The 72,089-nt window shown below is 34.1% G+C and overlaps 5 protein-coding genes across 5 annotated transcripts; 2 read left to right on the top strand and 3 right to left on the bottom strand.

The window, feature by feature from the left end:
- Positions 1-22,141: 22,141 nt before the first annotated feature.
- On the bottom strand, positions 22,142-35,816 carry LOC142978730 (uncharacterized). The gene is made up of 11 exons (XM_076123276.1): positions 35,499-35,816; positions 33,486-33,610; positions 32,182-32,242; positions 29,960-32,108; positions 29,419-29,572; positions 28,920-29,010; positions 27,864-28,034; positions 27,132-27,325; positions 26,465-26,625; positions 25,837-26,056; positions 22,142-25,530 (listed from the first exon to the last, which is right to left on the bottom strand). The coding sequence occupies exons 1-11, from the start codon at positions 35,557-35,559 to the stop codon at positions 25,198-25,200; spliced, it is 3,720 nt and encodes a 1,239-aa protein (XP_075979391.1). The 5' UTR covers positions 35,560-35,816; the 3' UTR covers positions 22,142-25,197.
- Positions 35,817-36,339: 523 nt separating this feature from the next.
- On the top strand, positions 36,340-39,316 carry LOC142978914 (acyl-coenzyme A thioesterase 13-like). Its single transcript, XM_076123526.1, has 3 exons — positions 36,340-36,476; positions 37,808-37,992; positions 38,920-39,316. The coding sequence occupies exons 1-3, from the start codon at positions 36,381-36,383 to the stop codon at positions 39,122-39,124; spliced, it is 486 nt and encodes a 161-aa protein (XP_075979641.1). The 5' UTR covers positions 36,340-36,380; the 3' UTR covers positions 39,125-39,316.
- A 296-nt stretch (positions 39,317-39,612) lies between these two features.
- On the top strand, positions 39,613-42,755 carry LOC142979054 (uncharacterized). The gene is made up of 3 exons (XM_076123813.1): positions 39,613-39,782; positions 41,262-41,476; positions 42,189-42,755. Exons 1-3 carry the CDS (start codon positions 39,676-39,678, stop codon positions 42,272-42,274), a joined length of 408 nt encoding a protein of 135 aa, XP_075979928.1. The 5' UTR covers positions 39,613-39,675; the 3' UTR covers positions 42,275-42,755.
- A 5,922-nt stretch (positions 42,756-48,677) lies between these two features.
- On the bottom strand, positions 48,678-50,825 carry LOC142978786 (uncharacterized). The gene is made up of 2 exons (XM_076123357.1): positions 50,531-50,825; positions 48,678-48,860 (listed from the first exon to the last, which is right to left on the bottom strand). The coding sequence occupies exons 1-2, from the start codon at positions 50,729-50,731 to the stop codon at positions 48,720-48,722; spliced, it is 342 nt and encodes a 113-aa protein (XP_075979472.1). The 5' UTR covers positions 50,732-50,825; the 3' UTR covers positions 48,678-48,719.
- A 7,523-nt stretch (positions 50,826-58,348) lies between these two features.
- Positions 58,349-59,243, bottom strand: LOC142978915 (uncharacterized). Its single transcript, XM_076123527.1, has 2 exons — positions 58,934-59,243; positions 58,349-58,522 (listed from the first exon to the last, which is right to left on the bottom strand). The coding sequence occupies exons 1-2, from the start codon at positions 59,132-59,134 to the stop codon at positions 58,382-58,384; spliced, it is 342 nt and encodes a 113-aa protein (XP_075979642.1). The 5' UTR covers positions 59,135-59,243; the 3' UTR covers positions 58,349-58,381.
- Between the last annotated feature and the right edge of the window lie 12,846 nt (positions 59,244-72,089).

Raw genomic sequence — 72,089 nt, 5'->3', positions numbered from 1 at the left:
TGAACGGTAAAGTTCAAGTCAATGTGCGTTACTCCTTACAAAAGCTTCCAAGTTTGAATTTGATGCGTTCCAGTACATTGATCGCGGAGTGCGCGATACATTGTGCATGTAACACAATTTAATGCACACCACTCCCAAATTCGAAAATCGAATAGGTATTTTTTTTTGACAGCCATTCCCATAGGACCAACGTGAGTTGACATTGTAGGACTTAAAAAAATAGACTCACTATTTGTTAATTTATTTTTTTAATTAATATGGTACGAAAACAAACAAATAATGTGTTTTTACTCTATTATCTTATATTTGTATATGTCCTTCGCAATTCTGTACCCTGCATAAACACTTACCACAAGCCTAGAAGATATGGCAATAAGAACTAGAAAAAATTAAAATGTAGAGTCTTACATTTGACTAAAACTTCACTTTAAAAAAAGGTTTAGCCATTCTCGAGTTTTTCAAAAAACAACATATTTGACTTATTCTTCTTTTCTTCTTGAAAAATCTTATTCTTTTACATAAACATTAATATAATAACACAAGTATTTAGTATCCATATCAAACTTACCCATAATGGTTCAATAGATAAATTTCAGTTTTGTTTTTACGAAAGTGTTGCACCAAAATATTGAATTACGATGCAAGGTAACATTTTCAAAATGGTTTTTAGAATCATGAATAAAAAAATCAGTTCAATCCTTATTCTATGTTCCTTCATAATATGGTTATAAAAGTGACACATTTTGTCTACGCCTTTGCGATTTGATGTCAAACTCTACAAACACTTTGTTAAAGCAAATTTAACTTTAACTCGATGAAATAAAGTCTATAATAATATCAATAGTAATAATACTATGACAACAGTGGTTTTGCCAGTAAGTATGTAAATAATATGGCGCGAAGACTACGAATTGTCTCGTTATAAAAGGTGTGTTGCCATTTAGAAAATACTTATAAGAATTTGGGAGTGTGACATTTTTTATTTTTTCATTTTCATTTAACCGCTTTTTTTTTGTAAATAGACTGACTCTGTGATGCGGTCGGTAGTAAAACAGACTGCTGATCATGAGGTCTCGGGTTCGATTCCTTGGACGGGCTGTTGGTATTTTCTAAAGATAGATAGATAAGTAGCACGGAGTTTGGTAACGTGTCCGGTATATAAAGGCAAACCAGTGGTTTTTGACTTAGGACAGCATTTTCATACAATCTTTCATCCCCTATTTTATGCGCTTGGGGGTAGAATAAATCAAAATGACTTCTTTGCTTCTTTAAATTTCAGACCGATTCGTCCAGTGGTTTGGTTTGGGCTGTGCGTTTATCAGTATGTCAGTCAGTCACCTTTGAGTTATATAATACCGAAAAATCTTAGGATATACCACAGTTCGGGCTTTTACAATCTATACTATATAATATAATAAAGCTGAAGAGTTTGTTTGTTTGTTTGATTGTTTGTTTGTTTGTTTGTTTGTTTGAACGCGCTAATCTCAGGAACTACTGGTCCGATTTGAAAAATTCTTTCAGTTTTAGATAGCCCATTTATCGAGGAAGGCTATAGGCTACATAACATCACGCTACGGTCATTAGAAGCGGAGTAGCAATGAAAAATGTTAAAAAAAACGGGGAAAATTTTGACCCATTCTCTTAGGTGACGCAAGCGAAGTTGCGTGGGTCAGCTAGTAACATATATATTTAGATTGTTCTCAAAAGTGTTACACGTGTGTGCTGTTAGTATACCGTATAGATACATTAATTCTTAATTAATCCACACCATGTCTTACTTATGCCTTGGCCAGGCCACTTGTCCGGAACTTCGGTAAGCCAACACCAGGGGGCAGTGTGAGCACGTGCGACTTCCTACTTGAAACCACTTCCACTGCATGAGATACGTGTTTGACTTGCGATACCTTATAGTGAAGTCTTGGGTTCGATTACAGAGTTAAGTTTGATTTATTAAGTAAAATTTCAATGTGTCGATGATAGTTCTTGAAATTATTATCGCGGTTACAAAATATTGATTGAAAAATTTATATAAAGATGCCTAAAATTTGGAAAATTGAGATCGTTTATGCCACAGATATTTGACTTAAAGTTCTAGCGAGAGAATGTTAAATTACAACTTGTCTAAGTTTGATTTGAAACGGTTTAGCAATTCAGATGAAAAGCAAAATATAGTCGTTAAAAGTCAGCCTGCATCTTCCCGAAACATATTTGGCCGGTGTCTTAGGCCAGATATACATTTTCTAACGACAATTTTTTGCAATTAAAACTGCATGCAATGAACATTACTTCATTCCTTTAAAACCGAAACTCACACATGAAAGAATAGAAGCTTACTTTTGTTAAAACATGTAATTTAATGCATTTCTCATGAACATTTGCATGCATATGTGTACTCCATAATGTGACGTCACCTGTGACCCGCGCCGAAATTTTTCAGAAACCATTAGACATGTTCAAACACTAATGGCGGAACTCACCCTTAACCTTCCTTCCCTCAAATACTTTATTAATACACACTTTTGCTTCATTTACTAAATAAATCACTTTGAAAATAACACCAATAGAATATCAACTTTATTTTTAAGGCAAAAAAGTTAAAAATTGTTTAACGATTATCGTGATTTTTCACGATTAAAAATTGAACTTTAATGCCTTGTTCTAAGATATATAATCGTTTGAATTTTTAATTTTATAGGTAGATGTTCTCGTTAAATGATTTTAGACTGTATTACTTAATACTTAAGGTTGGTTTTCAAATGTTAGTTTTGTGATGTACAAAAACAGTCGCATCTGTTTTAAAAGCGCAATGATAAGATTATGATAACACAGTGGGTAATAAAATAATATTATGTTTAATAATAACTTGTGATATTTCATTTTCTGTGGGAAGCCGGAATTTTAAACTTCTTTTTCATCACTTTTTCAATCTCTTGTATTTATTATTTGGCTGTTTTATTGCATTATTGATTTTGTCGGAGTTTATACCTGAAAAAGTCAATATTCTAGTAAACAAAAAAATTAGTATCTGATCAGTAGTTTTTAGATATAATTCTGAACTCAAAAAAAACTGAAATACGAGTTAAATGTGACATGTACAACAATCTCACATCGGCTAACTGCGATTTTAAGTGTCTTAAAATGGTATAAAGTTGTCCTAATCCACTATAAATCCTAAGTTCAGTTAGAAATAGATAGTATGTACTCAAAAAAACCGTCAAATTTTTCGAATGCGTCTCTTAAAAACCTATTGTTTAACTTACACTGTAATAAAATATACATAATATGCTTCTACACTTCATAGATACAAAAGTCTAATATAATAAACAATTGTGTGTAAAATTTGGGCCAGTATAGTTGGGAAGCCGTAGTGGTAGCCGTCGGTTAAGTAAGCTAAGTACGGAGGTAAGAGGATTGCGCTTGACATGTAATACTATTGCGGGGATCACTGTACTGATTGTACTGTCACCATTATTTACTTAACAATTATGTACTTTTCTTTTTGCTAGAGAACAGAGAGAAAGCAATATGTGCATGCTTACTTACATAACATACGTAGAGGTGTTATGAAATACCTCCCTATGAAGTACTGACGTTGTAAATACGATTCGTTATTTACAATGTCAGTACTAGGCACGTTAAAATAAATATTAAAAAAAATACCGATCCGGAAATCGAACCTAAGATCTCTATTGTATGTATTTTAAGATCCTTAAAAAAAATTGTGGCTAACTAAGATTGTCAGGAATGGATCCTATGCTCAAAACTTATTCGAAATTAAAATGTATTAAGCGAGTTACCAGCAGTTATCACCATAATGAACTTTAAGCTTTATTAAGCGAAATAATTTTAACGAATAATGTGCTATGGAGCCACCTATATGGAACACCGACAGATCGGCTTTTAAACGAGACTTTAACTGGTCATAGTTTTTTTTACAAGCAATGGTCACCCTAGTAAGAAGCCAGCGAGCAAACGGAAGTCAAGTCACAAAAGACGGAAACGAAATGGTAACGTTTTCTATAATAGTGAATATACTTGAACATAGGGATAGTTGTCTTGTCGCCGCCATATTACTTACTACTTACCATGATATTGATACGGCTTCCACTTTATTAAATTCTGATTATAATATTAACGATTTTTTTATAGTATGAATGAGTTATAGAAATAAATTCAATCTTTAACTGTACAAATATGAAATGTTGTCTTTGTATTGTGTTGATAGGTACCTCCCAGAAGGCATTAGGGCCCAGTGGTTATTCAGGAATGGAAATGATCAAACCCGGTTAATTCCCTACCCAAAGTAAATATATTATGTATTTAAAAAATACACCGCGATTAAAGCTTGGATAAATAAAAATGAAATGACCAATCTTTTTGGAAGGCAGAGTCCATAAGAAGAGGTGGCAAAATACTTCAGATTACGCTATAATCACTAAGTAGCTTTTTCATAATTTCAAACACCATTCTTGGCATAATTATAGTGATGAGACTTTAGTTTAGACTCATATGCATCAATAATTCATATAATATAGGCCCAAACAGCATAAACTCTATGAAATTAGGACACAAAAGTATTTTTTATTCTGTCCATGCAATTAAATGCACAATTCAGTTACAACCTATTAATGACAATTCAATACAATCCACAATTCTTAATGACCATGTAATACGCCCAAAAAAATTGGTCGCGCGCCAAACGTGGGTGGACATCGTAAATCTGTCAAAAAAAAACAAAATGGCTGACCGCAGCTGTCAATGAGTATAGAGATGTCAAATTGACAACCAAATTAATTTCCCGCCAAAAGTTACTACCATAGTCCTTATTCTTTTAACCCTAAAGCGTATTTTCGAACGATTTTTTATTTTAGAGCTGTATTTTTTATTGTTGTTTCATAAAAGAGACATTGGTTATTATAGTGTGACGCTAGTTCCAAAGATTCGTGTGAAAGTAGTTATATTTGTAACAATTAATTTTATGGATATTTAGTTGTAATTGTCGTGGTAAAAACTGGACAGTGGGCATGTGGGTGGATGTTACGCTCTATTATAAGGATACGGAAGTATCTATGGTATGATCGTAAAGCAAGACATTATAACTGTTTGTAAGCCTTCTTAGTTTATAGAAAAAAATGTGTAGATTTGTAAAATTTGAAATAATTTATTACTTTTTACGCAATTTTATGACAGAACACTGCCATGACTACTGATAATTTAAATTCTTCTTTTAATGTTTAACACATAACTAGCTTTTGCCCGCGCCTTCGACCGCGTGAAATGATTTCCCGGGGCAAAAAATATCCTTCGTGCTAATCCAGGCTATAATAGCATCCCATGTAGATACTAAACTTCATTAAAATACGGTCAGTAGTAGTTTTGTGGAAGAGTAACAGAAATAAAACCATCCATACTTACCTACAAACTTTCGCATTTATAACATTAGTAGAAAACAACTATCTAATATCGATTTACAAAACGCGATCATCACTAAGTATCTGAACATTAATGAACATACGCATTTTAGCTAAAACTTACGTTATCAGATCATCGTTTAGATTTTATGACCTATTTCGAGAAACCACATCAAAATAGTTCATTTATTTTGTGACCCATAAAGTTTTAAGGGCAAAAAGTTTCGAATTCTAAGTACCTATTAACTTAGTTAGAACTAAGTGGATACTTGTGTTTTTTCATAAATCATAATAAAGCTAGTTCGTAGTAACTTGAATGAATTCAAAAAGGTCTTCTTCATAAAATAACGTCTACTATACCTGAAGGCGTAGATAAAATAGTATGAATTTTGCCACATTCCGATTTTATGGCCATACATACCTGTACTGAATCATCATTATACTAATACCTATTAAACACCGAAATTCCGGCTTTTATTAAATTAGTCGTAATACAAAAAAATCTGAATATTTAGAAAAAAATAAGTCTTTTTAAATTATTAATGTAATTTGTAAGTCTTATTCGATTTCCAAACACAACATTCCAATGACCCATAAAAAAAATAGTCGAAGAACGTATTCCAATAATCGATTTCAATGCAGATTTTGAAATTGGAACACGTGCGTTCGAAAACTGCGCGACCCATATCGTGGGAACATGAGAACAGGTGTCCGTTCTAAAACCAAATGTTTTCGCTGACAACGTACAAATCACGCGTCAGGAAATAAAAAAAATGGCTCCCAATTCCCATAGATTGGCGGGAAAGCTAGGGTAGAGTGTGACGTAATTATTTCTTATACGAATTTTAGTTAGACTTTATGAGCTGGCTTATTTTATTTAACACAAACCATAGCTTTGACTGCCTCCATGGCGCAGTGGATTAGGTTACCACGCCAATACCATTGCGTCGGGAGGTCGTTGGTTTCGATTCCGCAATTATTTGTGTGATCCACAAAATAATTGTTTCGGGTGTGGTTGTGCACAAACATACAAACAACGGACACAAAGTCCTTTGTTTGTATGTTTTAAACTACTATTTTGATAATCAAAATATATTTTGAAAATGAACTTATTTTCCCCAGGCACTGAGACTCAGCTCCGATTTCACTGCTTTTGACTAAGTATAGTTTAGGTTATCAAAACATATTTTGACATTAGTTTTCATATACGTATGTCACTTTATCCCTTTTTACACGTTTTTACACTTTTTACTTTATACGTATGTCATTTTATTTATATGGGTAAGTGTCGGATACTATACCTATTGGGTATAGTATCCGACACTTACCCATAAGCAGTTAAAGTATTTTTAATGTTGCCAGTGTTCAAAATTCTCCTTGAATGTAGTGAAACTTAAGCAACGTTTCACGATTCAGTCTCATAGTACGGCGGCTACAAAAACAGTTATTTCCTGGTTACGAGAGAGTATTGGTACAAATCATCCGTACAGTTCTCCCACGGGATCCAGTTACTATATACAGGGTGCGGATGTTTCAACGTTTAGGTTAATTTTACATTTACAAGCAAAAAAGAAAATTAAGTCGAAATAGTAAGTGTAAAATAACGAATTACAATTAAAATTTACTAAAAAGCAGGATTTCATAGTCCTAATTCTATTCATAAAAAATATAGGATGACGATGTGTAGATGAAAGGACTTTAAACGCACTTAAATCTTTTGTAAGTAAAGCTGACTTTGTTTCAGTTGGTCTTGTCAAACAATACTTATACTATAACAAACCAATAAGAGGTATATCACAATTTAAAATAACACAACACAAAAAGCAATCCATACAACACTAACTGCTATTTTTAAAAAAGCATCCGATCCATAGACAATATTCCAATAAGTTTTTCAAATTCACAATCCCAAGCGGCCTGTATTAGTTTGTCATAAGTTATGCGTATTACACACAGGTGGTTCCGCCCCTCGGAATTCCGTACTTTTTGTCCGAATACCGCACTCGTAAGGACTTCCGAATTGAAAATAACTTTGTATAATTTGAACATTTCGGTCTAGTGGGGGATGCTAATTGCAGTGCGGTAATGACATCGTTCAAACAGACTTACACAAGTTTCAGATTTTGTTGAACAAAAATATTCTTTTCGTGTAACACTAGTTTCTTATCGTTAAGATTTCAATCTAATATCGGCATTCAAATACAAATATAGTGAATGTGAAAGTCTGTTTCTCCGTAACGCTATCATGGCTTATGTACTGAATCGATTTTCATGGCATTGAGATACTGGACACCAGAATATTAATAAAGGCTACATTTTCCCCAAAATTGCTATTTATTTTGATATAAACTGAAGTAAACTGATGAGATGCTGAGATGCTACTTGACTTCAAATATGAATAAAAGAAACATTTTTCATTCTATATTTTAACACAAATCCAACAGTCATACTTTTCCAATAGACATCATAACAGCGTCTTCAATATTCCAACTCATTCCAATACAAAAACCAAACAAACCCTCACAAAATGGAACTTAAATCAGTGATCACACATCACACATCACTCTCGCGTCTGTAAAGATCGTATAACAAATCTGAACGGGGCGCGTAGATAATGCTATAAACCCCCTGTTATATCCCACCAGTCTTGAAGGTAGGAAATCGCATCAGTGATCCAATAAGACTATGTGCGGATTTTTTACCATTTGCATTTCCACAGTGAGAGGATTATTATTGTAATGGTGTCTGTAGAGCGATACTGTTAGTAAAACTATGGAGTAATAGACTAGTAGAATGTAATGATTTTCATGAAATGTACCAAGTTTTTACCTGACTTCAAAAAACGAGGTTCTAAATTCGACGTGAAATTTTCAGCTCCGTATTTAACAAACTACTACCTACCTACGTGTTTCTAGAAGTAAGCCGATATTTCTGTCACTGATATTTGACTTAGAAATTAGGTTAGCAATTTTTTTTTATTTACTATGATAATATATTTTATAGTATCTGGATCTCACCCGACGCTAACGATGGACCAGATTATATTGTAAGATTTTGATTTCCACGTATTGCAAATATTTATGTGATCTGACAGACACACAAACAAACTGAATATATTATAGATAGTACCTTCAATCCCATACAAATCACAAGTCATTACAAACTTTATACGTCTATACATTTCCAAATATCAAAGTCATCAAACAGATATGTAGATCAGCTCACCCTCATACTAAGAGGCGTGATGGTACAAATCCTATAATCCGGCGATGAGCGGCGTCGCGGCGCAAACTAAGCCGTTCTTATCTCAACCCTTGTAACGCTAATGATTAAGTACCGTACTGATAACGATTGAGGTTCTTGAAGTGATGAAAAAAATCCTGTTAGATAATTTGTTGTTTGTATCTGTTTAAAGGAGGAGCTGAAAATTACTTATCTGTGGTATTTCTGGTGGGTTGTGTAAGTTGCTGTCAATTGAAGAAGGTTTCTTTTTATATTTTTACGCTGAATTTTTTTATGTTTTAAGGGAAAGTTAATATTTAGCTAATATTATAGGTAGGTACATAGGGTCTATTTTTCTTGCCTCTTAAGTGGAAGGTTTCTGTAAGTTTCTGCCAAATGAAGAAAAAAAAATGTCTGAGTACTTAATGTCAACCAAGCAAAATGATTCATACAAAAGATTTGCTCAAACAATACCTAGGTCTTCTTTCATTCTAGGTCCTTGCCCAACAGTAAAAGCAGTCGTAGGCTTACTTTTCTAACTATTTTATAGGTGGTCAAAATGTTTACAATTATCGTAATGGTGATTATGAATCTCTCGATAAGTAAAATGTATTATCTATTTGACAAAATTGACTAAATATTCACTCATAGATAAACACTGCACCTAGCACTCAAACAAACAAACAAACATGTTCTATGCACATCGCATTCAATTAGCTCGCTGTTTACGTTTATGTTAATTACTAACTAGACTAACTATGGATGCATGCACTAATCTACTATTTAACTTTATACCTACCTTTATTTTTACGGTCAAAATGTGGATGGGGGGGGGGACCATCTTATAAATATCGAGCTCCTCCGGCTCCGGAGCTCCGGGTTTTATTCGTAGTTTTGAAGATTTTTGACAGTTATTAAATCAAAATCAAATCATTTATTCATTTAGGTCAAGTGCTGACACTTATGATAGTCAATGATACAGAGAGTGAATTTACCGCCAGTTCGGAAGTTAGGGCCAATGAGAAGAGCTGGCAAGAAACTCCTGGCCACTCTTTTTAATAAAGATTAATTAACAGTACTCAAAAGCTTAAAAGTCGGACAACCAGTCAACCGAGGAGTGTCGTGTTATAACCCAAGTAGCGGGGTTGTGGAGGTCCGATAGGCAGTCGCTCTAAATAAAATTCTGGTATTTAGCTGCATCCAGTGAGACTTTCTTGCATTAAACGAAGAAAGGATAGATGATCTAACTTACTTTTATAAAATTCAAATTTACTTTCGATTCCAGACATGACCTTTTTACAAGACATTACTGTAGCTCAATTCTCTCCTACTATCGACTGCCGACGACTGTCTTGTCATCGAGAAATGTTGTATGAAAATCTGATCAGCGCCCCTGACGAGCGTCGTAGGAACTATTTTGGCAGTACATTCTAAATGTCAAACTTTCGATACTCAACAGTACCGACTGTACAGAAGCGCGCTACTGATATGATCTATTTAAATTCAAATGTTCTCTTTAAAATGGTCTCATGTCCAAACACACAGTGTTCTCGTGTATTTGGCAGTCGACAGGTTGCGTTAGTAATTTACCGCTGGTATCGGGGTTCAATCCCGGTAATTAAGTGCGCGCTGTTTAGAGCACTCAAATATTTGAGTGCGCACTCAATGGGGTGGCGATACGGGGTTGTTATCATAATTAACAGCATGTTCGGAGTATTGAAATAGATATTTAGTATTTAGATAAGTACCTATTTGATGTGTAAATTATTGTGGATGTGATTTTAGCGGAATTTGTGATGATAAATAAATGATTTGTGTGGTTTCAACTGGTTAACTTTGTAGTGAAATGGGGCATTGGAACAGGGTGTCGCACGGTGGATCGAAAATCGGCTGTAGAAGACATAGGATCTCGATGTCGTGAATGTAATTTTTTTCGCTGGAAATGACTACTGCTGATCATTACTGTTATAAAAAATGACATATGAAGTAATTGTGTGCACAAATGGAAGAGTTATAATTTTTTTAAGAAAAATTTGTATGGAGCTGACTTGAAAAATTAGAATATCTCTGGAATCGCAAGGTTGGCCGTTATATCCTCGCACACTGATATAGTACTATTTATTTGTGAATTTTTGACATACTTTATATCGCGGCATCACTTGCGATTTTTTTTCTAAAAATCGGCAAAATTTTCAAAAAAAAAATTTTGTTTGTGATTTATTTTAATGCTTAAATGCGACTATAATAAGTGTGATTTACAATATTTTTTATGCTTAGACCAAAACATTCTAAGAAATCAAACAATCGTATTACTCCTCCTCGAATGGTGCTCTCTGAACCTCGTATAATCTTTGTTTCGGGCCTCTAAAGCTTCTTCCGAAAGACTTCCCAATGGTACAATAGCATTTACTCCGCTTATCAACAATTTGTGGACGGTTGATGACATGCAGTACCCATCGTACAGTTCCAACTATTTTTCAGCGGTTGTTATTAGGTCTTCATATAATCCAAATACTGAACTTGTAACGACAAGATAAACAATTAATATTAATATCAAAGTGGGGATTTGACGGTGCATCTAATCAAAGTAGATATTAGCAAAACATAAAGAGTGGTCAAGATGATTCCAGCATATTTATGACCTGTTTGGTTCCATTAAAGTTGATAGCTGACGGTGATACCGTATGGGTGAATCCAAAACCCTGCTCACCGCGTCTGTATTGCCTTCCAGTCTAGTTTAGTTTTGCGAAATAATCCAAAAAGGTTGTCACAAATGAAAAAATTGCAGTGGATAACAAAATTGAAGCTTTCGTTCCCTCAATATGTCGATGACATGAAATTAGTCCACCAATTGGTGATGACGATGTCAAAATTTGTACATATCTGTCTGAAGTGAAGTCAAATGTGGCCTGCTACCTGTGTTTGGCTAAGCCCACATAAATGAATAAGTTAGATGACTTAGATGCCATTGCGTCAAAAACCGTTTCTTCTGGCGTGTTCGGATAAACATCACTTCGTGCCCGCAGTAATGTGATGAAATGTCTTCTACACATAGTGTATCGTCTCGACTTCAAAAAGTGGTCTGCAAGAGGAGAAGGCCATCAAGAGTTATTGCATCCAAGAAAAAAGCTCATCCAAGATTGATTCAAAGATGATCTCAACCTTTGATCGATCTTGGATGAGTTTTTGGTCGACTAATTTTATGTCTTCGACATTGTGAGGGAATGAGAGCTTCAATTTTGTTATCCACTGCAGTTTTTTCATTTATGACAACTTCTTTGGATTATTTCGCAAAACTAAACTGGACTGGACGGCAATACATAGGTGGTGAGCAGGGTTTTGGATTCACCCATACGGTATCACCGTCAGCTATCAACTTTAATGGAACCAAACTGGTCATAAACGTAATTCGCAGATTTGCTGTGAGTCGGAGAGCTTTCACACCTGGAGAGATTAAATACGTGCAGAAATTTAAAGAACACGCTAAAACAACCACTGAAAAATACTTGGAATTGTACGATGGGTACCTACTGCATGTCTTCAACCGTTCACAAATTGTTGATTCACGGAGGGGACATAATTGCAGTTAATGCTATTGTAACAATTGGAAGTCTTTCGGAAGAAGCTTCAGAGGCCCGAAACAAAGATTATACGAGGTTCAGAGAGCACCATTCGAGGAGGAGTAATACGATTGTTTGATTTCTTAGAATGTTTTGGTCTAAGCATAAAAAATATTGTAAATTACACTTATTATAGTCGCATTTAAGCATTAAAATAAATCACAAAAAAAATTCTTTTTTGAAAATTTTGCCGATTTTTAGAAAAAAAATCGCACGTGATGCCGCGATATAAAGTATGTCAAAAATTCACAAATAAATAGAACTATATCAGTGTGCGAGGATATAACGGCCAACCTTGCGATTCCAGAGATATTCTCATTTTTCAAGTCAGCTCCATACAAATTTTTCTTAAAAAAATTATAACTCTTCCATTTGTGCACACAATTACTTCATATGTCATTTTTTATAACAGTAATGATCAGCAGTAGTCATTTCCAGCGAAAAAAATTACATTCACGACATCGAGATCCTATGTCTTCTACAGCCGATTTTCGATCCACAGTGTGTCGTGGGTTCGATTCTGACACGGAATATTTTTGTTGTTATTGTAAAACTATCTCTGTCTGTTTGCTTGCCTAATAATAATGCGTTATTGATACCTACATACTCGCTTATACCCGTGACTTTTCCTACATGTTATAAAAGAAATAATGTAACCCTTGAAGCGTATCAGACAGGAAGTCTCACTGTAGGGGTATGTTGGATTAAAATTCTTATAATAAAATCATTCTAGAGAAAAAAGAAAGAAAAATAATGTATGTTCATATTTTCAAAAGTTTTCAGTTTAATATAGGCCCGATTCACATCACTATTGCACAATACAAATCACTAGCTCAGCTTATTATAATCTGTGGTTGAACGGGGCTGATCGGATCAAAGCGTAGCATACAATGTAGATTATCCCTTACCTTGATAGTAGCGCATCACTAGCTGGGGTTGCTAGCTTTAAAAATTGACTGATACAGGTTTTTCATAAATGTCGTAAAACTGACAATAATGCAAAGATTATAGATAAACTGGTTGTTATGATTATTTCGTATGGGTTCCTAGTTCCTACTGAACTTATATGTATAAATTTTTAATTTATTTAATGCATACAAGTGGTTTTAAAGATATATTAAGATCCGCAAGGGAAGTTTGCGTTCTTTCGACGCTGTCAACCCCTATGGGAATTAGGCGTGATTTTGTGTATGTATTAAAACCAGTTAAAGATAAATAGAATATTTAAGTACAAATCTATTATCACATTGAATAAGTTTTGTAATAAAATAATCAATTTATCAATTGTCAAATAATAAACTTAATGAACGCTATTAATTTTATTATTTGACAAGAATCATTGTAGAAGTATTGAAGGCGGCTCTTCAATTTAATATTTTTAAATATAGCAACCCTACCCACAGTGATTAGTGCTTAACAATTTAAAAGCAGTCTAGATATAACGATAGCTGTTTAGCTGATGAGTGATGCACAAATGATTGTCAACATCAAACGATCAACCCTCGCCCTCATTACTGACTTTGATGTACATCCTGTACACACTGAATACACCCTGTATACGCCCAGGCTTTTGTGAACACGCTGTATGTCAGACTGTTTAAAATATATCTATATTTGATATAATAGATGGAAAAAGGAACTTTAATCCTTTCATGGTTAAACGGCTGAAACTATTATTTTCATACCTAGTCATACAAAGATTGCGAGTAAGTTTTAAAGTTTATAAATAACTGTCAGATAATCTATCTATTAAATAAAGTGACAGTAAATGTATGAGGACAGCTGTTAAAACTGCATTTAATAAGTTATGTGATGAATATTTAGAAATGGCGAAACTGAGCCGCTTTTTGAAACTACGGCTGATATGATTTACGTTAAATTGGCAAAGACACATGCATTTATTCTTACTAAAAAAAAATTATTTTACGGCTAAAGCTCCATAACTGATTTAGTGCAATTTCGAAACTTCCATAGATTGACTAACCCCTGGTTTCTGAGGTACATTTAGCAGCAGTTTATCCATTCAATAGCGTTTAAACTCATGAAAAAAACTATTGAATAGATAAACTACCGATAAATGTACTCAGAAACCGGGGTAACTGCTTCTACTTTCAATGAGTTAACAATATTGAATAATTTTTTGTCGCATTCGAATAATTTATGTACATAATTACAACTGTTCTTCAACACTACACTACACAACAGCAAAACCAAAACATGGCCACATACCTACCACTACTATGCTAATAGACCACACATCGTACAAACATAAAACCTGCAAGTCTCTAAGAAACGTCGTCTTGCTGAAAATCAATAAGAGAGTAGGACCGAATGACTGAGAGAGCGCACCTCTCCCCGCACCCCGCCAGCCCCTGACCTCACCCCCGGTCAGTACTCACCTAGCCTTGACATTGTTCAGGACTAAAGGCTTCACAGGTCGTAATAGGTCTTAGATTATTCTATCATTGAGTTTAAAAGTTAAATAGTTGATGTCGGTCCAAAAATGTTTGGCTATTAGAAATGCTTTACGAAATAAAGTTGAATTAAATTTGAATTTAGTTGTCTGGTTTCTGCCTAACCCTTTCAGAAGAAGGCGTGATTTTATATATATGTATGTTAGAAGTTAATTTTCTTGATTGATTTTAACAGATTTTTTTTAAGCTATGTATGATTAATAACGTTGAACATAACCTACTATTACCATTGGCAAAGTTATATCAATCTTTGAATTGTTTTCAAACCGCATTTAGCCAGCGTGGTGGACTCAAGGTTAACACGCTCCTCGTTTGGGAAGAAAGTTGCCTAGTAGTGGCAATCGTGGGGTAACTGTCCCACTGCTGGGTATGGGTCTCATCCCCAATTAGGGAAGGGTTAGTCTTTTAGTCCACCAAGCTGGCAAAGTGAAGGGTCGGGACTTTTCGACGCCCTCAAGAAATTAAGAAGACAATTTTTAGGCATGCAAGGCAAGCAAGCACGATGTTTTCCTTCACTATTAGAACATGTGATAATTATTTTTTGAATAGTCATTGGTGTGTTATCATGCGTTCGAACTGTCGACCATTCACGTAAAAGGTTCAGGCTTTGACCATTCAGCTTTCACTGGCACCTAAAATCATTAGCTTCTATTGAATAATGTTATAACTTTAATCGTCTGTATGTATTTATTACTACCGTTTATATACTTTATATTTAATACCTCACTTATATACAAACTATGTACGTGTCAGGTCAAAGAACGACTGAAGTCGTATTAATTACTACATTCATTGTTATGCTAAAATAACTTTTATTGCTATAAACACAAGGTGTTTTTGTAATAGTCACTTCGTATACAAAAATGCACTTCCTGGTGCATTTTTATAAGCAAACAGCTTATAAATATTCACTTAAATTTATTTTTTGTATTTGGTCTATAAAATGTACCTACACTACCTACTATGTCTATATATCTACGGCGAAAATATACTATATTGCGTTGCACAGCCTTTGTGGCGCGGTCGGTAGTGTATCAAGCTGCTGATCATGAGCTCTCGGGTTTGATTCCTGGGTCGGGCAAAGTCTTGACTTTTCTGTAGTATGAGTATTTCTCAATAGTAGTCTGGATTTTGGTAACGTGCCCGGTAAATGGCAATAGGCTCGCCCCTTACATGCCTTAAAATTGTACATTAACACGTAAAATTTGCAGTTTCCTTTCAAATATATGCCATTTTTACTTACTTACCTACTTTAGTACCTTACCAAGTACGATACGAACAGATTTTCTTGCAAACTCTTCGCTGTTAGTCAGGGTTGTCCCTTAAGTTTAAATGAAAATAATTAAAATAATAATAAACGGCTAAGTTATAATAATTATGATAGATTACAACATTTTATCATCATCATCATTCATTTTACCATTTTTGGCAATAACAGACGGAAATTTTCAGGTACTTGCAATCCGAAAATTTTACAGGGAGCTCTGTTTACAAGGTTCACGGCTGACGGAGGTATACATCAGTGGCCAACAGGCTTGGCCGGCCTGCCTTATTTATTTTGGAACTACATAGAATTTTTCACTTCTAGACAACACGTGCATGCCAATTGCCAACGCTCTCTCTCTCTCTCTCTCTCTCTCTCTCTCTCTCTCTCTACTAAGTTGTAGGAAAATAGCAGTCTTAATCCAATTTTAAACAAACATCTGTGTGTGTGTTAACACGTAACACTATTAACGTGTTAACACTATTAACACGTTTCAACCTCCAACGACACAACACAGATACTTAGTACGAAAGTCCTAAACATCTGTCCTTACAAATAATTACAGTTTGGACACTAAAAAACATGAAAGTTCTCAGTTTTTCTTGGAATTTTCTTCGTGAGTCAGCCCTGTGTGTAAGTAATTACAAAGGGCGTGACCCCTCGTCATTGGCGGGTCACGGTGAAGCGACGCTATTGGTGCGCTCACTCACTGCTTCAGTTTCAGACGATTTGTATGTATGTTTGTATGTTTGTAGAAATAAAACTAAATATTAGGTGCGAAAATTTTATTTTGAACATAAAAAACGGATTTGTATGTGTATTTGTATGTTTGTAGAAATCAACAGATTATTTTAGATGAACATTTTTACAGAAACATTAAATTCATATGTGGAAGTTGGCTCGATACGTAAGCTAAATGATTTTGTATGCATGCATATTCATAATGGCTTTTGGATATCGGAGACATCTTTGGTATAATAAATTATTGTCAACAACAATGTTGCATACATTTATTAGTTGGAACAAAATGTCTTAAGTCTTTAAATTAATACTACAAATCGACACTAATTTGTTACCCTACTTAAGTTTAACCTAAAATGCCACAAAAATCAGATATAAGACACATAAAACACAGTAGTAAACTAATAAAATAAACTCTTTATTAACTTCTAAACGTTCTTATAACCTAACAAACACTATACAAACACAGTCATCGTTTTCCTAAAAAAACAAAAGATCACAATCAGCCCAGTGGACGTAATAGACCAACAAAACGACCGAAATATGAACAAAAATGTCTATTATCTGTAAAGAAATATTTCATTTCATCACTAAATAAAGATAACTCGTTTTACTTCCCTCCAGGGAGCGAAGCCCTCTCCTCACGAGGCCCTCTGTTCATGGAGGTTTTTTGTACAAAATAATATAATTCTTATCAGTAAGGCGTATATTTTATGACGTTATTGAGTGTTCCGGGTATTGGGAAAAAACTGACCAAGTTGTGAGAAAATTGAGGGTTTTGGATTTCGTAAAATACAAACAAAATTCAATATAAGTTGCGATCTTATAGACTAGGTAAAGAAACAAAATAAGTCTGTGGACTACAAAAGCCTTCGAAAAAGCAGAACAAGGTTATGTTTTTGATACATTCAGATTTCCTGAAAGCCAAGTATTGCAAATAGTTAATAATGTCTATGTTAAAAAGTAGTTAAGTTACTTTTTTGCATTCAAAGGAGGTTTCTTTAAATGCGTCTCATCTTACTTCTATACCCATACTCCTACTTTTTCTAGACTAGTCTAGACTTTACAAGTAAATTCTAAATTAAAGGGTTTAAAATTAAACAATAGTAAGTACACAGACTCATCATCCCCATAGCTTTAATTAATTAAAACATAAGCACAATAAATTTCAATAAAAAAGCGAAATGTCCTACTTATTACAAAAAATATAACATAGTAGACACGTAACTTTTAAATAAAACCTCTTTTTCTCATATATTTTTACATCGCACATAATACTCTATATAAATACTAAAGTTATAATAAGCTCGTGATCTCAGAGCTGTTATCAGTGGTGATAACGCGAAGTAAACAGCATCCGTTTATACGCACATAAACCTTTATCTTTACTTCACTCTTCTTATCAATAATACAGGCTTTGTAGCCTGGCGCTGTTTGTTTTAAGAAAAGTATTACATAAGTGATTTTTCATGAGATTATGAGTTGTTAGTAACGAGTTGTGGAGTGTTTCTGGCTTAACTGATTTTAATTATGGTTTCAGTAAAAGCTTTAATTTATGTTAGAGATATCACTATATTAAACAATTAAAACGTTGTTTACCATAATCTATTTGATCTTGAATTCGAAAGTGTGTGAAGGTGAATGAATGCCTCAATACACTTTTATGAAATGAAAACACATATCTTGCAATGGATTAATAATTTAGTAGTATGCTTTTGCTCCGGAAAATCTTTTAACAAAGATGTAGAGTCAAAGCTATTTAAAAATATAACTTTCTTTAGTGTTACTATAACCCCGATATATGAAATACTTATCGAAAATGGCATAATAGACAAACAAACAAAATGCTCAAAAATATAGTTGTATTGAAGGAAACTGGATTGATATCAGTCTCCGAGACACCATTTAAAAGAAGGGTGTCTGTATTTTATTGAACATCTCAGACAATATTTTTTACGCCATTGTTTTGGAAATATGTACATAGCATTACTAATTATAATAAGTACAGAGATATAGAATATATGTCTCTAGGTAAATCGTACGTGTTAAAATGCTCTACGAAGTTGAGCTACACTGTTGTCTAAAGACGGTCTTGGTAAAAAATCGCCGCCTTAAAAACAAGGGTCTAATAGTAGGAATGACTAACTTAAACAGACAGTTGGGTTTTGCCTAACAATGAGAAGAGGAAAGCTTACTAACCACCTGTTTCTGAGGTACATTTAGCGGTACGTAGTTTATCTATTCAATTGCGTTTAAGCTCATATAAAAAAACGCTATTGAATAGATAAACTACCGCTAAATGTACTCAGAAACCGGGCATAAATTGGGTAATTATTTAAACATTGATTTCACATGTTTAAAGAATATCCAAAAAACACTTAAAGGCATTGTCACTTGACATTATGTTGAAATGAAACGATAAACTTTGACTGCAGATATCGAAAGCAAGTAAATAAGTCAACTGTTCCTTACATATTTATATAAAACAACTATTCTTTATATAATACTACATTGTACATAATGTATTTTAAATTTAATAAAACGATGTCATCGAATTTATAGTTGCTACATTGAATTGGCAAATGACTTTTTGCAATATTTTTGCATTGTAGATCATGTAGGTACCTCTTTTGGAGTTAATATTACATACATAATTTTAATTAAATTTTCTTTGGCCTCTGCCTACCCCTATGAGAACAAGGCGTGATTTTATAAATATAAATAGATTAAAGTTAGTCACTTGACTTAAAAATGGATAGATACAATTACACTTAATGCAATGTGGAGGAGAGGTGTCGTATTCTTTACAATTGACCCCCCTCATTCTTTCCTAAATACATTTTGGATCAGGTTCCAATTTTTCGGATTTATTATATTTTCTTAATTTTCAGGTTTCAATGTTATGTCCCTAATATTGTGATTACAGCATTTTAAACAAAAAAGCTTAAATGTTTGCATCAGGACATAATATGTTATCAAACACATTAATAGTAATCAACAATGTTTTTGATTTCGACATTTTTGTATCCAATATCAGTCGTTCTTACAAGAGCTTTGCACTGATTTACAGTTAGGTATACTGAAAAACAGCTTTGACGCTTTCTGACCGAAACTTTATACACAATTCAGATGTAAATGAAAATTTAAAAGCGGCATATTTCACTTCATAAAAAACATAGACCAAGTGCTTCTTTAGATAGACCTCAGTACCTATCTGTTCAATAATTAGGTATCTTTTCGATATTTCAAGAGTGACGTTTTAAAATAAGTAAGTACCTAACTACGTAGCTCTATTTACAGATATAATTTAGAGCCAAACGAAAGGCTTACTTCTATCAAAAATAACCCCTCAATCTTAGCTTCCTGAATAATAAGACCGAAATGCCAGGAGCTTATAACGATCTGACTATAAAAATGCAAGCACCATGATTCCGAAACACCGCGATCACGAGCTTCACCATTAAAATTAACTAATGCTAATGATTCTCGCACAATACAGCTTTATCACCAAGTTCACCTTCAAGTCACTACACACCACATCGAAACATCCACCAGGGTCTTTAACCCTAATGTCTTGACTGTCATAACTGCAGCACAATCCTTAGTTTCATCACAATCTTAAGGATGATCTATCAATTTGCCAATTCTCACAAACAAAACGACCAAAGAAAACACCAAAACAATTTCACAATTTCCAAAAAAACTTTTTTAACTTTTTAACTTTCCCTACGACCACTATTACCGTAACTTGGAGTATAACTGGATTGACAAAACATTCAGTTGCTTTTATATAGGTAACCTTAAACGTGGCCCTAAGTTCGCCTAGGGTTAAATGATACACTTTTGCTTCGAGATCAATGGTATCAGAAGCAACCTGGGGTCAAATACATTGACTGTATTGTTTCGACGATAATATTATGTACGCTTTTTTATATTTGTAAATAAATTTAATGTGTATTTGATGTGTTTATTTACAAATTGTAGACAAAAAATGCAGTTTGTGACGATAAAACTCACTTAGCATTGGTCAAAATCTTTATTTTTTGCATGTTTTATTCATTATTTTCGTAAAAAACGTCGGTTTTGTTATAAGAATTGTCGGTTTAAATAGAAATGTGGGTAGGTAGGTACTTATAATAATTATTATGATATGCGAGTAGTGAAAGATAAATAGCCAGTATTGTTTAAAAGTTCATTACACTCTGCTCTACGTCGTTGACTTGTTAATGAGCTAATATAATATGCATTGTTTGAGAGACTTAACTATCAAACTTTATTAAATTCAAGATTTTTAGAATATATCTACTTAATTTAAGCATTGAAGGAAAACGTAATGAAAAAATGCCTGAGATTTCTTTAAAATAGTGCTTGGAGGAGTGCAGTCCTCAACCCGTATTTAGCCATTCCGAGACCTTTGCCCAGCACTGGGGCACTTTACAGTAATGCGTTCAATGTTTTTACTATAATTTGTATCTATATAGGTAGGTAGGTACAAGTAGATTCTCGGTGCTAAATCAGTAATCACGAAACAGGCAAGAAAGAAGACTGTTTCATGGTACCTACAATTAGTCTCCGTTTCGTATAGGAATTAAATTTAAGGTGTATTGATGATAGGTAATATAAAATTTAATACTTTTTTACTGTTCTGAAGGCACCATGACGTTGTCGGGTTTTGGTTGGTTCGTTGTAGTTTGGTTTCTACAAAATTATTTTTAAGTAACATAAGATATCAAACTTCAACCTCGGTTGACGAAATCATTCTGTTAACTGATACAGAATAATTTATTTCCGTGTAGGTAGTCGCAATTAATTCTATTGTTTTTTATTAAAATTTATTCCAACTTGAAGAAGGTGCATTATAAATAAGTCTGTATAATTGCAAATCACTCCTAAACTCGATATAATTACCTCCTTCTATGAAAGTGGTTGAAGAAAAAGATAGGCATTGGTAGGTAGGTAGTTATGCAAAATGTTTTTTTTTCTTACCAGATTCAAATTACTATCGCGTTGAAAAGTAATCTTTATTCATGTTATTTCATAATATTGTAACTAATTAAAATACTTTATACGGACTAACTTTAGTTTTTTGTATTGTTATCAGTAACCTTTTAGCAGAATCCTCTTCGAGGATCGGGAACATGACATGCATTTTCTTTACCAATATTCTGCGCATCGTTCGAATAGTAGCACCATCTCTCGAATCTTACATGTAACTAATTTGACGATAGTAGCGACATCTCTTGACAGCTTTATAAATGTTGTAATTTCACAACATTTATTGTTACACAAGCGTTGATGTTACAAGTAGTAATCAAAAGAGGGCGCTGTTCTAAATATTGTTGCGATCAATACCTGGTGAACTCCATTTTTGATAAATATCGTACTAATGGTAAAATAAGAAAATAAACGTATACTTCTATCATTTTATTCATAGTTTACACATTACATGTCTATCTGACTCCTTAACAACGAAGATACAATGATAGAATAACAAAAAAAAAACAAACATCGAAAAATGCAACACAAAATACGTCACATTACATAAAATCGCATCAAAGGAAATGCACTTATAGGCTAAACGTCACTTGAAGAGAAACCATCAATTTAAGATTACACACTAGCCCTTTAAATCTAGAAATTTTTACTCATTAACTTGCAAGATTATCGAATATTACACAGGAACATACATGGCCACTGAATTTGACTGAAACGATAAGTAAACCGTGGTATAGGAAGCATGATCGCCCAAAGAATGCCCATGTAATATTAAATAACGTCTAAAAAGTCGACAATCTTTATATTAGTAATAACATTTTTTACACCTTTCGCTGATACAATTTATTACTGAAATATGTTCAGTGAAATGGACATGAAAACTGGAATGAGAGTTACAATTTCAAGACGTTTGTATAATTAATAATACATCTACAGCACAGCATATTCGCATAAATTCCCTAATACTTTTATATCACATCCAATAGTTGCCTAAAAAGTGACTAGTGTGTTCAAATTATGTTTGGAAATGATACATTATTTAAAATACAATTACTATGTACAATCAGATCGAATTTATCAAGATTTTATAATAACTACTATGTCTTGTACATATTTCTGTTAAATCTTAACTTTAGCAAACGAAAAGGTACTTCTTTTTTATTAAAATGGGTCCCTTGGAACAAAAAAGTTAATTTTAAATGAAATCTTAATGTATCATACGCCCTTTTTACTCTAGCACGTTTGTTGCCTACCCTCTTACAAAACCTCATTCGTAATTTTACAAATAGTCAGACACTGTTTATACAGTCATCGTGTATTTGAAACAGTTAACATCAATAAGTCATATTAGCTTATACTACATTTGTGACATTTAAACACTGATATAATGATAAATGTAGACAAATACTGACGAATATTCCACGATTCCACGCAGCTACAAGATACAAGGAAATGTCAATAAATTCTATAGTAAAAAGTAAAGGAAATATATTGTATTCGGTTGAGCGCAGGATGCCTGTACAAGTGGCTAAATAATTATTATGATCAACTTGTTGGGCCTGCGCTTAACCTTAGTCAGTCAAACTCAAAATACAAAGACATTATCGCACCTTGGTTTTCTATAAAATACCTACATTATACGCCTTAGCAGGCAAAAATACACGTGAACATCGCACGAGTGTACGGATTGGATTACTGGGATCATTTTTAGGTTATTCAAGTCTATACCTATTAAATATCAGGTACAAAGAGCACCTTTTGAAATAATCATCTGATTTTATAGATCCTACAAAACTGTGCTTGTGAGATACACAGATAATTGTCTATGATATAATCAAGATTATGTAGTGTGCTGTACGAAAACGGTGCGATAATGACATAAAAAGAAATAGTAAATAAGAGTCTTACACATGATTAAACCGAGCTAAAAAAAACATAATTAAAAATAAATAACAAAAAAACGATACTCTTAGAATATTGTTCAAGAATGTCAAAAATTTTAATCTTTAGCTCACTTTGGCCTATCGATTTTAAAAATCGATACAATTTTATTGATGACTCTATATTTTTATACGATATATTCACAAAGATGACAATAGTTATACATATAAACACTTATATACTAAATGAGACCATATACATTTCAATACCAATTTTATTTCTATTACATTTACTTAGCTACCTATATTATTTAAAAGTCGAAGAAGTCTTTGAACTTGTAGTTAACTGCAAAACAGAAATATTATGTGAAAAAATTTCAGTAATTTCTCTAGTAAGGCCCTGACTGGAAATTAGTGTTTGTAAGATTTCAGATCATTTTAAGAAATCAGTCACAATTTTGTGTTACATTTAGAAGTACATTCATCTAGTACATTAAGACAATAGTTGAAAACATTAAGTTTTCTATACACATTAAATATACCTTCTGACTACCACCCTTGGAAAGACATTGAATAGAGGCAAGCACACTAAGACGAATCTTGTTATCGTCTTTAAAATCTTATGGTATACATTATAAGTATTATAAAACAGAATAGCAGTTTCTGTTTTGTAAGTTTTATTTGCATTGTTTGTCCTCCTGCCTTCGCAAGTCCAATATTGCAATTTATCAACCTAACTGCAAACTACAATGATTAAGTTTAAATATTTTATTATTAAATTCATATATTATAGAAATGCAGTATATCATAATCATAATGTACTACAGTCAGGTTTTAAATTACAAGTTTTTTAATATGTTTTTTTAATGTCTCTTTTTTATTCCACAGGGTGGTTCAATGTCGAGATCACATAGCATAATACAGTATGATCAAAAATTTTATCATTTTACATTTAAATCCATTTACAATTAGATTTCCACACTTAATATTAAACACCAAGACTTTTCATTTTTTGAAAATTTCTCAAGTCCTCTGCAAATGCAGTTTTTGTCCAATAATTTTGAAAGCTCACTCGCTATGGTATGAGTAGCGTGGTTGTTTGTTTTCTTGATCCAATAAGCCTTTTTATAAAAATAGCAACAGATTTTTGCTTTTTTATGTAGCACTGGATATTTTTTCATATTCTGATTATATAAGCTGGGCAAGCAAATTGAGTTGTGATAGAGAGGCTGAATAATGAAGTCTCAAACTACAAAAGAAAATCGCTAAGTACTTCTAAAACAAGACTAAGGAACCAATAGGCATATTAGGCCCAAAACTAGCTCAGGAATACCAAAGCTGTGGCATTTGATCCTAGATATGATATACTTAGTAAATATGATGTTCAGCCAGTCTATCACCGCTCGGTATAAACACAGCGCATTCCCTAACATAACAGAGCATACTATCACCGTTCTTTGTACTTTATTACCGACTGCACTACATACCACTCGAGTGTTAACACTACACTTCACTTACACTATGCGTCTTTTCGCGTCACCTCAAGTGTCAAATATCACGTATAATGAGGTACTTTTTGAAGTCCCAGGATCATTCTGGCTCCGTATACATAAATGAGAACTTGTCGTGACTGGTGGGGGCGATGACGCGGGCCTCTATGAGGCATTGGACCACCCACGTGGTGGACACGAGCGGGATGTTGTCGGTGTTGGCCTTGTTCTGCACCTCGTGCGGGCAGCCCTCCCACTCCGTGACCAGAGCGAGCGCGCCCGCCATGTTGAGGTCCTCCTCGTTGACCACGCGCGTGGTGGCGCCGGCGAGCGAACACACGCGCTCCCAGAACTTGACGAAGGTGTCGGAGTCGCTGCACAGTAGTATTATCTTGTCTTTGAAGAAGGCGTTGCGTTTGCCGTGCGGTGGCACCTGTGACAAAAGTAAACTCGTGTATTTTTTTTAAATTATAAGTAATTCGGACACATGGGTCCTCAAGTGTCTGACGCAGTTTACAATTTTTTTACTCATCTCAGTTGATAAAATTTGAAGACTCATTAAGAACTCTTGCAGTTTGGTCATAGAGCTAGCTTAGTATTATCATAATATGGCATGACCATTGTAAAATCATAGTTTGATGAGTGGCTTACAAACTCTCGAACACTTCAACTTTTGCACTGCTCTCATTGTCCTACTATTTCATCCACAATCCACTACTAAATATCACTATGGACATACCCAGTTAATAAACCTCTGCTTAAGTATAGACCAGCCGGCGGGCAGCGCGAAGGAGTCGGGATCATGCAGCGTGTTGTCGCTGCAGCAGCTGATGACCCAGCCGTGCGACACGCAGCGCACGTCGGCCGCCACGCACTGGATGTACTTGGCCGTGAGGCACGGCCGCGGCGCCACCAGCTTGCACACTGAGTATTTGTTCTTTGGTACGTCGTCGAAGTGGCTACAACAAATAACATAACAAAGGTAATATTGGGGTGTTTTCTTTGAAAATACATATCAGGAATAAAATCTTAATACTTTAATAAATGAATAACAAGAAATACAAAAGTCAATAGAATCAGATAATGGGAATACATCGTTTAGACAAGGACGTTATTACGAAGAGGAATCAAATCAGACAGCCTACATAGGGTACTACTATAGATTTAAATTTTTAACATTTTAGAAATGCTACCCAAGCACTAATCAAATCATTATGATAAAGTACCTGTTCCTTTAACTATAAAGATATTTCATTTCTAAACCGTCATCTTTATCAATTATTGATTATGCTCTATTATATAAGGCTCTATTTTTCTATGGAGTAGCTCCATAGAAAAATAGAGCCCTACGGATTGTGTTTATGTACCTGTATACAACCCCGCCGCCAGCTTCAATTTGTTCCTTCAATCGTTCTTTATTGAAGGGTCGGTCACAGAACTCTAAATCTTCAGTATCAGTGCCGGCCACCGATGTAGTCTCGCCGTCTTCCTCTGACGAATAGTGACGGGTTTCTTGCTGACTTTGAGCCTGCAAGTAAAAAGTATTTATTCAAACCTGTTCTTAGTAACAATGACGGTAGCTAAAGTTATTGTGTGAATTAGACTTTTAGACTAACATTTAAGTATATTTGAGACTCAAATTTTGAATTGGATAGACTATATTCAAATTTTGATTATAGTTCTTCACCTAAGATCTTGGAGACACTTTTACTATTGAGAAATATAAATGCCTGTTAATTTTGTATGTGCGACCTTCCAAAATGATTTACGATCGATGAAAATATAATGGTTAGCCGCAGCTGCTGGCCATCTTTGAATCCTTATTATGTACCCGCTGACCCGGCAAACATTGCCATATAAATAAAAAAAAATTGTGTCACTTAGGAGAATGAAAAATAAATGTTGGCGCATTCTCAGACCTACTCAATATGCTCACAAAATTTCATGAGAATAAGTTTGAATAACTATAGTAAAAAGGAGATGGTACATTTTTTTTTTCATTTATACATATTACTTGATTTATTCTTATCTTACCTTGTCAATCCTTGATCGTTTAGGTGGTTCAGTGCAAGTGAGCAGAAAGTGCAATCCAGCGAACAGTTTGCTATCCGGTCCCGGGATAGGACCGAGGGTGGAGACTGTATCCTCATCGTTCTCGAACTTGGTCAACTTGGAGTTCTTCTTGCCAGTGGTGTGTTTAGCTGCACCTTTTAGTTGGAGGGGACCCGCTGAAAATAACGACTAGTGTTATTTGGAGACAATGTGGTTGTACTTTAAGATTTAAATGTATATTTAGGAGTAAAAACAGGATTGCTGGCTAATAAGTGTGTAGAATCAAAAAATATGATGTGGACTATATTTTATTTGTGAGAAGCATGTGTCGCAAAATAAATAAAAAAGTCCGCTAGTCATAGCTATTTTATGGTAATTTCAAACTTATTTTTTGGCTTGGCAGCTTGTAAGACGATACGCCTGATGTAAATATTTTAACATGTCAATTACTTGCAACATTTTTTAACATTATTTGAAATAATTTATTATATTTCTATAAAAGAAAGGCGTTCATCGCTTCGAAGAGCACGTTTAAGATCGCCGGCTCAACTGCTGGCTTGCTCATTGTTGTCAACTAAGTTAACAGTCGTTAAGACATGACACAGACCTTCGATCGGCTTGAACAACTTTGACACTAGGTTAACCACAAATTATACGATGAAATATAGAATACAAGAATACATCTAAAACATAATATTTCTAATAAAAATTTACCTTTAACCCCATCAATCTTCCGCGGCGTGCGCTGTACCTCCGGTTCAACCCCGGCCACCTCCTCCAGGCGGACCGGCGGCGCCGAGTTACTACTCTCGCTCATTTCACTGCTCTCACTGGCCAGACGCTTACGACCCACAGGGGCGGGAGTCGCTTTACTGGTCTTAACACCTGCGAGGTTATGAATGTATTGTTAGTCTTACTTATATTATCAACTTGACTTTTATAAAAATTATAAATAAATATGCTAAAGTTTGGTTGCTTGGGTAAATGTTTGTGATTAAATCACGGCTATTGAAGAAATTCTGATGGATATGCGGATAGTTTATAATCTGGATACTTTTTGTCCAGGGAATTTATTTTAGGGACGAAATCGCTGGCAGAAGTTGAAGCTAAAGTGCAAAATAAAGGAGCGAACTTTATTTTATTGTAATCTACTTATCTAAGGATAATTTACGATAAACGAGATGTGTTTGATCAGGTAAGTGGTATGTGAAAAATTTACTATATTCTGGAAGCCGAGTAGGCCCAGATACTGTCGGATAACGACAGTAAAGGCCTAGAAATTATGGCTTGATCAGTAAGACTTTCATATCAAAGAGTAGCCATATCTACAGACTAAGTTAGAGATAGTTGAAATGAGGGGAGGGACGCCTTTGCCCTGAATGGGACAATAAATATTGGGGCAAATAAATATTTGGAAAATGTTATAAAATAAAACAATATTAACAAAATAATAAAAAAATATATTGCCAAAATAATGGAAACAAAAAACAACATAATTACTACACTTTTGGATTACTAGAACCAGTAATACCAGACCAAATATTTTTGCATAAAATAAGGTAAAATTAGCCACGATTTGTAGGGCTCAGATTGGCCATTGATTAGTTAGGCCTATTACTACTAATTGCTAACGTTAGTCAGGCCCATTACTGACTATTTGCTAACGTTAGTCAGGCCTATTACTGACTAATTGCTAACGTTAGTCAGGCTATCACTGGCCGTTGTTACAATACTCACTCTAAGATATTGTGTGAAGTGAAGGGCAAGTACCTGATGTGGACGCTTTAGGGCTCTTTGGTGATGCAACGCGTTTCCTCGCGCTGGAACTGCCTTTGTCTCGGCTACGAGCGCTGCGGGGACCCTGCACATGATACAATAGGCTTCATTAATTTATTTAACATTTATTTCTTACAATGTACAGAATTGACCTCTCTAAAGATTTATTATAGGTATAGAGTCAGTCTAACTGTAATAGATCCAATTACAGTTAGACTGACTCTATAGCGTAGTCGGTTACCGTTGCGTAGTTAACTGCTGAACATGTGGTCTTAATCATGTCATCAGGTCATGGGTTAGATTCCCGCGTCTGGTAAAGCATTATGGGTTTTATTAATTTTATTTAACTCATAACTGTTCCACTACTGGGCAAGGATCTTCTCCCGAACGCAAATTTGGTTAGGTCTTGAGTCCACCATGCTGGCCAATTTCGAGTTGGGGATGTTGCATGATGCAAATGTATTAAGAAATGTTAGGCTAAGACTCAATATACCTGTATGATATTATCCAGGTCCAACTCCCGGTTGTGCCGCCGCCGGGGGGTGGAGGGCGCGGCCGGGGACCTGGTGCGAGCCGTCTCTTTCAACGAACGAGCCTGGTCTTCCGTCAAGTACAGCTCACTAGCTGTCACCATCACCAATGTATCCCTGATTGAGTAAAGGAAAGTATTAAAGATGGAGTTTATATTTACTTCATATTAATAGTTAAGTACTGTTTCTTGACGGTGGTAGATTCAATATACTTGTTAAAACGTTTACTAAGTACTGGGTCTTTTGATTTTCTTTATTTAATGCTGACAACTTTTCTACCGCAAACATAATTCTATTCGGTTTCCAAACCCATCATAATGTCCTATCCTATGATGTCACATAGATTAAGTCGAGATGCAAAAAGATTATAATGTGAATTAGAAAGTATAAGATAAGATAAAGTTAGTAGACAGTTTTCTTCTTAAAGACTTAAAACTTCATTATAATCTTATGAGAATCCAATACCATTAAAATAATTAATTGTTTTATTTAGAGGAGGCTTACCCATCAGTAGTGCATTTGTACGTAACAGTACCGCTATCATTCTCTTCCACACCAAGCACCAACCCAGGTTCATAATTCTGCTCCTCATCAACCATCGCGTACACCGACTGACCTTCCAAAGGCAAAGTCTTCATATCTCCAAATATAATAAAGTCATCCAACAGCACCTTCACTTGCCCATCGTCAAACTTGATCAAATATTTGTTCGGTTCTGTTATCTCCAATACTTTTCCTGAATAATAACTTTTGTCTACCCATTTGGCCAAGACTACGGTGTCTGGTGGATATCCAGGGTATTCTGGCTTCACTGCCGCTTTTTCTACTGGAGTAGCCGGCCTTGGTGAAGTCGGTCGACGTTTAGTCTTCAATTTGCTAACAGATTTCGGCGTAGCAACGAGAGAAGACAACGGCTTCTCGTCTTTAGGCGATTTGACGGGAGAATCCTTGCCGTTTTCACCGTTAGTGGGCACCATTTCTGGTGAATTCATACCATGCATGTATTCTGGCTCCTCGGGTTGAGTAGGCAGCAGTGCCCTCTTAGTTTTCCCGGCGATATGCCGTCGACCACGGACCCGTGTCTTCTTCAATGAGCTTTTAGGAGTCACTTTGTCACATTTATTCACTTCTTCTGGGCTGGCATTGCCGTTGCTGACTGAACTGTCATTGGAAACTGATGTTTGAATACCGACAGACACTTTGTCGTCGCTTCCTTCGTCGACTGAAGAGTCCCGGATATGGGAAAATATGTCTTGTAGCTTCTTCATTAGAGCCTCGTATCCCTTGACCGTTGTGGTTGGATTCGCGATAGATTTCCGTGGCGGTTGTGGTACTACGAACGCTCCGTCACTCGTACGGTTGCTTGAAGTAGATGTGGAACTCACGGTAGATGCGAAAGACGTTCTATTAGGCAAGTTGATCATGCCTCCACTAGTAACACTAGAAGGGGAATTGCTCACAGAGACATCAGCTAAGTACGGATCAATCGTGAACCTTTTAGAAATCCTCTGGTATTCCCTACACATGTCCATGCCAAGGTCATTGTCAGTTCGAACGACGTATAGAGATAGAAATTCGTTGTCCTCGTTATGACTGATGTGGACATCGAATACGGGAATTTGAGGAGTGGTGATTGGTAAAGAGTGGCCATTGGGAAGTGGAGATATAGTTGACGGAGTAGCATTGTTACTAGATCGATTGAAAGTATCGTTCTTTCCACGCTTGCCTTTATTCATATTCAGTTTTGCCATATCAGGAGTGCTGTCACTGTCCTCCGCACTGCCAAGCTTGCCTTCCGGAATCTCAGTAGGTGTTGAAGAATTACCATTTGAGAGCTTCGAGATCAACTTAGAAGCAACACTGGGACCATGTTCTGGACTCTCCAAATTGATGGAACTAACGCTATCAGTACTCTCCTGGTCTGTACCTTTGCCCAAATACTCCTTCGATCTCGGTTGGGAAAAGCTACCTTGATCAGAGTAAACATAACCTTCGCTTCTTGAAGCGCTGACTTTCCCTGGATTGATATCTTCTGTTCTGTTCCTAACGAGCACTGGGTCACTGTTGCTCGGTGTTTCTTGCTTACGTTGTTCTTTGTTGTCCTCAGGGGTCGGCGACAATTCAAGATGGAATCCTTGAGAGTCATCTAACTCTGAATTGTCAATTTCTTCATCAATAGTTGCAGGAACTTTCATGGGTGTTATTTCGCTTACAAACTCAACACTGGGGCGTGAACTGGATGAGCTGTCAGCTACAACTTCTTTTGGCTCTTCTTTGGCCTTGAGTGGTTTGCGAGGTGTTTTCCGCGACTTAGTGACGTCAACACTTGCCGGTCTGGTCCTAGGGGTCTTTGGCGTTTTGGGTTTGGATATGTCGGCACTGTTGCTCCTCTTGAGTCGTCTAGGGCTCGACCTGAGAGGAGTGCGGACACGGGAGGTAGATGGCAGTTCCAGGTCTTCATATTTCCGTTTACCGACGCTAGTGATCTCTGAGACCTCATTGTCGGCGCCGGTAATTGCGGACACTTCATTGTCTAAAGATTGGGTGGAGACGGCGAATTCGTCGTCAGTCAGTTCTAGTTTTTGGATCTTTGCGCTGCTGTCAGCTGCTTCTTCAGATAGTTTTCTTTTAGGCTGCGATGTCGATGGCTCTTCTGTGGACATTGTTACTTAGTTAGACCAATGCTAGTGTTTTTTTATTTCTTGAAGCTAGGGGTCGGTACATACCTTTTGAATCAGACGACCCATTGGTTTCGGCAGGTGCCGCGTCACTCGCGCTGCTGACGGGCTGAAAATCATTCCAAATTCACCTATATACCAAAACAAAATATTTCTTAATGTAAACTAAGTCTACACAGATAGTTTCTGTCCTAGTCAATTTCCTGTCGGCAAGCAATGGATCATAAATTTGCAACAATAAATTGAAAATTGCATTGGTACACTTTATTATTTTATTGAAAATTCATTGTAATTGAACTAACAGATAAAAATAACAGCTTATCAATAATAGCCAATAATCATTTTTAATAGTCGCTGATCAGATATTTTACGATTTAGCAGGAATTAAAAAACCAATTACTATTTTTACAATTTTATCAGATTGTTCGACTGCATTCAAATTATGTTTGTATCAGGTACGTACATAGGTTTTAAGTACGTAGAACTCATAGCATTGATCATTATACTTATATAACTTCAATCGTCCTATCAAAAATGTCTTAAATTGTACAGAAGTGTCTGTTTGAACCGTAACACGCATACTAGACGCAACATAGACTGACGGCCTCCTTGGCGCAGTGGTTAAGGTGGTCGCCACTACGATTTTGTCGGTAGGCCGTGGCCCGTGAGTTCAATTCCCACGTGGGACAAGTAACTGTGCGATCCACAAATACTTGTTTCTGGTCTGCTCGTAATTTGTGTTCCTTGTTATTGATAATATGTATTTGTAAAAGTCTCCGCGGCACAAGAGCAATTCTTCCGGAAGTTGTCTTGCAAAGAAAAACAAACAATAAAACATTTTGACGCGTATTTTACAAGCCGGAACAAAAATACGAACTTTGCATTTTTCTAAGGCTTCTCTTCCTTCTATGTTGAATCAGTTGTGTACGTCGGTTGCGAACAACGTCGGTTGCGTATTACGTAGAAAAATCTGCCGCATAGGTAACCATCGCTGTCCAGTGTCAGATATACTTAAATATTTCGGAGCAACTCGCACGGGTTATCAGATTTCAAACTAAGCAAAAATAGGAGCACGAGTAGGATTCTAACCCACCGCACTTAGCTGTACGGTAATTGTGGCGAGGTGACTGCGTTAACCACTGCGCCAAATGTGCAGTTGAATACAACCTCGTGTATAGGTACGCACGCTCGAGGTACGCGTAAGAAACGCGTGATCGATCAACTAGCAAATATTGCGACGGCAGCGCGACCGCACCGCAACCGCAGCGCTGCAAACGCTCTGACCCCGCGCGGCACTTAGCGGCAAATTTGAAGGCGGCCTACATTAGGGCTGAAAGATATTAGATGCTTACCTCAATGTCATCCTCAGGCTCATACACAGGACTGTCGGGGAACAGAATCTGTGAACTATCCTTTTCCGGTTGCACATCGGGACCGTCACCGGCGCCGTTAGCTTGCGATGTTGTTACTGTATCAACTATCAACAAACAGAAATGTTTAGTAGAGGGCCTCTGTATATGAGCTTTAGTATAACAAACGTTTTGTATGTAAATTTAGCATTAACGGTTTTATGATGATGTAAGATGCTTTATAGTCCCTAAATTGGAAGTGGGTGTCTAAAATCTTAGTGCAATATAAGAAATTTTAGTTAAAACTAGTAAAATATCATATTAAGTAACTTTTTAATTAAGAACGCCAAACCCACATTCACCAAAGTCCAAAAAACATTGATATGCGATTGTTAGTACGCGTGTTTCCCGCCCCTTCGTCATCGCCGCGCTATCGTGACCGATATCGGCGAACGTCACACAGGCGATACTCTAGAAACATGAGACCAGCCACTTTTGCAAATATATGCTTAATTATAGATTTTCTTTTAACCACTTACAGAAAAAAAATTAGTCATACATTTTTTTCTTGTTCAGTTCACAAAAGCACAGGTGAAATAACCTTAAAAATCTGTCTCAGAACATTACAATAATGACAAAAAAGCTATAACCAACCCGGTAGTATTGAATATTTTCAAACTTAATTTACAGAACATGCATAATGCAGTTTACTTGCTTTATTAAACAGATATTAAAAATCTATTTAAAATTAATATTAGAATACTAATTTTAATCTCAAAAACTGCTTTATTAACAAAATAAAATTCATATTAAGTATTAATATCTTTATAAAGGATACTTGATTTTGAGAGGCCCACAATTCTATTTCAAGATCCCATAAATTTTAGTTTAGACAGTTGGTCTATGTCGGTTAAACAAGTTCTTTGTATGGACATGTTGCAACATGTTCCTAATATAATTACATGATCGGTTGAACACAATCACGTTTGGCATAATAATATTAACTAGTTTGGTTTTACGGTCAGTATTGAAGACTTCAGATTATTATTTATTAACTCCTCTCTTTTACGTCAACTTTCCTTCTTGAAACCGACTAATAATAAAATGTTGTATGTGCCATAATAAGATTTTAAATGATTATGGATGAAAGCTGCTTTAATTTATATGATTTTAAAATATTTTTTAATACATCGTTTCTATCTTAAGTAGCAATACTTGCAATATTAAAACATTTTTATGTTATCACTGCGCTATGTATAATTCATAATCTTATCAAACAATGAAATATTTTAGGGTGAAGTCCCAGAATGTTGTATCTTTCGAACAACTACCAATTTTGTACTTCAAGGTGGCTTACTTTTTAACAAGAGCAAAGATGATTGGTTACTATTGGAAGTGAATTCAGCACAATTTCAGTACTCAGGACTAGATACATAGCAAGAGAAAGTAGCTAGATATCATAAAATCTAAGTGTGACAACCTAACATGATCAATTTTAATGATAAAGCTTCCATTTCATACATTTTATGCACATAGATAATACAATAATGAGTACCACTTTCTTTATAACCTTAAAATTTTAGACAAGCGCCATATTTGTGTACACACGAACAATATAAACAAATGCTGTCTCATAACAACACGATTTCCAAGAAGAAACAAATACAACAATGTTATATGGAAATATATTTGTATCTCAAAAATAGATACAAATCTTATTGATGTTTGGATTATAAACCGACCACGGAAAATGTGCCGATAAGACTACAAGCGAATAACGCAGATCGCTAAATATTAGTACAGTAATGAATAGTACAGAAGTAAATACGAAAAATATCAGCCGCTAGTAATCGCAGCTACCTTAATTTCATCAATAATCAAGTCATAATCGCACAGTTACTACAATTCATATTGGAGTCCGAGTTACATGACGGCATTTACCGTTTGGTCGGTTTATATCGATGAACGTCAAAAGCGAGCGTGAAAATAAATACACTATTACCAAAAGAATACTACCGTTATCTGACTCCTGAAGGCTGGAATCCATTTCCACAACATTCTCCTTGCTTTCTTCCATATTTTTAATAAATGAAAAGAATTATTGTACCAAAAGTGGCGCGATTTAGCACAGTAACATCTGTCACTTGGATTACGTTGAAACTCCGGACATTTCTAAGTAGATAAATAAATAAAAAGATAACACAACGGTCTAATGAAACTTAAAACGCGTGTAGAATAAACTGAACAAGAAATACTGCGTGAAAAATTATATTCTTGTATATTTATGCGAACAAACCGACATAAGCACACCGCTCGCTTGTTGATCCGGCTGGAGTTGCCAGGATAAAAGCAGTAAGAAACCAAATCTACCATTCATACCATAGCATTTATTTTAGTAGTTTTTTATTCTGAAAGTTTAATTGTATAAAACAGGATACAGGGTGGAGAAGAATTAGGACAAGGATGAAAACTACGTAAAAATATTACAGTTATCCCAAACAAAATTTTTTTGGCTTGATTTAAATTGTCGAAAATTATTAGAATAACTTAATAAATTATTTGAATCTTTCGGAGAAGACTTTGTTTCATGTGGTGTACCTTTGGGTATATAGGTACATTGTTTATTTCTTGTTGAATAGGGTAAAAACATAATTTATGCTATTAATTATTAGAATGAGTCTCCCAAACAAACGTTTTTCTTACAAAAGACCCGGAAATTTATCAATTTGCGTTAATTTTTATTTACACATATTTACAACATCTTTTATCGACACAGCTCTTACAAAAGAGCAATATTGCCATGAAAATGTTGCTCGCTCATAGCCCGCCTATCGTGCAATATAAGGAAGAGCGTGAGATAAGCACCTGCAGTCGTTTGATAAATTCATAACTGTAGAAATGGCATCAAGTGCAAAAGGTTTGCGGCTCTTGAAGGTGTTGGAAAATATGAAAAAAAGTGCACCGTCGTTTGATGTAAAGACTGTTATGAGCAAGGTAAGATTCACATTTTAACCGAGGTGTATGATTTGGTAGAATTTTATTATCATTCATATCCGTAGCTCTTTTATGGAAGTAAATATTATTATCCTATAGTAAATTGTAATGAAAAATAATATTCTGCTTACTTAGCCTGAGAGCATATTTTTATCGATAAGCTTGTTGTAAAATAAAGGTTGGTGGTTACGAACCTGAGGGAATCGAACCTGAGACATGATGATCTAACTAATAATTTCTTGATTTAGAGGTATTATGATTCCATTATTTTCCAATTTAAACAGTTTCATAAACAAAGGTTGAGGGCAGTCCACCATTGCATTGAAAGGTCGTGGGTTCGATTCCTACACGGAACAATTATTTGTGCTAACTAATATGTAGTTGCTTCGGGTCTGGTTGTACTTTGCTTCCGTTGTTTGTAAAAGTCAATTCTTAGTGCGGGAGTTATCTTTTAAAAATAATTATTAAAGTAAAAAAAATATAAAATAAAGCTTTGAACTATTTATTTGTCTACTAATGTACAGATCCTGTTGAAGTTTTATTTAACACTTATAGCCGTTACTTGTCACGCTGCAATCGTCCACGGCTAGTCCGCAATGATTTTGTGTAGATGCCCACTTTATGATAGATTAATGTTCGATCTGATAGGATGACCATCTTTATGACGTTCAAGAGACAAAGTAATGTATATTTAAGTATTCAAGGTCGGGTTGCACGTAAAAATTTATACAAAAACGGTGTATGAAACACTACTTAGCTATTTTATTTGAAAAGGCGCAATGTGTTTTATCAAATTGATTTCGTGTGTGCAATGTACACTAATGATCAATTTAAAGCGATTATTGTTGTATTAAGAACTTGTTTTTATGTAATATAATAAATTTGTTGTAACCATGTTAATTGGAAATTAGCATTTATGTTACTCTTTTATCAAAAACTTTATCTAAAATAAATATAATTACAAGTACTTTTGTCTTTCTATAGATACTGACGGTAACTTTTCCTTTCGGGTATAATAATAAGAGGGAATTAGATAATAATAGTGAAGGGAAATATTTTGAAGTTGTATAACGACATAATGCCACCTGCGTTCCTCCAAGTAAGCTTGTCTACCAATTTCTTTTCAAAAAGCGCAAATTTGCTAGCAGCGAAAATGATGAGGTGTTTATTTTCACTGCCTCAGTTGCAGAGGTGTCAGGTTTCTGTTCCGGGTCGGATAAACTCACCCCCTATTACATGAGACTACGATAATATACAGCAAATAGGGTGTATGAAATACACCCATATTTGCTCTACCTACACCTTTAGGTCAACATGATGTTCTTTTCTAGATGGATTTAAAATCAGCCGGCGAAGGTGTACTGAAGGGGTCATTTACTATCGAGCCTTCGATGTGCAACGTCGGTGGATCTCTCCACGGAGGTTACATCTCCAGTGTAATCGACGTCTTCTCGTTTTACTCACAACTCAGCCACCCTGAAGGAAGATTGTCGTGGACCACCACCATGAATATTGTGTGAGAAAACTTTGAATTTATCTTAATACTATTAAGTTGCCCGTATTTGTGGTTCTGAAAGAGTTATTTCTTAAACGTCATACATTTTAATTTACATTCAATATCTAACATATAATAACAATCCTTATAAGTTCCATAAAATTTAATCAATTGTATAAAAGAGAGTCATTTTTGAAACGACTAAACCAATATTATTGAGGGTTTCACAAAATCAGAATCAGGTTCTTTATGCTGTAATTTTTTGTCAACCTTTTTTAAGTATATCATTTAATTTGAGCATTATTGAAGTATATTTGACGTATTCTATAAAAAGTATGTCGTTCTATAATGGGTTTTAAAGTGCATCTTTTTATTGCATGTCAAACTATGACCTTTGCGTAAAAAGAGCGTCAAATATAATGCAATTAATAATCGTTACTTTCCGTGATGAATTAGCATCATTAATTAAACTCTTTAATACCTGTTTAAATCTATTCTTGAACATAAGTAAAAACTTGTTACTTTTATTTTGTTTGTGTATTATTTTATTAATAGCTTAAGCAGACTTAAGGTTTTAACAAACTAATAGCAGATGAAATTAATTTTATTCAAGACTTAGCGTGGGATGAGTTTCGTTTTTATTTCAATTATATAAATTAATTAATCGCTAAGCTCATAAAAATAACGTAGGTATACATCAACTGAAAAAGATTTGCGGTTGATTTTTACTTGTAAAATTGAAACGCCTTGAACTTTGTTAAAGCTTAATATGTTTTAAATTATTGAACACTTAACAGTACAAAAAAATATACAACGAAACTGCACTACATGTATATAGTATATTACTGTAATGTTTTTTATAAATATTATACCTATAGGTATTTTGGACGTCGACAATAAAATACAAAAAAAAAATTAATAACAGTCACTTGTTTACCTATTTTACAGTTACCTTGGACAGGCTCTACAGGGGGAAACTGTTGACGTAGAAGCGAAACCTATAAAAAGTGGCAATCTGACAATTGTTCAAACATCCCTTCAAAACGCAAAAGGAAATATTTTAGCAAAAGGAACAACTACTTTCATTGCTGGCAGCGAAAAATATCAAAAAGCATTTAAAGATTATACTAACTTCGATGTATATGAAAAATGACCAAATCAAGCATCAGTTTTTTCTCATTTTTTATTTATTTTTAGTCATTAGGATGATATTCCAACAACGTAGGTATTAAGTCAGAGAAAAACAATCTAATTTAATAACTGTAATTAAAGCTACCAATTGGCAGCATGTTTAATTGTTTTGGCAACTTTTAAGTTATGTCATAAATATATTTTTTAAATATTATTTTGTTGTTATTTATTGTCAGTCAACCAGTATCAAACCTCTAACTCAAATTATCGCAGGAGTTCGTGCGATTAGCCATAGCGTAGAATCAGTTTACAGCCAATATACTGAATAGGTACCAACTATATTTATGTGATAATTATGGACTTGAAAAAAAATATTTATGCTGTAAGAAAGTTTACTAATATTATTATAGATAGCTCGTAGCTGCAGTAACATCATCTTGTATGTCAATAAAATGTACCTATGTGTTAATTTTACACAGGTAAGTAGGTAGGTACCTTCCTATCAAAGCAATCTTAAACTGCATACTTTTACAAAGTACCCACATAATTTTAATAATTCAAAATGTCTTGACAATGTACGACAGTGGAATTTTCGTGTTTGGAGCAAAAACATTTTTCGAAGATACAAAGAGACATGCCATATTTACTTTGCCGTTGGAGATTATTTGGAAAATATTTTCGTAAGTTCACAGCCAGCCATTTTAAGTGTTTAATAGTTTCGTTGGCTTGAGTAATTATTGTTATTTTTTTGTCAATTTGATTAGCTTTTTGGAATAAAACACATTCGCGTTCATGAATTGTTATTATACAAAAAATGTGTAAATTGTGTTTCCAAGAAAGTCCAAAATATCAAGTACCTAGCAGTGGCGAAGGGTCAGTTTTTACAAAAGGTAAGCCGGAGCTATTAGTCATTGTCTAGGTATAATACCTACATATTATGTACATCGTAAGAATATCGACGTAAAATTCTGCATAATAACAATATGAGAGTATTATCTACATTCGGCTACAGTCTCTTATTTCTCTCTCTACAGTCTAATAATACATAGGTACCTACTTACCATGCTACCTAATCATGCTTGTTTTGCATTAAGTTACTCTGTCTTCAGTGTAGTAACACGTAGGTAACACAACAGCACATATTTAAGATAACGTATATCGAACGATTGATGATTGCCTCGCACTGGTTGTTTTATAACATATTATACAAGCAATTTAGAATGTATTCATCAACAATAAAATATCAAACACATTATGGATAAACGCAGAACACTTTAATAGAAATGAGTTTAACCTATAAATCTGACAAAATGAAAATTTACTCGAATAGAAACATGCAAAACAATTACTCTTTAATACACTGATACGTTCACAGTTATGCACAATCATTTAATAAGGAATAATGTTGTAATAAACACAAATATTCTAATTTGTTATAGAGCGCGCGAAAAAACAGTAAACAAACATAACCTAATGTCAAACTGGTGAACAATGTTCGACTCATACTTATGCAGGATGCTTAGCTTATATTTCGCCATCTCGCTCTTGCACGCGGCTCGCGCCGCGACAGAAACATGCGTAAGTAAGATCATGCGTCCGCCGCGGCGCGAGCGCTGTAGCGCGAGGCAACCCGCTCTTCCTCCGGCTTGCTCGCCACTATGCAGCGCGGTGTAAAGCGCGATCCAAAAGGTCGTAAGCGACATCGCCGCCATAGTTTTTATTGTACGCGATTCCCGATCAGCGCCTACGGTTTATTTCATTATTATTACTTCACGTTGCGTTTTTAGCGGAGCGTAATTTTTGAAGGGTAGGCGTTTTCGTACTGTTTCGATTAGATTATTGATTCTAGTTAAAGATTTCGCTTTAAATATTGTTGATTATTAATTAATTGTGTATTATTAGGCAAAAGTAAACAATTAATTTAACACTAATATTAAGTCTGTCCAGAAAGGGAAGCCGGTAGGAATCGAGTTGTATGGAGCCTTCGCCACTGGTACCTAGCTAGTTTTAATTTTTTTTGTATTCCAAAAGTGTTAAATTAAGCAATCGTACCTAAACAATATACCTTATTAGACAGAAAATATATAAAAAGTAGGTATAAGTAATAAGAATTTAGCAGGTAAAATGTTTTTTTTTTATAAAAGGTTTTGTTTTTTTAGTTACTTAGACGACATTTCGCTATGTGCCGTGGGACACGCACACAAAAAATGGGCGCGAATTATATCAGCCAACAGGAAACTAAGAAATCGGCTCAATAAATTCGAACTGGCAATTAAATTGGGTTCTGCAAGCCTGGCAACATTTTATAGAAAAAATAAAAGAAAAATGAGGAAGCTAAGGGGGAAAAATTATTTACCACTCTGCAAAACTACAGGTTACTATGATTTTATCTAGTGAATGCAATCCCGATCTTGCGGGATCCCGATCTCGCGAGATCCCGTGTATTTTTTCGGGATCAATCCCGAAGCATAATATGACGAGATCCCGTTCGGGATTGTCGGAGAGGGCATTTTCAGCAGCTGGGTACATTGCAATAGACTTAAGATGCCGATTAGAAGCTCGTACTATTTGATACACTTTGTATTTTAAGAGGCTACTTTCAAAATGCCATGTGATTACTTTTTATTTTGATCTCCTGGAGCTACACCTACTTTTTTGATTATGTTCATGTTATTACACCTGTTAATTATGTTACGTTGTTAGTAATATTCAAAAATAAAGGCTTTTATTTTCTTTCAAATAATAATTTATTGCATTCACCACACTATCACACACATATTACATTAAACAAGCCGTTCGAATTGTATTATTTTTACTAACTAGACGGGATCCCGAAAATCTCGGGATCCCGCGGGATTGATATTTCTGATCGCGAGGGATCTCGAGTTGACGATCTCGAGTCGGGATTGCATTCCCTAATTTTATCGTATTTATTTTTTAAGTACCTACTTACTAGCCGTAATTTGTTATTTTGTTCTTTATTTCATGGAATTGATCTTTTTGTTTATGTGGACTGAACACTTACTTATATATTTTTTTTATTAATATCATCGTGAAATTTTTAAAACTTTTTTATTTTGTTTCAGTTATTTCTACAGAAAAAGTTGTATTGAAAAATAAAAGGGGACCAGAGGAATGTGTTGTCTACACAAAACGATTTAAATTATTTTGAAAAACGGTCGAGTGCTTATGTACTTAGTGCCTAAGTCATAACCAAATAAATTCAATGACATGTTTTATGACTTTCTAAAAATTAAAGAAGAGAAGGCAGCAAATGATGCAGATAAAGATAGGAATCTGTGAAATATCAACAAAGATTATTTGAAGTTCGACAACAACGTAATTTGTTACACAAACAACAATTTATATGACATTAAAGTCAACTTAAATTTTTGATTTACGGCAGTCATTTCGGTAAGCGGTTCTCATTTGAGCACCATCAACTAAAGTGCAGCATTTTCAATGTATGTAGGAACCATACATTATCACGTGAAGTAAATTGTAAAACATTTCATGTGTGAAGCGAGCGGGCTTGATATACGATCGTCGACGTTTGCGTATCCACAATACATGGCGTGGAAATACAACAACATTCACATCAATATACTTTATTTATTGCTCACCACAACATTCTGATGGAAATAAAAAACTTTATGTAATATGTTAGTTTTTCTATCTCTTTACTTTTAGCTGGGCTTTTCAGGTTTTTGTTTCGTATCGCAGATGTTCTTTTGTGTCGCGTCGCGCCCGCAATGTTGGTTTGCGATGCCGACAAAAAAATGTTGGCCGGATTCTTTCAAAGATCAGGAATTCTGTCACACAATGCAGTTGAAAATGAAACTCACTTGTTTTCCTTATCTCGTGGATAAATATGCAAATTACACACACACATTTTAAGTACTTAGGTAGCTTTAAATACCTAAGTTGCAAGGGCTATAAAATTACAGTCATTAGCTAATCGCACCAAGTCGTACTAGATTCGAACAATAAAATTTATAGATAGTGTTGCCTTAATTCGACGCATAAGTTTTATGTTTTGATCCATAGTACACGTCATATAGAATAACTTTTTAAGCGACATTTTTTTCTTTATTCGAGTGTTTTTTTGCCGTATTTATTTACATTCGATGGAAAATCGACACCTAATTAACAATAAACATGTTAAGCTGACACTTTAATCTGTCAGTTTATGCGAAGGTTAGCACTCGAGGTGTAAGATAGTCACGTATAAAATTAAATAGAACTTCGCCCCACTGAATATTAGTAGGTAGTGTAGGTACGTGCAGAAAAAGATTACTACCAACTTTCAGCTCGTACTTATATTTACAAACCTACCTAACTCTTTTGTTTCGCTTTAGATTTATTTTGTCTCGCATAATATAATAATTCTTGTTATGATTCTGATAAAGATTTTATATGGGGGTTCCTTCTGGCCACAGAAATCAGAATGAGGAATATCAACTAGAGAAATCTCTTTAGGAGTTCTTTACTAACTCAGTCAATTGTTAAGTAAGTATGTACCTAGATGACAAAAAATACAGTCAATCATATTATACATGTAAGTATAAGTAAGTTTGCTTATGAGTTCGTTGAACCAACAACTTAATTCGTATTAAAAACTTACCTTGAAGAACAAGAGTTAGCTCACTTTTACCATAAACAAACAACCAATTACTAAATTTGCATACATAAGCTCAAAATAGTTCAAAGTGTAACTTTATTTAAACGATTCTCCATCAAAAGCCGTTATTCACATGGACGTGCGTCGACAAGGTAAATCCAGCAATCAGCAACATGCAACACGTCAATTTGCTCTTACAATATATTCAGGCGTTTCGTTTTTATGCCACTTACAGCTAACTGTAGGCGTTATAAACACTTCAATTTGAAACGCACGCTTTAAATAACGCTAATATTTTTTACTAGGTTGTTAGTAAGGATATAAATAGCAGCTTTGTTTGAGGAATTGAGTTCTTTATGTTTATACTCATACGTAGCTACCATTGTATTGGTATTCTACAGAATGTCCAATTGATAGTTGTATAATGATCCAATCGAACATACTTACATAAGTAGCATATTTACTTACTTAGCTTACATATTAGCTTGCGACATCCGAAGGTGCAGGTGTATATTGTGTTCACCCATATTTCGCCATTAACAATGTTAATCCTCTAGTAAGGGAACTCCTTATTACAAGTTACGATATCCGGAAACCGGTTTTAAAGCTCAATTAATATTTATTAACAAAGTAGGTACCTATTTCTTACTATCTTTACCTTACCTTGCTTACAAGCATGTATCCAAAAAAAAAGTTTTCTTAAACGGTCTTTTTCCGCAAAAAGAAGTCAAAGATCGTCCCACAGAGGGCGACACTTTAGCAGGAAGAAAGTCCTCAACGAAGTGGATATCAGAGCCTGTGTAAGTGTACTTCCGGTGAGAGGGCCCGCGTCAAAGCGCCCGCCGGATGTGTCAATTTGAGGCGCGGCCATCTTAGAATCTTGTTGACTCGATGTGTGGGATTCGGTGTCTTGTGGAACTTGACCTACATACCTAGACTGAGGTCGTCTAAGGATTCTGTTTTATAATATCATGTTAGTATTGCTATAAACATAACTAATAGCCCGCCCCGGCTTTTCCTGCCTTAAATAGTTTACAAGGCAAACTTTGCAATTGACACATTAACATTCCTCTGAAATCACTCTAAAATACCTCATCAATATCCGTTGCGTAGTTTAGATCATCGTTTTTCGCTGTCTGTCCCCATTACCTACATAGGAAAAACAATATGAATCTGTACACCTATTTCCTGAAATGAGTGCGTTTGTACTACCACTATAGTTCTTCGCAGAACTGCGAATGACTATAAAAAATAATTACAACCCTGTAACGTATATTAAACGTCAGTTTAACTATAAGCCTGAAAATAATTTAGCGACCCGTGTGTACCTAAATAGTGTGTTATAAATTTAGAATTTATATAGTAGAAGTATATTCTGCCTTCCCATTATTTGTTGTTAAAACACATGTAAGAAGCTTATGTAGATTGACGAAACAAATTTGAATGATGTTAATGGACGCACCAGAATGTCTTGAAAAGGTCTGTACGACAAGGTGTATTTATAGATGTGAATTAGGCAAGTGAAGTTTGTAAGGATCGTACCAAGTGACGTTATTTGGTCTTTGCCTACCCCTATGGGAAATGCCTATGGGAAAAGCCTGATATTATGTGTGTATGAATAAGCAGCTTAGTAATAATAATTTGCATAATATCGAGTAAACTTCCAATCGTATCAAAATATTCATGGTAAACCAAAACATACTTAGCAGACTCGATTGAACAACAACATTGCGAATTCAGTACAGGACCAAAACGTCTTATGAAAACTTGAATAGATTGCCTAAAGTTAACACTCAAAGTCAAAGTATTTCTAGGTTAATTTATAGAACATAATGTTAGGTTAGTTTAAGTAAATATTGCTGAAATAAGTTTGGACTAACCTCACTTGTTGGTTTAGGTATTGTGGACAAACAGCGGAGGTCAGGGAGGGTTAAATACATATTTAAATGGACAATAGATTTTAATTAATAACCTTCAATATATATAATTTAGTAATTGGGTGGTGTAGGATTGATTCGTGCAGTTTACTTACAGGTATCGCTGATCTATCATTGGCAAGAGATAAGTAGAAATCTACCTACAGTTTAGTATTACTTAACCAGCGAAATTGTTACCAAACTGTAGTAAGGACAATTATTCTTTTTAGGAATAGGAGATGACACCATTGACAAAATATTTTCCAAAACAATCTATGGAATGTGAAGAATTTGAATATAGGGACTTGTTACGTATTATGAATGAATGGAATGAGGAATAACGAAGTGAGGTTTGGTTTTCCAAATGCCATTGAGACTGGTAGCTTTATTATTAAAATTTGCTATAAGTTCGTCAGCTAGATTACTTACATGAGTCGAATTACATAAACGTCGAAGTGGTTTTATTCAATGCAAATTGATACTTTTACATACACCTAAAGCTATAACAGTCACAAAAATATAAATACAGATCAATAAATGTATTTTAAAGTTGTAAATTTTCGTAACAGAGATATAGTTCACTTGGAAGCGGGCACATTCGATGCATATTTCAATGGAATGAAATATTGCTATGTGTGGTACGGAGAATTTCGTATTAGCTGCTATGGCTGGCCTATTTGAAAATATCTGCTTTACGTGGCACTCTCTACGGCCATTTTGATTTACAGATAACTCGTGACTTAATTATTTTGTTTTATTTTGGGAGTTGTATTTGCATCAGGCGATAGTGGAGGGGTTAACAATGTTGATGACCCGTGCAGCTTTATACGCGTGTAATAAATAAAATAAATAAATTTAACCCATTAATGTCCCACTGCTGGGCAAGGGTCTCCTCCCAAACGAGGGGGAGGGGTTAGGCCTTGAGTCCACCACGCTGGCCAAGTACGAGTTGGTGACTTTGCATGCCCTTGATAAATGTATTAAACAAATTTTATTCTAGGTATGCAAGGTTTCCTCACAATGTGATTTATTTTGGGAGTTGTATTTGCATCAGGCGATAGTGGAGGGGTTAACAATGTTGATGACCCGTGCAGCTTCGAACACGTGTACAGAATAAAAAAGCTTACAACGAGTTAAATAACTACCAATCTTTTTATAACAGGAGTTACTTGCCAGCTCTTCTCATTTGCCCTGCCTTCCGAACTGGTAAATTCACTTACTGCATTTGTCCTGTAAGTGTCTGTAGTGTATGTAGTGATTTGATTTGATATCACTGAAGTAGGTATTTGTTTTCTTGTAGTTCCTGGTAGAAGCACGTTATATTTTGAGTTTATTTACAAAATAAAGTAAGACCCTTGCTCGGATTTGATACATTGGGTTATATTTATTTATTACTTAACTTGTAATTTGACCTTTTCATCCATACCTATTACCGTAAATATAGTTATTTAAACAAAATTATCACCTTATTTGTTTTAAAATCGAGACACAATTATGCGTAACGATAAGATTCTAGACATTTATCCGAAATAAAGCCAATTAAGTAGAGGTCAGACACTATCGCCAGGATTTTGTTTATAAAACAAAATGCCTATTTATAAAAGTTATCTTGCAGTTAAAATTACTTCTCATTTGTACCACTTTACAATATCAAGTGGCCAGATTTCCATATGTATTGGGAAGACGAGATCTCAGTCTGACTCCTCTGCAGAAATCCAAAAAAAGTCGCAGAAAATTAAAAAAACAAAACATACGAAATATGAAGTTGACAGTTTTCTTTAGTTCCCTCTTCATAACAAGCTAAGTATCTACCTATATTATCTGCGATCTCGATATGACCTTTTGAAGACAGTTTACTATTCGTCCATCTACGACAGACCAAGACCAGGATACTACTTTTTGAGCCTCACCTTCTCCAGTACGATTCAGCACTGACATATATCGTCTTTGTTATGATATTGAAATTACAAGAAAACAAAGACTCTGATAAACTTTTCATATAAACATTCTTGATAGTCGTTCGATAGCAGCAGAGTCAAAAGTGATCCGTAATCATTTTACTGATTGTCGGAGAAACGCGCGTGTATTTTTTTCGGTCTTTGAGACCTGGGTGTTCTTTGAAACATTTCTAAAAGGTACTTATACCTAAATACAAAGACCCTATCTTGCATTTATATTCGGTTTCTGAGTACATTCAGTGGTAGTTTATCTATTCAATGGCGTTTTTATATAAGTTTAAACGCTATTAAATAGATAAACTGCCGCTAAATGTACCTCAGAAACCAGGGGATAGTCACCGTAGTGGTGTATTCTAAAGAACTAACCCTTACCTCATTCCGAGAGCCCAGAAAATACCTTTGCTCATAACTGGAACAGAAATGAGATGTATTACTTACTTATTATTTTACTCTTGTAAATAAAATGCGTGCACTTTTAAACTTTAACATTCTTTTCGATAAAAAAAGACCTGTATGCACATCAGATAAAGTGATTGCAATCACTCGAGTATGTTCCGTAACTGAATTTAATCTACAGTTTAATTACTCCATGAAATTATTCGCGGGGATTATGAGTGATACAAATTAAAGTGCCGTGTCAATCGGATCATCCCTTGACCAATTACGTGCGTCCGCCATTTTGAAATATACGAATAAATGTGAATCTTTGTTTTGCTTTGGATTTTATGGTTTTGGGAAGTGAAGTTACCTAACTTACTTTTAATATAATGACTCGACTGAGTCGTTATTTTTTGTGATCATCATCAACAAATGTTTTCTACGAATTGGATAGAAATTAATTGATGAATGAGTCAAACCCTTAATGACCGATAAGCGCGATTTCTTAAAACTTGTGCGGTTTAATAGCGCGTTTGATATATGAGACTAACTTTAATTAAAAAGTTATTACTAATATGCTATAGGTGTTGATTGGATTTTATACAAAATTCCTCGCTAATTTCTTAGTTGTTGATAGTCGATAGCGGCAGAAAATCGCCTATCAAGTGTAAATTATTTTGTTTAAATGAAAAAAAGACTCAATAACAGTAACAAAAGATAGTTATATTCTCAAAACCAGTAAGATTAAGCGTAGATGTAAACATCGTAGTGCAGTTTAGTTCCACGTTCGCTCTTCATACGAAGATTGACGAAGTTGTAGCCGAGGCCTCCCGAAGTCACGTTTACAGATGCCGACGAGTGAGTTTGGTCGTATGCCAGAATACCCTGGAAGAAAAAAAGAATTAACAGGTCTTTATGGAATACAGATCAAGCTATCATCGTCTAAAAGTATAAATCATTGCTGCTAAATATTAAGTCGGGGAAAAATCTTTTCTCTACACAAAAACATCTCGATATTTGGGTACCTCACGAGCTCACTGAAAGAAACCTAATAACCGTGTAGTCATTTGTGATTCTTGAAGTCGAAGAGATTTTATTACTAGTTCATACATACTACAATGCGAAAAGACTTTTTCCCCGACCCGACGAGACGAATAATAATATGAAAAAATATGTCAATAGCAGTATATATTAAGCCAGCCCATGAGGATTTCCCTGGACCAAAATATTTAGAATACGGCTGCTTTCTTTAATTAAACAGTGTGTGTTGTCATGTCAAATCACGAAACTCTTTCTGTCCTTCTGTTACGTTTTCGAGATTCTTGAATACCCGAAATTAAACATAGTTTAATATTTTCAACAAAAATAAAACACGCAAAGAATCTGTAAGAATCCGTAGTGTAGACTACCTAGGACAATAAAACTGTAGCAAACACTACGTCACGCAAAAACCTAGCCTAATCTATAAATGACTCAGTAGACAGTCGATGCAATATAACACGAAATGATTTGAGGAAAACTAGGAGAGAATCCCCCGCGTCACTAACTCATAGATCACAATGAATATTAACAAATAGTAATGACGCGTTCTGGAGGGAATCCCATTAGTAAATTGGAACGGCAGGAGAAAACAGGAAAATGTTTATAAGTGAACTAGCTTTTGCTTGCGACTTCGTCTTCGGTTTGTGACTTAGGACAGAATTTTCATACAAGCTTTCATCCCCTATTTTATCCCCTTTGGGGTAGATTTGATCAGAATCCTTTCCTAGTGGATGCATTTGCTTTCTTAATGGACAGCGAAAATCTTAAGTCAATAAAAAATGGGTAAGCACTAAGGCTACCTTATAATTATAACAATTAACGTTTAATAGCGGCAAGGTTATCACAGCTATTAGATTTTAATGTTATTTCTGTATTTTTTATGAAAGCTGTTAACTATCAATTCCAAAAGGTAATATTTTATAAATAATTTATTCTATCAAATTCTGCGAAAATGAACAACAGTGAGCAACATTTACACAGCTGCATACGACATTATTTATTTGTATAGCGCTATAGTATTAAGTCAGTCTATTTTTCAGCGTAACACATTTTAAATTGTAAAATTTGACGATTTTAAAGTGCAACGAACGGATATTTTTGTATCTAACCGAATATGACGCCGGGACAGAATAAATTGACAGGAAAAAGGGGAACGACGGGAGGCCATTGCCCACAACATGACAGTTAAGATCAACCAAAATATATCAAAATAAAAATAACATCATAGTATGTAGTAAAAACATATAGCTCATAATGTATAGGACTGCCCGCGTTTTTTATAATTAAAAATGCTCGATGCGGCTTACGTTGCTTAATTTGAATATCTACAATCTAACAGACAATTTTTATCCAAATGGGCTAAGCCGTTTTCACGAGAAAGCAGGGCAAAGTAATAAACACACTACAATAGTGTCTTTGAAGAGTTTAATGATTTTTTTTGCGGTTTATGATGGTTGTTATTATAAACGACGATACTATCAAAGCATTAAAAAAATACTAATCAAAATTCTTACCTGGATCGATCTTCCGAAATTCGAAGGTACTTGAGGCAGCATATAGTACAAGTTCTCAACCCGTTTCCTGAACACCTTTGATCCGTATTCAGCTTGGTGATGATACACCATAGGCCTATTAACATTCGTACCTAGGAAAGTATGACCACACTCCACAATGGCCACAGCCGCTACCAATAAAACTAAAGCGTACACCTTCATTTTAGTACTTTATGAAGCACGTATTTAAAGCACGTAAGGCAAGGTACAGACGTGGATTTGAAATGACGGTCAGGCCGCGAATGCTCTCGGTCAAGTTTGCGTTACCTTTTATCAGCTGGTGATAAAGAAAGCCATATAGGTCATGTTAATCTGTGCTATAGTTGTCTGTTTTAATTGGGTATTCTTAATGTTTTCTAGTTATTAGGGAAATTCTGAAATGACTTATGTTTGATGTTATTGTGTTTACGTCAATGTATCAGCTGATTCAAGTGATGATTTGTGTTATTAGAGTTAGGTATACTGTTATCGTTATTTAAGTGTTATGCTCAGTATGAGTTAGTTTGAAAATTATAATGTTGTGTACTTTCTGGTTAATACGAATATGCTTAGCAAAAATATATTTAGTTTGCATTATTTTGTGACGATAATGTACTCGTAAAATATTGTCTAATGTCTTGCATAATGTACTTCCATTTTTCTTTGAGAATGAAGATAGGTAACTACAAAAAAGTGGGAACATTCTGTTTTTTTTTGTTGGCTCTAGGTAATCTTTCTTATGTATTTTTTTTACCTGTTACCTTCCCACTGCTGGGCAAGGGTCTCCTCTTAAATGAGGGAGGGGTCAGGTCTTGAGTTCACCAAACTGGTCGTCTTATGCATGTACATAATATATCTAATACAAATTAGAAATCAGAAAAGAGAGTATTAAGAAGTATTTTACCGTAATTGAATGTCAAACCGGCCAATAAGTATTACCAAAAACTACACTCCTAAGTTAAACCAATACAATCAGTCAGACAAATAACAAAACCCTTTTAAATTGCTTGCAGTTATTCGAAATACTTTTTTAAAGTATTACTAAGTTTAAAAATAAAACGTCCTCAATGCCGTCAGTTAGTAAACCGCACACAGTTCGGTTCGGAATCTCCGCGCCACGGATTGGCTTGGAAATAAACAAAAGGTAAAAAACGCTACTTCACCTGATAGCGCGTGACAGACCGACGGACGCGACGCTCCGATATATTATTTGCACCGGAATGTAACATATTTTCCTTTAAAATATAGGTTATATTAATAAATATGTTGCCGGTTTGTCAGTGTGGACTCCGAATGTTATCTCTTTATCCAAGCTCTTCATTTTATCCTTTTTGTTCTGGAGACAAGGCTCTATGAAAAATCCAACAACCAATTTGAGTTTATAAACAAATAATTAATTCATAAACTCGGGTAAATTATATATTTATAACGCCACTGTATGAATGTTAAACTTAATTGAGATCCCATCAGCCGTTTTGTTGGCGATGTAAGAAAACACGATTGCGCGGCCGTATATAATTGTATAAGCTACTAATAGCATAGAAAACTAATATTTTGTGTGATACTTACTCAGTAATTTAAGATCCAGTCATAATCACGCAAATTCGATACGCTCTATTCCATGGTCAGGAGTTACCAAAGTTTTTTTTTATAATTGAGTGTAATTAATGTGGAGTATACTTACACCTGCGCTTACCAATAAAACAGGCATTCTTTTAAACAAAAAAACATAATTTCAGTACTCAGTACAATTGTAACTGGTCTTCATTTTAAAACTCAACACATTTTTAGTCAAAAATTACAAGGTTAGGTATCTCTCAACCAAATATCGATATATCGTAGTGTATAGGTTTGTTTCTATCTCCTTTCATGCGCAGAATTACAAAGTTGCTGCCGATGCCCCCTTGTGGTATGTCTATTAAGGTGCCTGCACCTGCGAAGTCGTATGCCAGGATACCCTGAAAGTAAATAACAAAGTTTAAACAGAAAATCTTTTCTTCTGCAGTTTTGGTAGTGATCATAGAACGCCACTTGCTACCATTTCTACAACCTTTTGGTGATGACGTGACTTTAAAATATGTTTTCTAATTAAATCAGAAAACCAAACCAATGCAAACTAATTAGATTAACTTATAGTAACTCAATTTTGGTATTTTTTAGCATTGTCGACACGAAACAAACATTGAGCGAATATCATAGTTACCGGGTTAAACGAATGACTAACATTTTTAAGGCAACCATTATTATTTATTAGATATCATTATTACAACGTACATAGTTGAACCAAACACTATTTCGTTATATGTATTTTATTTCAATAAATTGAATAAAAAGTCAATAGAACATCTTATAACTTACTCTAATTTTCGCGCCGCAAATCTCAGATCTAGTAGGTGACGTGTAATTAAAGAACTCAACTCTTCGCTGCATTAATTTGCGAGGAATCACGATCTCCTCATGATACACCAGAGGTCTTTCCAGATTTGTACCCATGAAGAAATGATCGCTGTTCACTAGCATGACTGCTGCTAGCAAAAGAACAGACACACCGAGGACTTTCATATTGATTTGCTATCTTGAAGATAGCTAATGGTTAGAGAACTTCATGAAGAATTTATTCTTAAACTGTTTTGAAATAAAATATTGTCCCAAAATTGCCTTTTCGTGATGTTGTTGGTCGTATTTAGTCAAAAATACATCTTGTTTTCTGGTTTCAATGCTTCATAAGTTACTCGTTCTAAAATTTGTTGTTTGTTACTGTTGTTTAATGTTATGACTTAGAAATTATTATGTTATGGTTTGCTGTACTTGGTAAATAAGTTTTATATTTTGAACATGATATTTACAAATATTTTGTCAACAATAAATTTTGTGGATTTTGACAAATATAGACACTTGCGAGGAACGGACTCAAAGAGGCTAAATAGGTAAGGTTGAGTTTGTAGTCAATGGAGAAGAAAGTTTATGGTACAAAATATTAATAAAAATCTTTATTATTTAAGAGGCATGCAAATGATTGTAATAACGAATCCAGGGCCAAACACGACTATTCAAGCAAGAAGTCATAATGAATTCTATTAATAATTTTATTAATGCTAAAGAAAAACCTCTGTGGTGAAATCTTGCATGTCTAAGAGTTATATAACACAGTTCTTAAAGGAAAGTAAAGTCCTCAACCCGGACTTAACTAGTGTGGTGGACTCAAGACCATATCACATCTCATATCCCTTACTCTTGGAACTCCCTACCCAGCTCAGTGGGATAGTGATGGATTAATTTGAAACCGGCGAAAAACAACACAAATTAATGAGTCTACAAAAATGTATCTTTGTATAGAAGAAGTCGGTTAGAATTAACAAGTTATGCATTAGTAAACGGGATCATCAATGCAGAACTCATTAACTAATTGCGAGAACGACGGGCAGATATTATAATTAACTAAAGTATTTACATATTTTTTATTACCTGTTTCTATTATATCTACTAAAACGTACCACTGTGTTGGACCGAAAAATAAAATAATTTGATGGTACTTTAAGACCTAAATTTCAAGATATAGAATAGTATTCACTACTAATTCCTTCCATCTCTTGTTACATGCCTACACTTAAGGGAAAATGTCATGCAGTTTAAGTACATACATAACATACATACATAACCTGACAGTTATACCCGATGGTATAGACAGAGGCATTTGAAATACACCACGTTTCGCCATTGACTATGTTATTTTAGTCACATGCATTAGGGACCGAGCCTATTGTCATATACCGTTTACGAAACTCTAAACTACTGACACTGTTATAATATCAATTAGAAAGGCTTATTAAATCTTTGTTCAATTCGGGAATTAAACCCCAGACCACGTGAGCATCAGTCGTATACAACTATGCACTATCGCCCAGACCATGGATGTATATAGGTACTTAAAGATATTCCTTACTATATACCTACTTCTATCGCGAAAAGTTCGCATGTAAATACTTGAATAGTGCAATGTTTTTCCTGTTATTTATTACGCTACGGTGTAACACACAGCTCTCGTTTTGTAGAAAAACCTTACGGATTCGTTTGCCGGGAGGTATCAAAATATTTTGCCAAAAATAGATTTGTGTGTTTTGTACAATACAAAACCGCATATTTGACTGCCAACCTGATTTCATAGCGGTATTTAGTGCTATGACATTTTTATATTAAAAGTTGATGAAATATGCTTTTGGGTTACATGATACCTATTTCTGGGTGTATTTTTTAGTAAATTGTTATATTTTCATTCCACAGTTGAACCTTAAAAAAAACGTTTCGAGTAATGTTGATTCGAAGTGAAGGAAGCACATTTCAGAGCAAGTCTATTGTGTGCTGTGTACACTACTACTGTATACTCATATTATAATTGCGAAAGTTTGTTGGTCTTTTACTATTTCAAGTAGAACTATGGAAGTGCTACTGGTTTTCTCTAAAATCAATCCCCAAATGGCTGAAAGTGGTTATTATTGGTATTTGAGCAACGCGGGAGCTAGTAAGAATTAAAAATATTAACAGTAGACCACAATGACACCATTTTTGTCTCACTCTACGCGTAATGGTATTCACAGAACTGTCGATTAACCATTTAAATATATTTCAATATTATTGCTACCGTTTATTTGTTTGTTTTAAACGTTTAAACCGTCACTATTCGGATCCTCTCGGGAGTACTAAATGTACTTAATTATGTCAATCATCGGAGCCACAATTTGTGATTTGAAGCTAAATATTCAGTCCAAACTGTATTCTCTTGAGAATTGATACACAGATATACGTTTATTCTGATTAATTGTGGAGTGTTGACTATAAACTATTGATATAAAAGCATAGACATATGTATTAGTTAAAAAATAGTAGGAATAATGATGATAAGTGTATCATCATTATTCCTACTATTAACTTAACTAACTTAAATCACTATTTATGTAATTAAAATTAGGATTTCGCCGGCGGCTCTCGAACTGTTCAGGTATGTGAAAAATTGTCTTATATCTACATATATTTTTTGTGGATAAAAAGGGCAAATCTTTATTATAAACCACGAAATAATCAACATTCAGCAGCTTAGTCGTGCCAATAAAATGCAGAAAATTTCGCATTTACTATTCCAACAAAAAATAAACACTGTAATTGCCAACATATTACCGTTTAGAAGCAATCATATTAAAAGGATTTGTAGATTTCTATTCAAACTAAAAATAACTTTTTTAACACTGTCATCATCTGGCACTCAAAACATTTGATATCTACTATGTTAAGTATGTTACTTGCCAAGATCATTTGAGACAGGAAATTAAGTTTAAAACTGTGCAAATTTGGCACGTGGTCCCACTGTGGCAGATAACGTCGTGGTTGTAACGAGCTTTTGTGGTCGCCGCCCTGTCATGGCAGCCTGCTAATGATGCTGCTTCGATTGACCTTATAGAGATAAGATTCTATCGAAATATAAGTTTTTGATTGAAGATTTTTGCGTATATTAGTAGGCCATGGCGACCGAGTGTTACTTATATTTAGATAATTGTTTCAAAATATATTTTTGTGAAAATAATTTTCTAGTGTATTTGTCTGAAAGACATGTTATTATGTTATCTATGTATAGTGATTGAGTTACAAATAGATCCTAAGTTCCCACTAACTTTACATGTAAAATATATTATTTTACAATTTAGTCCGTAAAAGATTTTTAAGGCGGCAGGTATTTGTTTGTATAATATAATATTATCGATATATTCACAACAACAGAGAGCATGAGAATTAGAAATTTATTGTAGCTTATTTCATTATAAAAGTATTGATGATAATATTCTACGATGGAATAAATCATCAATCTTCATTTAGGTAGTAAAAAAGCTGGGCTGTAGTCGATAGATATATCCTCGATTGGCGATAGGATATTGAAACTGGTTCCTTAGACAATATAAGTTCAAGATAGTTCAGCAGTTTCACAATTTCGATTAATAGACAGAATTATTACATTGTCCTGTTTCCGACAAAATAATTTGACCGTCGTCAATCGTAGCGATCTGTGTTACAGTGTATCATGAAGTATGAACTAACAATTATTTGAGTCAACGGTTGAACAATGTTTGTTCCGCACAATATCGAACTTTGACTAAGGCGGATAGGACTAGTCTACACAAAACCTTGCAAGAATGTAAGATAAACGAGGGCACTGGACAAATATACACGACATAAGGGAAGAAAGAAAAGTAATAATAATTTCTTAGAAAAATCTGTGTGATTTGTTGACGATTTCACTGATTTCTGCGGAATGTACTTGCCACTAGTGCTATGATGAGCCGGCAGTTGAAGTCAGAGCCAGTCTGAGGTGAAATGTCAGACATTACTAAGTAAAAATCATGTTCTGGTTAATTCCTGTTAAATATTTGATATCAAACAATGTCGATTATCCGCAATTGACAAGTGTGAGGGACTTAGTATCTAACACTTATCTTACTACGGGAAAAGACCAGAAGTGGTACAAAAATAAGTGTTATGAAATAAATAAATAAAAATGCATAAAATCTGAGTGACAAATCAATCAACACAACTCTTTATATCTAAACAAGACTACATATCGCCCTGAAAGTTCTTAACCCGAAATTTCTGCACAATATGGCAATGCCTTTACTAAGCTAGTGATAGCGGAGTCAATTTAAGTTGGCAACTTAATTTATACAAGTTAGCCATACCTGCTCCCGACTGCTGGCTATTGTTCTATGTAATGAACATCTTACACTTAACTAACAAATTCACAGGCAATTCTTGAGTTCTGTTTTATTGGTGTGGTAATCTGTTTTTGTTTTGTAGTTTGTATTTCGTTGTGTTTGTATTGTTGTTAGTTTGTCTTTTGACTCGGTTACTCATATGACGAACTAGCTGACCCGCGCAACTTCGCTTGCGTCACATAAGAGAGAACGGGGGAAACATTTTCCCCGTTTTTGACACATTTTTCACTAGTACTCTGCTCTTATTAGTAGTAGCGTGATGATATAACCTATAACCTTCCTCGATAAATGGACTATCTAACACAGAAATATTTTTTCAAATCAGACCAGTAGTTCTTGAGATTAGCGCGTTCAAACAAACAAACAAACTCTTCAGCTTTATAATATTAGTATAGATTAGTATAGATTGTAAAGACAGAGCGACAAAAAATATTGCAAATATTAATAACTATAGCCCTTTTGGTAAGAGACCTTGCTCAGCAGTAAAACAGTAATATCTACTCCCGACTGCTGGCCATCGTTAATGAATATCTTTCACTTAAATAACAAATTCACGGACAATTCTTAAGTTCTGTTTTATTGGTCTGATAGTGTGGTAATCTGTCTTTGTTTTGTAGTTGGGATTTGCTTGTTTGTTTGTTGTCTCGTTTTTATTGATTGTGATATTAGTCATTATTGTCATGGTCAATTAATTGCATTTTAATGATTGGAATGATTTGTTGAATGCTTAGAAAATATTTATTGGTATTCCAAAAATAGAATGATAATAGTTTAAGTGGTACAAAGTAATTACTAAAACTGAACTGTTTTTAAATATGACAGAAATTGTTAATGATGTATAAAAAGTATCCCACGTTTTCAATTAATCTTGTGAGCATCTTTTTCTAAGATAAAACAATGGATACTAAGTTCTATACAACGGGAAAAATAGTATAGTAGTGCAAGAAACAAACGTACTACCCTTTAGCGTTAGTGGCCTGTCGACAATTTGATCAGTACAATACGGCCATCTTTTCAGTATTTGATAAAATTAAATAAGAGTCACATAAAAAAGTATAAAAATATATTCAGTTTTAATTTAACTGTAGATGTAGATGTCATAATGCAGTTCTCTAGCGCGGTCGCTCTTCATACGAATGTTGACATAGTTGAAGCCGAGTCCGCCAGCTGTCACGTTAGCCGATGCGCCGGAGTGCGTCAAATCGTACGCTAGGATACCCTGAAACAATATTATTTTGTGTTATTTTTGAAATTATAAGGACATAGTAACATATAAAATGGATTACAACAGAGATGTTTTTCACCTTTGTAAGACTACTCAGAAATATTTTTAGAATATAATCGCACTGCTGAAAAATTAAAAATCGGTTACGTTTTGCCAGATCGCCAATAACTTCAGAATAATAATTTGGAAAGATGTTTTAAAGCCAATCATTAAAATTGTATTTTAATTTCTGCAACTATTAGTATGTAGTATTTATAATTCCAGGTCTGGCCTTTTAAAAAATGTTACACAGAAATGGGGAGAAAACCAACAAAACTGTTCTCATGAGCGGAAACTAGCATGTATGTTAAGCTGGTTGTTAACAAACCGTTAACAAATACAAGAAAGCTTATGGAAAGTAGTTACCTGAATCCTACTACCATATCTGCTAGTAGAATAAGGCAGAGTATAGTTGAAATACTCAATCCTTTTCTGGAACATCTTGGAAGGATAGCGGGCATCCTTGTGGTACACCTCTTGTCTCATTACACTGGTCCCCATAAATGTATGACCGCACTCCACAATAACTACTGCGGCTAAAACTAAGCCTAAGATGAAGACCTTCATTTTGCCAAAAATGCCAAAGTGATTCTTGGCAAAGTGATACTTGGCAATGTGACTACTTGGCAAAGTGATGGCACAGTTAAAGTGTACGTCTGTTGACGCTATGAGTGACTTGTTAAATGGCAGGTAAAATGCATATTTATATAACACCTGTTATCAAGTAATTTCTTAGAACGTCATTATTATGGTTCTTTGTTTGTATTGGTAAAACCGTCGATTCAGAATTTAGCGATTTATTTATTGTTCGCATTGGTGTATTGTATTAAGGTAAACATTGTATTATAAGAATAACTAAACCAATATAGGTAACATGATTACTACCTATAGTTATCAACCTTCTTTAGAAAGCATTTGATAAGATACAGAACAATTGTAATGAACACCTACCTGAAATCATCTCAATTTTTCTAGCTATTAGAAAAAAATTTAGCTCAATTTGCGAAAAACTAAATAGAGGAGCGTAAAATTTAGCGATATGCCACCCCTACATTACAAACTGAAACGCGATAAAAAATAAATTATTACCCTTAGGAAAGTACATAAAAAATACATTCGGAACCCAACTGTAACAAATATTTTAATAATAACACAGTTATGATAACAAACACATTAGTTAATCACCGTCTTATCGATGTGGTAAATAAACAAACGAGTTCTACAATTCTATATTGATACGCTAATTTGCTAATGTTTTAACTTACTATTTTATTTTTAATTTTTAAAATATCTTGAGTCATTGAGTGATCTCTCGGCAGGCGTGTTATAATTTCGAGTCCTTGGATTATGACAAATAGATAGGCAATGTTTCAATACTTTGTTTAGGTACTCATAAAAATTTCGTTGTAAAAACGTTTTATAAATAAGAAGGTGTTAAGCGATTTTTGTGGATGACTGACTAGTGCTTACTAGACCATTATAGACCATCACCTTAGTCGGCCAGTTTCAATAAAACAGGCCACCCGCGCATTCTATCTTTAGTTATTAAATAATACATACACCTATAAGTATACATACATATTATAGGCAAAAAACATATTTAAAAGGGATTTAGGGATGTAGGAACAAGCGTTCTTTCGCCTCAGAGTTCTTTGAAAAAAAAATTTCACATAAAACATTTCACTTTCAAAGTCCTAATGTGCTACAAACAAACAGTCTAAACAATCAACATCAGAAACTTGGCAAACTTATCGCCAATTAACAGACATCGCCAAAGAAAACTTATTGCCAACTTGCTAATCGTCTGATGAAAATGAACACAACTTGGGATTCAGTCCCGTTGAAACATTCGCACATCGATTTTAATATTAACAGCTGGAGTTTGGTTTCTTTCAAAGTTTTCACATTTATATTACTTTTAAACAGTTGTTGTCTAGTTTTTAAAAACGGTTTTTTATCTTTTTCTAGTGTTGGTGAAAGTTATCGTGAACTCTTCCAGTTTAAATTTAGTTTAGTTAATGACATCAGTATTGGATCACAGATTGTCAAAGCACTGGAAGACATTTAATATTATAATCTCTTCTGTATCTTAACTATATCGTCGATATGTAGTCTTTAACATTTGAAAATGCCATCGAGAAACAACCCATCTATGTAATAGACGTTAAACATAGGGTAGTACCGTATGCTTAACCCTCTGGTTGTTTAACGATTGATGAGTGCAACTGTCTATGAGTGCCTCAGAGTCTCTTTAGCTAAACATAAATTACAAATCAATAACAGCGCGAAACTAGATAAAAAACTGTTTAAAATTTTAATGCCAAGCTAATCTCTCATTGACCTTATAAAAAGTACAAAAATGTATTTTCTTAAACTCCATTTTCGATATTAGAGCAAAAATTGCGGGCATAGTATCGTACGAAGGAATAAACATAACCGTAAAACCAAACGGACTGGTGAAGATACCAACCGGAAAAGTTAGCTTGGCGTAATTTTTAACATAATTAAAACTGTTATTGCTTTGGGGACCTTTCTCATTCTATTATACATACTTTGTACTCTCCTTTCGGTTTTTTAGTGTCGAAATGTGGGCTAATTCGCGCTCTGCAACCATATCTTGGGAGATTAGCTAAATAGTACATTGGCTTTTCGTAACTTGGCGCGAAACGGTTCTTTGTTTGTTTTTGATAATTTTTATACTAGATGTTTTATTTTTAGGGTTACGGGTTTTTGGGAGATAGCTTTAGGTAATGAAGAGGTTACAATTAGCGATATTGTTTTAAGATAATCATCTTCGGAATATATTGGAAGCAATTATAATATTTTCTCGATCATGATTTTGTTTTTCAATGCCTTTGTTTTCTCCGTTATCGTAAGAATTATTGCTAATTATGAAAAGAATGGTTTGGTATATACCAGCTGTACTACACATTTGTGATTATATTTTCAATAAACTTTGAACCTAGCGATATGAGGTTGCGAGCGTATATGGGGCTGCGCTCATGTAAGATCGGTGTATAATAATTAGGTGAAAAACCTATGAAACTTAAATAAAGCTTATACTCAAACGGTTATTAGCAACACATATATTTATTAAGAAACAAACCGTAGCGTGATTTTCTACGTTACTATCGAGCAACGACATTTTAACATTTTAATAAGCTACAAATACAGTTCCTGTAGTGCCCGTTAGAGGCGCTGATCAAGAATTTATGTAATACAATTCGATATTTTTTTCGATAGCTAGTCGGTTATCGAAATAGTAAGTCATTTCAATTTTATAGACATCGTTCCTTCATGAAAGAACTATCTAGAATGTATTCACTGTAAACAACGATCTCAAGTTTACACACAAACAAATATGTATCAAAAACTTAATAAAACGAGACACATGCCCATCAAAACGTAGACAAATGCCTGTAATTCCGCATGTAGAACAAATATTAATTTCAACGCACGTCTATCAAACTCGGCTTGACGACAACCAACCAACAAATCATACGGCGGAATTATACAACGAAAACATGTTTGGGACCAACGGATGTAGGAAAATTGCTTTCGATATGACATACTATAATGTTATTAGATAGGCCTGCGATTTCTATGGATTTATTTACTATTAAACCTATTTATGGGACGTTTATGTGTGGGACCAAATCGTCTGGAATTGCTATAATCGCAATTCGGGAAGGCGTGATGTCTTTTTAAACGTGACTGGTCGAAATTGACGTTGGTTTTTGGCAAAAAAAGAAAACTTTGTGATGGTAATTTGAACTTTTTCTATAAGTTAATCGGTTTTCCACCGTATATTTAGCAGGTATTTCAAAGATGAAGATCTGCTAATCACATACTACACACACAATATTCATATATAGTCTAAGCCCTTGAAAAAATATTGTTCATTCTCAAAATTTTCCTTATAAACCTTACGAATGGTGACATTTTTTTTCAATCAATACTTTAAAATACATTATAATCCATTTAGTGTACCTTAATCATAAAAAGTGTCCATACCTTTGTAAGATCAAGGGGGTAAAAAGGCTTTAATAATAAACAACATAGCGCCGCGATTATTGCCAACAATAAAATTTGTTTTATCGCACCAATATCGCGCGGTTTATTTGAAGCTGATATTTGGTCAACACCGGGTTAAATAGTGTTGTAAGGGTAAAAACACCACAGTGGAGTATTTTTTTTCATGGAAGTTTTGGTGGATGGAGACTGATGGCTTGGTTATATATTTTTAATATTGGCATGATAATAACTTAAGACAGAAGGTCATTTAAGTAAAGACTAAATAGATTAACCGACTTGGTATTACATAGATTTCAAAACTTTTTACGGCAGAGAGACTGAGCTGGGAGACTTGGGTTTTTTACAGGATGTTGTTGATTGCATTTCTGTTGCCACTATAACAACAAATGCAAAAAACTAAATATAATGAATATTTAAATGGGTTCCTTAGTGCGCGATTCCAACTCGCACTTGGTTGCTTTTCAAATACCTTACGGGTTTGTACTTTTCTCCTAGTGCATAATTTTACGCGGTCAACACTTTTTATTTCACTATCATGAAGTCATAAAAATTAAAGCAAACTTTTGACCATAAAGCTCAATTTATGGTCAAACTATGAAAGTGTTCGTTGTTTGTAATAAAAAGAAAAACACTAAGATAAGTCTTGCTTGTTTTATATTTACTTATATTGCTAGGAACGCCAGTCTTCATTGCGCGAGTCTTATTTTTAGTTCACATAGCTCTACGTTAGGTATATTAAGTTAGGAAAATATTCTTCTAACTTGGCTTATTAGATAGTCATAAAATGTGTATTACATTTTTTCTTAAAATAATAACAAGTTACCTACTTACGTAATATTAAATTTTATATGTATAAAAGCAAATTCGGCGACAGGTGAACTTTATCATTTCTGAGTAACATAAATATATGTTATTACTAGCTGACCCGCGCAACTTCGCTTGCGTCACATAAGAGAGAATGGGTCAAAATTTTCCCCGTTTTTGTAACATTTTTCACTGGTACTCTGCTCCTATTGGTAGTAGCGTGATGATATATAGCCTATAACCTTCCTCGATAAATGGACTATCTAACACTGAAAGAATTTTTCAAATCGGATCAGAAGTTCCTGAGATTAGCGCGTTCAAACAAACAAACAAACAAACAATCAAACAAACAAACAAACTCTCCAGCTTTATAATATTAGTATAGATTATAGATAAGATAAAATGTATTTAATTTACATAAAGTTGAGTACATAAGTGTTGTTCTTGCTGAACTTTAGGTGCAGCCTAATAATAGCCAGCATAATATGTATGTATGTTCTAATCTAAGAAAGAATGCCTTGCTTCAGAGAATATAATTTTGTAAGTATGAAGCCAGATATTCGCTAAACTACAATAAGTATATGAATATTACTACAAAAATCTAGGTGTCTCATTATTATACAGGATTATAATAATATTGAACCTAAAAATACATTTTATATAAGCTAGATTATAACAAGAAATTTTCATGCATTTTAAAAATGTCTACGCTCTTTTGTTAGCCGAAAGCCGAAGTTTTGTGAAACTCATTTTTCTTTTTCATATTTAAATTAAAAAACACAGCAGTGCCACATTACCGTGTCTACCAGTTTTAATTAAAATGTCACTATTTTTTAAGCACGTGTCATGAAATATGTTCAGCGAAATTAAAATTTTAATGAGATACGAATGAAGTCATAGAATTGTTAGTAATTGTGAAAGCTGCGAGGAGATTCCAGTCATTATTCTGTCGACATTTGCTTGTGTGATATTCTCGTTTTTTTTTGTAAAAATGATATGAAAGTAAAAAAACTCTATACTTGTCTCTTTGTGATTGGGTTATAAAGTAAATTGAGAATGGTGCCCGGTGAAACTATCGCGCACATACCTACTATAATATTATATACTCCACAAAACAGCTAATTCATTTTATTTTTGGAAATATATTTGTTAACACAAAAGTCGATGTTGCATTTTTTTACTGTTCCAAAAAGTTTATCTTGATGAAGCCGCAGCTTAAAGTCACAATAAAACCTCTTTCATTGTCCAGATTGCTACAAAAACCGAAACTTACCTCACTCCATTACTTAATAAACTGCTATAGGATTAAATACAAGAAGCCTGTAAATTGAGTGAGCGATGTTATCAGGACGGTTGGAGATCGTTCGCCTTCTACGATAACGTCGGTTCACCATAATTTGTTGTAATTGACCTCACAATCGAATCGCTGAATGGAAAGATAATAAAGTAGAAGGGAAAACGAAGTAGTATTAACTATAGAAACTTCATTCTGTTAAAAATATACTTATATATTCTATAGTCGTATATAGTATTTAAGAACTATGACGGGCTTCGTGAAATATATCTTAGGAACCCGAGCTCTATTTTCCGAAACATTTTTGTATTATGTTTTTTTATATTATATTAATACTAATATTTTGCACAAGATAACACAATATTTTCCCACGGCTTGCATTTAATGAAGAAATAAGTCACTCTTAAGTTTGTCTAAATAGATTCAACCGTTCGAAATTGACGGAGTAAATGAGGTAGCAAATGCCTATGTTTGTCTATAGTCTATAAACATCTATACTCTTATACCCAAGGAAATATTTTACCTTATTGTATTTTTTGACTTTATATATATTTTTTTTTCGACTGCCTCCGTGGCGCAGTGGTTTAGGTCGCCACGCCGATACCACTGAGTCGGTCGTGGGTTCGATTCCCACACGGAACAATTAGGTATTTGTGCGATCCACAAATGATTGTTTCGGGTCTGGTTGTACTTTGTGTCCGCTGTTTGTATTTGTAAAAGTCCCCGCGACACAAGAGTTCGCTCTTAGTGCGGGAGTTGTCTTTTTTAAAGAAAAAGTTATTTCTTTTAAAGAAATAACCAACAACTATACAAGCGAAAGTTTGTATAAAAAGCTTCACAATATCGCGGCTGTGAATTTGTTCGTATCTGAAACATTCGGTGCAATAGTGCTGTGTAGTTAGCGACTAGGCAACTAGGGACTACACACACAATGGGGACTGGTGTGATTCCCTCAATTGATTGGTTGCCTATAGCCAGGTAAAACTGAATATTGTATGTTTATTCAAAAATATTTGAATTTAGAAGTTTTTTTTTGTTGTAAAATGCATTATTTATAAAAGGACGGCTTCACGTGTGGACTGTGAGATTCACAAGTTTAAGTCGTAACTGACGTTTGAAATAATCGTGCATGTATTATCGTAATCTTTTGTTTCTTAGTAAACCTGAATATAAAAGCTGTTTTGCCTATTATTTGAAGATTAAAATGAAATGAAAACGTCAAGCCAACCGAAATATGCGATTACATTAATCCGCATTTTATATTAGGTACCTAACAAGAAACATTTGTTGTTTACTAGTTTCAGTACTCCGACGGAAATCTATTCAGATGAAAGATTAAATTTGAAATTATGATATTACCCTTGATTTAATGTCGGAAACTGATCGAAATCTGACATCAATTTACGTATATTTTTAGCAGTAATTTGTAGCAACAATATTCCATAGGAAGATATTTATAGAATTAAACGAAATCTAAATCCAAGCACTATTTTGACGATTCTTATTTCTCTTACTAAAAATAATTCACAAAAACCGGCCAAGTGCGAGTCGGACTCGCACACGAAAGGTTCCGTGCTATCATCTATTATTTTGAAAGGTAATATTAATATTCTGTGAAATTTTTAAGCGGCTCTCTGTTACCGTTTTTAATATTGAGCAAAGAAATACGAAAATAACAGAAACATTTCAGCTTTCTAGCTATCACAGTTTTTGAGATACAGCCTGGAGTTTTACTCTTCGGGTACGGTACCCTAAAAGGAAGAAAGAAGATAAACCAATAAAAAATAAGTATGATTGACAAGCCTAGGTTATGACGGATTAAACCGAAGGAAACGGGTAACAGTTATATTTAATACAGCCTTGATTTAGGATTTATATAACCAATATTTATATTTGCTATGTATGATATTGTCTGCGTATTTTTGCTATTATGTTCCGTATCTAACTCGGCAACATGTTGCGCGATGTTTCGCAACATTTAGGTACTTATTTTATCTTTTGTACTTCACTTGGCTTGGATTCTTTGTTGACGCCATAAAAATTTGATCGAGATCTGACGTTTGTGACGATGTGTTTTTTAACTATGTTTTTGAGATTATCAAAAACATAGTTAAAAAAAACACATCGAAAATACAACTTTGTAATTTATTGCAAAGCTGAACTGAAATTTTGTATCAAATATGCATTGAAATAATCAATAGCAACCTGATTAAAAATTATCTACTTTCAAAGTATTGTATACTACTAGGTGTATATCTATACTAATCTATACTAATATTATAAAGCTGAAGAGTTTGTTTGTTTGATTGTTTGTTTGTTTGATTGTTTGTTTGTTTGAACGCGCTAATCTCAGGAACTACTGGTCCGATTTGAAAAATTCTTTCAGTGTTACATAGCCCAGTTATCGAGGAAGGCTATAGGCTATATAACATCACGCTACAGTCATTAGGAGCGGAGTAGCGACGAAAAATGTTACAAAAACGGGGAAAATTTTTGACTCATTCTCTTAAGTAACGCAAGCGAAGTTGCGCGGGTCAGCTATATTCTATGAAAATACAATAAAGTAATACTAATGTGTGTACGACTATTAATATAAATTCGTGTAGGATATCGTAGCGTAGGTATGATACAGGTCTTTATAATAAAAAAATGAGATAATTTCAAACCTTATATTTCTGAAATACAGCTAAATCCAAGGCTACGAACACAAAAGTAATAAGTTATCATGTCTGCACTCGTCTTTATACCCACATTTATGAAACATCTTATTTATTTTTTCTAACTAATGTAGGTTTTATTAAATATTGCGGTCGGTTAGGCCATGAATTATATTAGAGAAAGTTATGTAATAGCGCATTTGCTAAATGGCTGTAGTTGGATGAAGAGAAACGTGCGTAGTTACTTTTTGTATGAAAAAATCATAAAAGATATTGTCCTAGCTCCTTCACATATAGAAATAGTTAAGTAAATGTATTTTTTTAGATTTATTGCGTACGTGAGGTAAATTACTTAAATCTATTAAAATGTAGAAATATTTTTATCCGTTTTGTATTTTATTAGTGGTATGCCTGTTACACCGACTTAAACTTAACAAATTAAACTACAAGCTTCCTCGAAAATCACTCTGTTTAATGGGGAAAACCGCACGATAATCCTTTCAGTAATTTTTAAATTAATTGCAAACAGATTCGAACATAGTACATTTATTTTTACTTAAAGATCTGTATCGCATTTTGACGTTTTTCATATGACTGCGTTATCGAAAAAGTTTGCAGACGGCATATCTTTTTCTGCCTCGAGGCAACTTATTTATCACAAAGGTTTGTGACCAAAGAGAAGTATAATTACACATCTTGTACCATGGTTATCCAACGCTTATCTATAAGTAGTAAAACCAGTACTTTATATTATGCTTTTACACTTAACTCAAACTCAACAAAGTGTCTGCTTACGGTCCATTTCTCAAAACACTAAAGAATATTTTCTACACAAATTTATTCTTGATGTCACTTGCAAAATTCTATTTGAGGTTGAAAATTTCCAATGTTTTTGAACACAGGTGCCTCCTCAAACTTATATGACAGGTGTAGACGTGAATAAAATACACGTTTTATGTTCGACAAATACAATTTACGATTTATTTATTTGAAAAATGAAATAAAGGGTTTACGGCCCCTCGTAGAGATCATGTTTTGTAGTTTGTAAATCTGTTATACAATATACTAAAATGAAAAGTGAAGAAATGTAAAATTTAGGATCTAGTATATATTATTATACCCGTTTTTAGTCTCAATTTTTTACAGTTTTAGTATAAGAGATGTTCCTATTCTTAGTAGACTTATTAAATGATCTTTTTTCAACGTTTGTCAGAAAGTCTAAGATATACTACAGCCTTTAAATAAAAACTAGTTATGTATAAATGAATTATTACTAGGTAGTGTAATATTAGGTTATATAACTAATTTGTAGACAATAAGACTACAAACCTAGAAAGAAAACAGTAGCCCCCGGTTTCTGAGGTACATTTAGCGATAGTTTATCAATAGTGTTATCTATTCAATAGCATTTAAACTCATATAAAACAAAACGCTATTGAATAGTTAAAATACCGCTGAATAAATTCAGAAACCAGGGATAGCCAATTATACTTATCTTCTAATAAATCCAATAAATAAAGCACTTTAACACCTAGCAAAAACGTTTCCGAAAATCAGGTAAACAAATATAAAACTACAATCGCAGGAAGCCTTCGTATTTACAGTGGGGATAAGCCAAGCCGTTGAACTGACATGGGGGATTTTACAAAAAGGTGTGAGAAGGGTACAACATCCCGCTTCTGTCAAATTATTGTCAACGTCATTATTTCACGCCTATTTCGTTTCCAGGTAAGGGTTTGGAATGTGTTTGTGATTTTCTACTGTTGATAGTTTACGTTTAAGAATTGAGAAATGCTTGCGTTGAAACTCTCATTATCCAATGGTTTTGTAAGTATTTGTCTTTACAACTTAGTAGATAGCCTGCCAATGCACAATAAATTTGTCCAGATTAAAATGAATAATTTTGTATTTATCCAAAATACAGTAGCTGTATCAAACAGGTCCCCGTTAGCTGCACAAATCTGTGGGCCACTGATGTTATAAATTCTGAATTTTTTTATATCTCTGCCAGCCGCGAACCTTGCAAACAAGTATGTCTACTAAGTTTTTGGACTGAAATAAGATGGATTTTTACACTTTTAGTAGTTAGTGATGTAGGCGTGAGACATTTCTCTGCTTGTTTTTATTGATACTTATTATACTTATTGGAATTATGTTGTCTAATTTAAGTATTTGTCAGCATTCGAAGACAACATTCGTGTTGAATTAATATAAATTAAAGCATTCTAATAAGGTAGAGAGTTAATTTATCTGCCAGTCCTATTTTAGGAATTTAAAACAGAAACATTTATATTTACGAACCAAAGAAAAGATAGTACAGTCAGCTACAAAAGTCACTTTATAATTTCACATTTCTAATACCTCTTTATTGCAAAATTTGTGTAAATACCTGTATATTTTCAAATAAAATCGGTTGAAGTTAAACATTTCAAACATTATGCAATGTTTTATATATTAAAGGATACAAAAAGTTCAGCGACTTTTGCAGCCGACTGTAGAGAGTCACCCCAGCCTTCAGAGGTATGACATGATATTGTCAAAATCTCTCTCATTATTATCACGAACTAAACTTCAAAGCCGACGAAATTAATTTCCAATGTTTCTTTTTCATCTTCTTCAGTTTTTCATCAAAATGTCTTTGTCTGTCCTGAGATTACTTATTTCACAGCCAAATACTTTTTTCCCCTGTTTTAATCTTGTTTTAATTTAAAAATATCGTCGTGTCGCTACCTGGACGCTTTGCTCGTTTATTTGATTTCTATTTGGCGAATGTATTTGCAATTTTAATTGAAATATGACGCCATTTTGTTTTGTTTACGCGGGGAAATCAATACACACTTATTCAGTATATTACTGATTCATTGATAACGTGGTTTTTGAAAGAGAGCCCACAAACATAATTTGTGTCAAACAATCTTAATTGTTAAACACAAATCCTTTGCTTAATTATTTCGTAACACAATGTTCTTCGTAATTCAAGACCTACAATACAATTATGTTTCATATTAACATCGTAACAAAAAGCACACATTACGACATCACAGAACAAACATAAAATATAACAAGAATCAGCTAAAACGTCTGCGGGTATAAACTTATTTCTCATAACCTAACAATTCCATTTTCCCGCCAAGATGCGGCCGGCACCTAACGAACTGTCACATTTCGCGCCAAAATGAGCGTCGCCGTAATTAGGTTCAGGCCTCAGTACCATGTTGCGTGGAACGATACGCAATATCGTATAGCCAATTTTATCGTGTATGTTAGGTTATTTTTGGAATGAAACCATAGTTTTTACGCTGTAGCAAGGTTTGAGGTTATTTATTTTGAAATAGTGAGTTTGTTCTCGACGGAAATTAAAAATTACTTGGTTTCATTTCATGTTGTTGTTGCATCTTGGTTTGGAGCTATTCCGAATTTCTGACATTTTGATGTTTTTGCGTCTTTTGATTAGTATCTTAACTCGCTTGAAATAAAATTTGATGAATGAAATGGATTTTCAATAAAAAACGAATTTATAAACCGTATAAAATAAAGAGTTATCTATTAAACTAATTTTAAAACACGTTCATATTTGATTTACGACCCCTGATACATTTAATACAAAAAACTATTCCTCATAAAATGCTGTCTATTTTTTTCAATAACTTGGTACAGGGTACTTGTAATTTCCATAATAAACAGGCTAAGCCGAGATATAAATAAAGTTCATTAGATACATATGAAATTATTTAATTACAGCTATCTTTATTGGTCGTATCGCGTGTGTTATATTTCTTTGATTGCGACAGCCGCTGTTTCAATATTATGAGTACTTTGTTAATTTTGTTAGGTATTCTTGGATATTATTTGATATTATTATACTGGTTTTAGTTATGGAAACGCGTCCTAAAATGGATGTTAAGTAATACAAAGTGTCACTTTATAAAATAATGTAGAGTTTCTTTAATAGAATGTTTCAGACAGAATACCTATAGACTCACAAAAATGTACTAATACATTTATTTCGAGCAAATTTTATATTTAATCAGACAATTAAAGTTTCATACTAAAGGAGGCTGTTTAAACCCAAATCAAAATCTCGTTAGACTTTTTGGACATCAGATTATTTATTTTGTTACATATAATTTTATAGACTTGTATGATAAACTTTGACTTAACATAACGAAAAAATCATACTGACAATAACATACAATAAATAAAACTTAATTTGACTGAGGCGGCGTAGAATTCATCCACATCGCTGCAATTTTTTGAACCAGGAAAAGCATTTCATAAAGTAATATACAGATGCATAGACAGATATACATTCTTACATAATAATATCTATACCAACGAAAATTAATTCTTCTTTCGTTCCTTCTTAATGTAAAATTTCACTTTTATGTTTTTTTTATTATCAAGTAACGCGGCTTCCGTAGGCTTTTGATTGCTGTCTCCGTGTGATTTGGGTTTCTATTCAACCCCAACCCCATTGAGATAAGGTGTACTCGTTAATTTGAAATTCCGCTTTGTGATCGCGTTTTGTATTCTTTGAAATGCTGTAACACTTATGATTGGAAAAGATACGATGTAAAGCCGATTTCGAAGATTAAATGCATTTTGTTTTTGTTTAGCATTTTTTATTTTGACCTGTGTTTTCTTTATGAATTAAAGTGAAATCTGTAGACTTTCATTGTGAAAGAAAAACCGGTTACACAATTTTCATAGTAAAATAATAATTACTACATAT

Source organism: Anticarsia gemmatalis, chromosome 15 (genome assembly GCF_050436995.1).
Source record: "Anticarsia gemmatalis isolate Benzon Research Colony breed Stoneville strain chromosome 15, ilAntGemm2 primary, whole genome shotgun sequence".
NCBI lineage: Eukaryota > Metazoa > Arthropoda > Insecta > Lepidoptera > Erebidae > Anticarsia > Anticarsia gemmatalis.
The sequence above is the reverse complement of the archived record's forward strand: the minus strand, read 5'-3'. Positions and strand labels throughout refer to the sequence as shown.

What these genes read in the sequence shown, in the direction of transcription:
- LOC142978730 (XM_076123276.1), bottom strand. Translation starts at nt 35,559, where the DNA reads ATGGAAGAAAGCAAGGAGAATGTTGTGGAAATGGATTCCAGCCTTCAG. An exon ending in GAAGATTGATGGGGTTAAAG is followed by an intron (nt 27,326 to 27,863) that starts GTAAATTTTTAT and finishes CGTTATTTTCAG; the next exon opens with CGGGTCCCCTCCAACTAAAA. An exon ending in AGCAGAGGTTTATTAACTGG is followed by an intron (nt 25,531 to 25,836) that starts GTATGTCCATAG and finishes CTTTTGTCACAG; the next exon opens with GTGCCACCGCACGGCAAACG.
- LOC142978914 (XM_076123526.1), top strand. Translation starts at nt 36,381, where the DNA reads ATGGCATCAAGTGCAAAAGGTTTGCGGCTCTTGAAGGTGTTGGAAAAT. An exon ending in TAAAGACTGTTATGAGCAAG is followed by an intron (nt 36,477 to 37,807) that starts GTAAGATTCACA and finishes GTTCTTTTCTAG; the next exon opens with ATGGATTTAAAATCAGCCGG. An exon ending in ACCACCACCATGAATATTGT is followed by an intron (nt 37,993 to 38,919) that starts GTGAGAAAACTT and finishes CCTATTTTACAG; the next exon opens with TTACCTTGGACAGGCTCTAC.
- LOC142979054 (XM_076123813.1), top strand. Translation starts at nt 39,676, where the DNA reads ATGTACGACAGTGGAATTTTCGTGTTTGGAGCAAAAACATTTTTCGAA. An exon ending in ATTATTTGGAAAATATTTTC is followed by an intron (nt 39,783 to 41,261) that starts GTAAGTTCACAG and finishes TTGTTTTTTTAG; the next exon opens with TTACTTAGACGACATTTCGC. An exon ending in ACCACTCTGCAAAACTACAG is followed by an intron (nt 41,477 to 42,188) that starts GTTACTATGATT and finishes ATTTTGTTTCAG; the next exon opens with TTATTTCTACAGAAAAAGTT.
- LOC142978786 (XM_076123357.1), bottom strand. Translation starts at nt 50,731, where the DNA reads ATGAAGGTGTACGCTTTAGTTTTATTGGTAGCGGCTGTGGCCATTGTG. An exon ending in ATTTCGGAAGATCGATCCAG is followed by an intron (nt 48,861 to 50,530) that starts GTAAGAATTTTG and finishes TTTTTCTTCCAG; the next exon opens with GGTATTCTGGCATACGACCA.
- LOC142978915 (XM_076123527.1), bottom strand. Translation starts at nt 59,134, where the DNA reads ATGAAGGTCTTCATCTTAGGCTTAGTTTTAGCCGCAGTAGTTATTGTG. An exon ending in GATATGGTAGTAGGATTCAG is followed by an intron (nt 58,523 to 58,933) that starts GTAACTACTTTC and finishes ATATTGTTTCAG; the next exon opens with GGTATCCTAGCGTACGATTT.